Source organism: Bemisia tabaci, chromosome 7 (assembly GCF_918797505.1).
Source record: "Bemisia tabaci chromosome 7, PGI_BMITA_v3".
NCBI classification, from domain to species: Eukaryota; Metazoa; Arthropoda; class Insecta; order Hemiptera; family Aleyrodidae; genus Bemisia; species Bemisia tabaci.
In genome coordinates this window covers 22,104,168-22,176,256 of record NC_092799.1, presented here as the reverse complement: position 1 = coordinate 22,176,256, position 72,089 = coordinate 22,104,168, and positions in this window count along the sequence as shown.

Genomic DNA, 72,089 nt, shown 5'->3' with positions numbered 1-72,089 from the left:
AGAAATTGCAGAATCTCTTATGAAATATATTTGTTCCCAGACTCTCCTTGTGTTCAAAGAGATCTATGCCTGACAGTCGTTTTCAGAAACACGTTAAAGGAAAAGGTTTTTTTTTTTTTTTTTCTTTTTTCGTAAAGAACATGGAAATACACACAAAATGCTTGGAGACTTTAACGTAAGTTTAGAAAAGTAAACCATTTCATGACGTGACAACTCTCTAATCGTCCAGTCCGGTTAACCGTGATGGCCACTCCTCAATGAGAAATAATTTGTCAAATAATATGCTACTCCTTGTTCAAAGTATGGTTATATTGTCTCTTCATGCGATATAATCAATTTCTCCTCATGTTGAAATATAATTTAGGGAATAATTCGCATGTGATTTGTCACTGATACGTTCTAGCTTTTTAGCAGCCGGGAAAAGTCATATGTATAAGTTGAGTAGATTTGCAGTTTTTTATAGTATTTAAAGTGATTACCCTTGGTGATTTTACTTTCTCAAAATATGTAGATTGCAACACATGCATTCTGATTTACAAGTAAACAACGTTTCAGACAAAATAAATCGGAGCGAAAATACTAGAGCCGTTCGAGCGAAGTTAAATGAAAAGGAACTATCTCAATTGTGTTCTGGACTCTAGGATTTATAAGAACACATGCGGTCATGTCACAATTGAGATAGTTTCTTACAATATAAATATATCAATTCATGGAGCTAATTTTTAAAATATGATAAATAGTGCTTATGAAGCACACATTCTGTTTTCAGGAATAGCTCTAAAATTCAGTTCTTTCAAGCTGATTAAACTAGTTGAGATTTATTCTGTAGGATTTGATATGCGATAGAAAAAATAAGGATTTTTCATATTTTATATTAAGGTTTCCACATTGCTCATATTCCAGAGGTTAAACCGCGAGTTGAGATAAGACGTCAGACACCATGCTGGTTCCGTGCGATGTGACAAAAAAAGGGAATCCAAAAAGAGACATTTAGTAACATTAAAATTAAAACGGCATACACTCTCATGAAAAATAACAGGAACTTTTAAATCAAGAACATGACAGTCTGTCGTCAACAAAGATAGACCTTATTCAGGATTTCGGACAGGATCAGATATGTTAAGCGACGAAACGTCACAGGTCTCTAATCCCGGAATTTTTTCACCTGATCCGAACCTCACGAAATAAAAGTGGGTGACAATGGATCGGAAAAAACAGTCTAACAAGTGTATTTTGGATGAATAGGCTAGCAAAACGTTTCCTCGGCAGATGAAAGGAGGGAAAAAAGTGGTGCAGGTAGGAAGCTGGGGCATATGCGAGGAATGCTATTCATAGCCAAGTGCCTGCCTGCGCCCCACGGCCCATTCATAATATAAAAGTGCGCCCGCCATCCGATTCACCTGCCAAAAGAATCGCAGGAGAAAAAGGGAAAAAGACTCGTAAAAAACTCAGACAGACAGCCCCGCACACATAAACCAACACTCACACAGGCGCACCCTCATTCGGCGATCCTATCCTAAAACACACACACGTTTTGTGTCACATCACGCATCTTCTGCGCCCACACGACGAGATCCCAGTCACCTGCTCCTTCATCTCTCCATAGCCCCGCGAAAAACCGCTCATCTCCCTAACGTCCCTTATCGATCGATGCTGTTTTTTGTTTCTTACTCTCGCGCCGCGCCGGTGTGAGATTAGCCCAAAGAAACGCATCGGTGGCTCTCAAAACCGAGCGTTTTCACCATCTGATGAGCTGTGGAATCTAAGTGTTCTTATGTAGCTCACGGTTCATTAGGAGATAGACTTGTTTGGTTTTTAAATGGGGCCGATTTAAATCCATCACCGAAGCCAGACGAAGGAAGTTGGGGGTGTAGAGGGGATGGTCGGGTGAGAGGGGCTCGTGGATGGAGGATGCAGCCAAATGCTGTGCGCCCCGGTAGCTCCCCCAACCCCTATATCAACATCCACGTGCACTATTATGTTCCTCCGACGAAAAATGTTGACGACAAGCGTTGAGGCTGCAGCTCAGAAAATAATGCTCTCCTTAGCAGCGTATGATAAGCAATATGAGTATGTTCCTCAATTAGCTCCTTATTAGTGTGAGTTATTTCATGCATAGTAATTGATCAAGAAAAAGAAGGGGCGTATTGAACATCGACTTTCGTACCATCATACACTGAAAAAAAAAAGATTGGTAAAATTTACAATTCTTTCACGCTGTATTTTACACAGCGTGAATTCAAAGTCGATTCTGTCAGAGGAATAGTTGTACCAAAATTGGTAAAGTTTACCTTTTTTCTGGCAGAATTGACTCTGAATTGACGCTGTGTGAAATACAGCGTGAAGGAATGGTAAATTATACCGATTTTGTTTTTTTCAAAGAACGATCCTCTCTCAGCGCTCTTGTGATTTTATCGTTGGAAATGCTAGTTTGGAGTTGAAATGGGAATTTTTCCGCGTTCTTAAAAACTCCCAGCTGAAATCCTCTTCCTATGATATTTTGATTAAAAAGCTATCACTTGTGTTATAGGGCACACCAAGTACGCACACGCAAATACACACGATTTAATGAGCAAAAGGTGGGTGAGCACATCTGAAAAATGTCCGTCCATTATTCGTTTCCGTGTTCTCCGTTTTAAACTTGTGCGGAAAACGTTAATTTCCACGGTGATTCGAAGGACACCATATTTTGTGTCAGAACGACATGCAACACCGCATTGATCAGTTCCGTGTTTTCTGCTACTTGTCATTTTTATCAATTTTGAGATTGCATTTCTGTTGTCATGAGACTAAAAAACTCACTTACCTTTGACAAAGAAATTCAAAGTATTTTTAAAGGAAAAATATCGCATTTATTGATACATCGAAACTGTACATAATACGATATTTTTTCTACCAAAAAATCCTACCTTTATAAAGTTGGTTTCTTTATCTTTGGTTAACGAATTCGATAGTCTCGTGACAACAGAAATTCGACCTCAAAATTCGATAAGAAATACAATCGTAGCTGAAAACATCGAACTAATTGATACGATCTTACGCGTGTCGTTCCGACAAAAAATGGCGTCCATCGAATCAACTGCTCGGACTAAATAATAACGTTGTGTAAAATTGAGTCAATAGCTCACGGAAAAAAATTGAAAGTAGATTTAGCATTTACACTGTTAAAAAAATGTGCGACAAATATAAAATGCTAATTTTGCAGTTAAATAAATGATAACTCAACATTGAATTTGTTCATATAACCGTGGACGTAGTTGACGTAGCATTTTTAAAATTGTAAAATCAGCATTTATACTTGTCGCACATTTTTTTTTTAACTTTTTAAATGCTTAAGCAACAATTAATTTTTCTCCGTGAGCAATTTTTACTTTTATCCGTGTCTCGATTTTGCAACATGGTAAAAAGCAAGTGCAGCTTGGCGCATAGCGCGGCTCGCGGTGTCACATCAAAAGAATCAAAAGAAAGGTCCATAAGCTCGCGACGACGGGAAATCAAGTTCGCCAGCTTTGATTCCGCGCGCGGGATCTCTAGCCCTAATGGCCTGGTCATTGTTTCAAGTGGCGACATTTTGATAATAGGTGACGAGTTGACGACAAACCTGGATCTCTACTTACTGAGTTTGATACCAGGCCAATCTCCTCTGCCTTCTCCTCCGTGCCACCCTGAGTAGCCTCAAAGAGAATGAACGCGAAACAAATGCTGCCTCTTACTCCCGGCTAAGTATGTGCTCTGAATCCCCGAGTCCCTTTTAAACAGTGTCGCACTATTCGTTATAAGCGAAAATCGTACTCTGGAAAAAAACACATTGGATCTAGAGTCCAAACTCTTGAAAACATTGACAAGAAAAAATACTCTTGATTCAATCAGATTTTTGCTTAAATCAAAAGGAAATCCGCTCAAATTAAGACGCTTGGTTCTTGATTTAAGCAAAAATCCGATTGAATCAAGAGTATTTTTTCTTGTCGATGTTTTAAAGAGGCTGGACTCTAGATCCAATGTGTTTTTTTCCAGTGTAGGTGACCAGCGGGCTGATTGTTGAAATTAATAGACAAAGCGATAGACACAAAGGACAAAAGGGATATTGAGGGATGCAGTTGTTGAAAAACAAGATAGTGAGCACTGATCATTGTGCTTGAAATTCAAACGGGCAGTATATATTTCTTCTTGAATACATAATTCCAGACAGCACACTCACGAGTGCGTAGCGAGATCGGTGACCTCGGTTGGGTTTGGTTCGGATAGGCAACTTAACTAACTGCCCGGCAAAGCGGAGAGAAGTATCAGGATTTAAAGTCGCTTCAAGCCGGGGCCGTGGTTTTGAAGTTTTGTTCCTGTGCCATGAAACTTTTACTGTATGTCAATGCGAACTATCGCAATTTAACAGGTCAACCGACATTCCCCTTGCAAATTGTCAGCAATAGCTAACTGGCTGCAACATATTTTATTCAATTTGTCAAAGGAAACTACTGAAATGAAATGTAAGACGCCCGTTTACAAGATATGTTGATAGGTTTTAGGCAAGTTAGCGGTAAAAGGGGCTACATGGATTGCATTTTGCAATGAGGAACCACAATCTCTGGTTCTCCCATGAAAGCACCTTTCTGCATAGGAAAACCGACGATTTATATGTTGTTTCTAAAATGAGCTAGAAATTGTGGTTCCTTATGGTAAAATGTGGTCCATATGATGTTATTAACATGCCGAAGATCCCTCCATGAAACAAAATGCGAAAAATGAATAATATTATCATCATTCACCTCAATTCCTCCCTCTATGCTGGTCATAAGGCATCAAGCGGTGAACGGAATTAGACGTAACCCTCATTGATGAATTAGTCTGTTGTGTCAAAGCGAAAGCGGTCGGGAAAAATGCGGACTGCGCACAGTGAAACGAGTCGGACATGATGTGGAAAAGTTTAAAACTTTATCCTCAATACTGTCGTGCCATGGAAGAACGCCTTATAAGCCACCAGGCGTTGCCAAATTTCCTTCGACAAATTACGAATTTTGAGGAAAATTTGTGAATATGTCTCTTCCGATTTACAAAGGATTTTGCTCGTAATGGCATCTATAAAAGCTGAAAATTGGAAGTGGTATATTCATAATTTTCTTCAAAAATAAATATTTTCTGAGAGAAAATTTGGCAACATTCGAAAGCTTATACGGCGTTTCAACTTAGCGCGGTAGAGTAATACGAAACTTAGAAGTTGAAAAGTGATTTCATGGTTTTTCTTATAAAATTGGACGTATCTCTGCCAAACGGAACTATGTGCATTAAGTCATGAGTCCTGAGACCCATAAGAACATATGCATAACAGGGCTCATGTCTTAATACACATAGTTCCGTTTGGCAGAAATACGTCCAATTTACCCCATAAACGACCTCTTAAAACATATATTATGACAAGTAAACATTAAGATTGGTGGTTTCAGTAAAACATTCAATGCCCAGCCACTCCGAAAAGCTTGTCCCATTGTGCGGCTTGGCTGGCGTGCGCGCTCGAAATGGGCAGCACAGGTAGAGCAAAACCCTATAGCATGTGGTGTATAGTCTACTCCATCCCTCCATAAATTGAATTCAATTTCAAATAAAGATCACATGTTCCATCTGACTAATGGATTTCTAATTGGATGGAAACCCGTGCCATGGATCACGCAGTGGCGAGGCGTGAATGATCGATTATCGACATCCCCTCATTAGAAGCTATGGTAACTAATCGATTCTTTCGGTATTCCTGTTTATCGATCTTTTTCCATAGGTTTAAATGACAGATCATCGATGTATCGCAAAGCACGCCACGCCACTGGGATCACGATGCTCCCCGGGTGCGGGAAATATATCACTATCCACGAGTGAGTCAGATGGCTCTCTCCCCGGCCGTAGAGCACGCCGCCACACTCACCCCCCCCCCCCCCCCCCAACACACCAATATGCTCACCTTCTATCACGCACCTCCGATAATTAGGATCTTTAATCTAAAACATGAAAAATAGCAGCTTGTTACCGCAAGCGCGAGGCATTATCCCCATCTAAAGCACCCCCATGCACTATCGCTATCAGCCGCCGTCTTTTAATTTACTTTTTGTTGGAACTTTTCCTCCACTTTCTCCCCTTTGTGCGGTCCTCGGCCCTCGTGGTTTCTCTCTGCTCCTGACACTCATGACCAGTCAGGTGTTTTTTTTTAGTCGGTACAGCTTTTAAGGCGGTCGCCCCATCTGCTCTGGGTTCTTTCTAATTTTGTAAGGTCCTAAAAAAACTGGACAAAATTAAAAGAACAATATATCGGAGAGACAGCCGAGGAGAATTTTCTAATTGAGAGAGCAGAGACAGAAGATTTTAGAGACCTTACAATGCCTTCTTCCCTGGTGTAAAAGTTACTTATGGAAGTTGACGCTCAGATTCAACCAATGACGACGCATGATGAAACCTGATGCAAATAGACTTCACAATCAAAAACTGATCGAAAGTGTAAAAAATCATAAATATTTGCATTCAAACAATCCTTGATCGAGATACAAACTAGAACCAACATTTTTAACAACAACGCTCCGTTTAAAACATACGTAGGCCCTCTTGCCCACTTTGGATTCTGACTTTATTTGCAGAGGCATAGGTGAGAGTCTGGTGGATTTTCGGCATGACAGATCCGCCCAATAATTCCTCCCAGTCTAGGTACTCTAAATAGCAACAACTGATGGTGCTCATCAGGCCCTGTCTTCATGGGACCTTTTCATGGGATGCGCCTCAAGTTCGAATCGCAGGAATGAAACTTCTGAGATTTTTCCCGGTTACCGTCTGCACGGGATGGAGCTCCTACGTTCTTGCAACAAGTTTGCGAGGGTGGATGATTTGGTAAAAATCAAGTATTTAACCGGGATTAAGATAACGATTGAACACAATTGAATCAGTGAGAACGAAAACACACCAACTCGGAAAAATGAAAATAATCAAGACACACACAAAACTGCACAGGAGGTGAAGAAGTTAGTTTAAAAAGAAGATTTTTGCTGCCGAAAGACAAGTACTTATGGACACTTTAAAGGTCCAAGTTGGAGCAGATGCGCTAACTGAAATGATCTTCATGTAAATTAACTGTCTTTAATGGAAATTGAGCATTTTCGAGTTACCGAGTTGGTGTGTTTTCGATCTCACTGATTCAATTAACAATCAAATACATTATTTTAGTAAAGAAACATAAAAAATCGAGTAAATTACAACATATCGCACAGTTTGCTTTCACTTCTTCTTCTTCTTCCCAAGTGGTTATGCCTCCACGAGGAGTACAAAAACCACACTTGGCACTGGGAAAAACATCGACGAACTCAATATTTTCCCGACTTCGCAGGGGGGATTTTTTCCTCGGACAAACCCCGTAAAAAATCTCCTACACAAGGCCTTAGGTGTTGAATTTCCATTCTTCCGAGGGCGTTGGTCATGCGCTTCAGTAGCGTGACGTGAATTGCGATCAATCGATTGTTATGCTATTTAAACCTATGGTAAAGGATCGACCATTTAGGTGTTCGCTGCGAACACCCTGTTCATCGATCCTTTTCCATAGGTTTAAATGACACAACAATCGATATATCGCAAAACACGCCACGCCTTGAATGTGCTTTAAAATGCAAACGAGGCGAAAGTGCGGCAACGGTGATTTCGAAACGGTGTCCAGCTGGTCTTGACCGATGAGGGGTGCATGGAGAGGCTGCGGGGGGGGGGGGGGTGGGGTGAGGGTGGAGGAGGAGGGCGGTGGAACCGGGGCTGGAGTAGGTTGCAGGTTGCAGTTCCCGATGCTGATGCCCTTACTGATGAGTGCGGAGTCCGTGTTGATTCCGGGGAATAAGTTATGGGATTCAGCGAGGAGTTGGTAGCGGAAGAGAGCCCTAATGAGCCGAGCGGTGGAATATGATTAATATTGCCCGCCGCCGCCGCCGTGTGTCATACGGACTCGGGAGCATACAACACAGCCGAGCTCCACCGACCAACCGAACGACTAACCGGTGGAGGAGGAGCCGCTTCTCAGAAACACCCGTGTTGCCGTCGCTATAAACTAGAGTACCTTCTATGGAGGATATGGACTCTTAAGACCTGAATAAGAATAGGCCTGACAATAAGTCTGCACAAATTTCGATCAAAATATACAATTTGATGACTGTTGGTCATCATCACTGAAGAAAAAACACATTGGATCTAGAGTCCAGACTCTTGAAAACATTGACAAGAAAAAGGACTCTTGATTCAATCAGATTTAAGCTTAAATCAAAAGGAAATCCGCTCAAATTAAGAGGCTTGGTTCTTGATTTGAGCTTAAATCTGATTGAATCAAGAGTATTTTTCTTCTCCATGTTTTTAAGAGTCTGGACTCTAGATCCAATGTGTGTTTTTCCAGTGTATACAACATTCTTCTTTGATCAAAATTGAGTGCCACCATAGGTCAATATCGTGAGGGACCGCGAGAATGTTCGTATACCGCGTGGATGTGGATAAATATTGGCGGTGGCCTACCATGTCCGTTATCCGGTTTCGAGAACTGAGACCTAACAAGCAAACCGACCACTTCAGTTGACACAACTGAATAGTTTGGCGAACCAAAGGTTTAGGTCGACGAATCAAAGGTTCAGTTCAGCGAATCAAAGGTTCAGTTTGGCGAATCAAAGGTTTAGTTTGGCGAATCAAAGGTTTAGTTTGGCGAATCGAAGACTCACCTCTACGGACCTAAGTCTTATTGTTAGTTGATCGAACCGGGAAACTTCAATCTATGTGAAAATAATTAAACAGAAACGCACCGAGTCGCATTTTAGAAAAAAAATTAGTAACGAGCAGTTTTGCATTTAACTAGTCATAAAACTTGCTGCGTTTTCGTCGAAACACGTTCCATTTGAGCCCATGTAGCCGCCCTCTTCTGCAACTTTCTAAATTGAAAATGTGTTTGTTGTGTGTCCAAAACGCAGCCAAGCAAGCATGCAGAAGATAGCACTTACGGCTGTCTTGCCGAAGAATAACCTAGCATGAAAATGAAAAATACCTCTTTTATGTACTTGAAATAAAATCAGTCGATTTCCGATCATCCACACAATTTTTAGGAGTCTTTCGGACGATTAGTGGCAATTCGACAAAGAATGAAGGCTTCATTCAATAAAATTTTCCGGTCAGAAGCTTCTGAGCCGTTATCTCAAAACTTCATTTTTGCATCTCTTCGCTATCAAGGCAGAATTGGCCTGCTCAGATTGGCTGGTGGTGCGGGGTGGACTTATCGATGGATGCTGCACCTCCACGCAAGAGAACCGGCAAAATTCGGCTTCAGCGGGCCGATTATTGAAATTGGTAGATAAAGCAATAGACAAAGAAGACATAAGGAGTATAAAGCAATCCTATTGGTTGAAATGGGTGGTTCCTATAGACTAAGGGAGAAAATGTTGGACTAACTATCGGGTCTCTCGTGGGTTGCCGTCAGTTAAGCCCATGTCCCACGATCAAATGAACTCACCAAATAGTCATCAAATGCAAGATGGCAACTGGTTTTCGCGCAAGTCCGCTATCAAAAGTTAGCGGGCCGTCAAATGTTGATGAGCCCGCCATCTTGCATTTGATGAATTCATTTGATCGTGGGACACGGGCTTTAGTCTATCACCTAAACCTCTGTCCATTGCAACCACCCTCTTCCACCGATAGGATCCCTCGATATCTCTTTTGTCTCCTTTGTCTATTGCTTTGTCTATCAATTTCAATAATCACCCCGCAGCTAGTTTCGTTTCTACCGCGAATACGTGCATTTTTTTACAGGTGCACACGACACGACAACACGGGAAAGAGGTGATCAAGAGAGAAGCGTCGTCGCCGAGCTGGGCCACGGCAATCGCAATGGAGTTAACGGCAAAAGCGAGGCGGAGTGGCGGATTGAGTAGCTGATTATGAATATTGCACCTCCACTCGCTCGACTCGACTCGGTGGACGGTGGACGGTGGATGGTGCATCGAGCACATATCCAACATTCAACTGTCCAACCGCTCAACTCGAACCAATTACCGGCACCGGCACCGGTCGGGGCTACGCGAGCGGCCAGTGGTCATCGTGACACCGACGCCGTGGATTTATTGTTTCATTCAGTTTAATCGCTACACGCCACCGGCCATCCGCCACCGGCAACACATACCAATAACAGCCCCAAAGCTGGACGTCCAGCACCTCTACATACGGCCCACATGGTAGCCAAGCAAAGCGCATCAAAAGGTTTTCCTACACGGAGAAAGAAACTTCGGGCGTGGGACCCGAAGTTTAGGTCATATGGATCTCTAAAGTTTTTGGATTGAGCATCTGAACCCTTTAGGTCCAGCTGCTGAGGTTTGGATCACACATCTGAAACTTCAGATCTTACAACTGAAGTACGTCGGTTTTCACATGCATCCGGAAAACTTCGGTTCTCACATCCGAAAAACTTCGGTTCTCACATCTGAAGTACTTCTGATGTAAGAACTGAAGTTTCAGATGTGTGATCCGAATCTCGACAGCTAGACCTAAAGTGTTCAGATGCTCAATCCGAAAACTTCAGAAATCCATATGACCTAAACTTCGGATCCCACGCACGAGGTTTTTTCTCCGTGTACTTTTGATGCCATGCTGAGGGGAAATGCTGCACACCGTTAGGCCTTGTCTCCACGGGCGTTTTCATGGGATTTGTCCCAAGTTCGAATCGCAGGAATGAAACTTCTGGAATTTTTCCCACTTACCGTCTCCACTATACGGATCTGGCCCTGCTTCAAGTATGCGCGGAAAGATAATAGTAAAGATAGTAGAAGTTAGTAAAAGTCGAGTGTTTAACCGGGAATGAAATAATAATTGTGCAAGATTGACAACCAGACACATGATTTTAACGAAACAAACACGGAGAGTGAAGTAGCAGACAAAATATCAAAAAATAATTTGGAAAGTAGATGGGGCCCGAAATCCACTATGTATGCATTGTCAGAGAATTTATTGTTCTCTCCATGAATGTTCCCTCAGTGGTGACATGGGTAACTGAAATTGAATGAGAACATTAGGATAAGCTTAGAATCGACTACGAGCATTGGAAGAAAACCAATTCCTATTTCTCCGCGAACCTACAATTTTGGTATTGTCCAAAGTGTTCTTCTTATAATAACATTATAACGGAGAATTTGCATGCAAATTTTTTATTGCTGCATCTGAAAGTGCTTAAAGAGCTGATTTCACAGTATTTTTTATAATTTTTTCTGATATGGGAAATAGTATAAAAATAGATTTAAAAGTCAGAAAATACACCGCCTAGTGACGTCATCTGGCGTCATTCCCCATTTAAACACATGTATTTTAGCAGATTAGATCATTTTGTCATATGTTCTCCAATAATTGCTCAATTTATGAACAAAGGGTATCCTCGTGTTCAGTTCATTCAGTAGTCTCCACTTAAACACGAAATTCATCAAATTTCAGACACCTGCAATTTCTCTACTTGTAAGACTAGAATTGCACGCTCTGTTTGGTATCCATCGTGAGCATTCGCTAAGAGCTACAATTCCTTTTTCTTCTCGTTATTCCTCTTTAATGACGTATAAACTTGCAGTTTATCATTAATATCTAATGAATAAATTGGCTGAGCAAAGGATTGCCCTTCAAATACATCCATAACCGGGCCCGGCGATCTTAATAGCCGCGTTCGTTACCATAAACTTGTTCCCGCGCCCGATATTTCAGAGAAAAAGTTGTTCGTTCCAGTTTCTATTCGTGAATACTGCGCAACGTAGCATGGGGTTCGCGTAATGCTCCAGTTTTTTCTCCTTCCGTTCGTTATATTGTTACGAGAGAAAAAGAACTTTAACCTCTGCCCATAAGCATGCGAACTCCCCGGCACCCGACGTCATTTCAAAGGACTTCTCTGAAAGTTAATTAAGGATAGCCGCGCCGGGCAAGAGAGTTGCATCACCAGAGGCCACCACATTTCACTTCGTTTCCAAGCATGGGAGGCGACAACATGTGCCTCTTCATTTTTCCGCAACTTCCATAACTTGCTTTCATTGGCGAAGCGTGAATGATCGATTATCGATATTTTCCCCACTTGAAGCTATCGTAAAGAATCGATTATTGAGGTGTTCGTTACAACACCCTGTTTTTTAACCTTTTCCAAAAGTTCAGTATTGATCAAATACATCGCAAAGCACGCCATACCACTGCTTGGTTTTCGAGGTGGCTAGACATTTTACCAAGTTTTGTTTGATCCAAATTTTTCACTGTCTCCTTATAAAGTTAATCCAATAGTTTTTGTGCGTGCAATGCTCTATGAACCAATAGTTTACGTAGTCCAGTTATGCAAAGGTATAACTGCTGAGATTTTGCCTAATAATGGGATGTAATTACCCATTATAGATGCCCAGGACGGATTAAATTGACCTAAAGATCACTGAAAACACGCAATTCACAGGTTCTATGGGGCTGGTACATCCGAACTGAGATGTAGGTCTACAAAGACGTCTTTAAAAAAACAAGACATCAAATTGAAAAAAAGTGCAATATTAACTATCAACACAACCGAAGATAGGAGAGACGTTTTTGGGTCTGGTTTTTATAAGTTTTCTCCCGAATCGCGAGCTCACGTCTTGCAACGTAGCGCCTTCAATTTTGCAGACGCAACACGGACATCCATCGAGCACGAATAGTTGTATCACTGCGCCGGCGTCAACGCTCACCCTTTCCCTTGCTCTGTTCCCATGTTGCGCTGTTTTCAAATTCACGCCTCGCGCCATCGCGCCTTCAATTTTGCAGACGCAACACGGACATCCATCGAGCACGAATAGTTGTATCACTGCGCCGGCGTCAACGCTCACCCTTTCCCTTGCTCTGTTCCCATGTTGCGCTGTTTTCAAATTCACGCCTCGCGCCATCGCGCCTTCAATTTTGCAGACGCAACACGGACATCCATCAAGCACGAATAGTCGTATCCCTGCGCCGTCATCAACGCGCGACCTTTTCCTTGCTCTGTTCCCATGTTGTATTGATTCCGTCTGTCTTATTTGTAGTGGTGCTTCAAGGGCTACGTAGCCCTATAAGAACGGAGGAGCATAGAATGGATGCAATTCTAAGAGGCGCGAAACGAATATGGCGGCTCCAACAATTTTCTCGTCACTTCAATCCAAATACTTTAAACAATTTAAAAAAATGTTTGGGGCAATAGATGCTTACATTTAATTGCTAATTGCCGAGAAAGAGTACTTTTTTGCTCACAAAGTTTGAGTAAGACACATTCTTAATTACCTATTAAAGTACGCCCCAAGTTAATTTCGTAAATCGAAAAGGAAAGCAATATACGACATTCATTCGGGGTGTACTTTTGGAGTTATCTAGCATTTTTTGGTCAAATTTTGCGTGCAAAATACTTGACGCTCCACACAGTGATGCGATGCTCAAAAATTCTGAAGACATTTTCTAGAGTTCATAAATTATCAATTAATCAGTCGACTACAGAATCATTCTCCTAAGTACTGAGATACCCATCTGAAGACGGGGTGAAATTCAATGAGGCTACTAATACACGAGGATTCAAGAACGAGGTTATGTTTTTGTTGTATTAAGACCGTAGAACCTAATCGAAAACATTAAAGTCGATAGATCTTTAATCGATCATGCGACTGCACTCTAAATTAAGAACGCGCTGCGCTGTGTAAGGTCTTTAACCCACTAAAAAAAACTCCGTATCCTCCTAGAAGGGTAGGTGCAGGATCCGACCTTGAACTGTATGCGTCATCGAAACAGCTGGCACTGCCCGCGGCGCTTCACGCGGTGCGTTCAACATCTTGAGAGGGCTGCGCCGCCCGCCTGTGCAAAAACCTCCTAACTCCAACAGAAATCCCGCGTTGATCTGCGGTTTTTACGGCACCGGGAAGGGTGTGGGTGTCTACGTGATCGGTGCTCTACGCCACGGGTAAAAAATAAGTCGTAGGTCTCACTAAATAGGTCTTACTTATCTCCGGTCTGATTGTCACAGGATGTGATAAACCCACAGACATCAGAGAACTGACATGCAACAACACCCCTCTTAATTAATACGGACTGAGTTTTTCGGCAAGTGGTTGAGGCGTCGAAGTTCTGTCAACTGAACTTTGCTACCATGCATAGCAAAAACATTATACGATTCTCCAAGTGTGTTTTTTTATTCCTGTTTTGGGTGCTTTGCTACTTTGTTATTTGTCCGAGTTTCGCGCAGAAACCGTGGCTTTCGTCGTCTACAAAAAAGTAGAAAACAAAACCTGATACCAAAAATACATCCGGGAGACATTTGTCGGAGCAAAATGGGAACTGCTCCTTTTGTACCCGCGCGTTAAAGTCTCTAAGCTTAAGTCTTCCGTCCATCGCCGTTTGTAACCAAAATTTTTGGCTATACTTTCAAAATTTGAACATTTAAATTGGCGGATATGCGCTTATGATGAAGCTCGCATTTCTGACATATTTTGTTGGCTTTACCAGCTTCTTTATGGCTGGAGAATTTCATCAATGTTTTCTATCAGTAAAAACAGTCATGTTCCAATAATTAAAACTTTCCTCCGGTCCAAGTTCCAATTTTGAGCAGAGCTATCGAAGAATCGTGCTGATTGCTTTTACGGCGACGCTGGAGAGGTACAGTGTCGTCTCATTTGGCTGTGACAAGATGCATTGACGGATGAAGGAATTACGCGACGGTGAAGAGCCGCAGTGGTTACCAAAGAGTGATCTAGCTGCAGACCCCTAGGGGCCAGATAGCCTCATTACACTTTTTTGAACATTCGCTGGCCGATGATGCTAACTAAGGCCAGAGGAAAGGAAAAGAAGAATAAAAAACGGAACAACGAAACCGGAAAAAAATACGCTGAAACAGGACGCGATGGAAACACTACATGTAAACAAATACGGTTCAATTTGGATTGGTAGATTCTACTCACTGTAAAGTGAATAACTCAACTTTAACAACACAAGTGGTTAAGAAGTGGTAAGTTAACTCACTTTGTGACCTCATGGTTTTATTGAGTGACGATAATGTTTACACGAAAATTCGATGGGAAAAGTTGGTCTGTATACCTTTAAATAAAAAATGAAACATGCACGTTGTGAGCGAAGACTTAGAACGCCGGAAAATAAGATTCATGCATTTTCCTAAATCCATACGTGCTCTACGAACAACGGGTCGTAACAGCTAGATAATAAGTAGTTCTGGATGATTCGATTTCACAGGTTGGCTGCCTTTTTGGGCTCTGAAAGCTCTATGACCTAACCTCAAAATCACCAACATGTCCGGACTCTCCTCAAATACTCAACTTGACAGTAAGTTGGATTTTTTTAGCCAACGTGCGTTAAAAATCAGCATAAAGCTGAAAATCTCAATAAGAGGGAAAAAGCTCATATGAGCACAATTTTCCCTCAAAGAGATACGCTGTTTGGTCCAACACTAGTAACGACCATTCAAGGAGAAGCAATTTGGGCTCATGAGCTTTTACCCTCCGTATTGGGATTTTCAGTTTTATGCTGATTTTTAACGCACTTTGGCTAAAAAATTTCAACTTACTGTCTTATGACCTGTGCGTCTATGACAACCAGCTTGTGCTCTCAACTTGAGTCTGCGGGCCGATTATTGAAATTGATAGACAAAGCTATAGACAAAGAAGATATAGGGAGTATGGAGCGATCCCATTGGTTGAGACTGGTGGTCTTTACAGACTAAGCGGGAAAATGATAGACTAACTGTCGGGTCTCTTGTCAGTTGCCGATAGTTAGTCTATTACCTACCTCCTTTGTCCATTGCAACCATCCGCTTCCACCAATAGGATCCACACCATATCCCTTTTCTCTTCTTTGTCTATAGCTTTGTCTATCAATTTAAATAATCGGCCGGCTGACGAGGGAATTTCGGCCCCCTATAGCATATACCCAGGTTGAAAAGTTTGAGAACCGCCGGCATACAGGGGGCTGGAAAGGGGTGGGAGGGCTTGAGGAGTGGAGGGCTTGAGGGCTGGGCGAACGGCGGAGGGATAAGTGTGATCGACTGGTGGATCACGTTTCGTCTCGATTTAACAAGGTGTGCGACGTGAAGCTCGCCCAATGGCGAGGCGTGAAACATCGACTATCGATATCACCCCATTTGAAGCTACGGTAAAGAATCGATTATTAAGTTATACTCCAGTAATCGATCCTTTTCCATGGGTTTAAACGGGCGGATCGATGGGTTTATCGCGGAGCAATGGTGAGAAGTCGGGGTCGGCTCCTGCGTGTAATGTGTAATTACGTGGCACTTTATTAGCGAGCGATGCAGATGAGGTGGACGAGCTCGACTGTGAGGTGCCACTGTAATTACCGCCATATCTTAAGGCGGGACCACACAAGACTACGCCACGGCCGCACAGTGGAACGAGTCGATCAGAAAATTCGGACATGAAGTTATTGACGAAAACTAGCAAAATTTTTATGTTTATTTCGTCAAATGTTAAATTTTAAGGAGTGTTTCTTGAAGAAAATTTCACGAAGACACCACAGAAACCACTTGCGGAACTTCAGATTTTTGTATAAACGGAGTTATAAGCGTTTAAAGTTTCCACATTTTGTCCGACCTCCTACTTTGAATCGATCCACTGTGCGGCCCGAGACCGACGAACCGCGGCTACCGTCTTCCGCCTCGACTTTCTATTTCGCCTAATATTTCCCGCCACGTCCACGTCCGTCCCATCGTGTCTTCCCATAAAATGGAGTTGAAGTTTCCACGCTTCTTGTCGGCCGACTTTCCTCTCGCCGCGACGCTGCTGTAGCCTCAATCGAAGTGATGAATTGAACGTATCAATGCCAAAAGAGCCTATGTTGCACGCAAATCCTATGCACATAGTTCATTTCAGTATAAATTAGAGTACCTCTATAGGGAGAGTATGGACAACTCGAAAATTTAGAGGTTAGGTGTTATCAGGTCATGTAGCTCTTGGGGCCCGGAAGGGCTGCCCACCTATGAACTCGAATTATCCAGTGGTACTAATTTTCATAATTCTTACCACCCGTCGTTTCATAACTGATCAAAAATTATAATGGGTGCACGCTTCTTCTTCGCCCCTCTTGAAATCGCCTATGAATGATTTTCCCGAGAAACTTTGACACCTAAGACGAAAAAAAGCCGCCTCATCGTGGTACCAGTTGAACCACGGACGCACGGTGAATCGAGTCAATAGGAGTGGTCGGGCAAAATCTGGAAACTTTAAGAGCTTATAACTCTGTTTATATAAGATTTTGAGGTTCTAAAAGTGGTTGCGTTGGTTTCCTCTTGAAACTTTCCTGTGCAAACACCTCCTAATTTTTAAAATGTGACGAAAAAAACATCAAAATTTGCAGTATTAGTCCAAAATTTCATGTCCGACCTATCTAATTGACTCGATCCCCTGTAGGCAGAGATGGAAAGTGAAATTTCACGTTTAGAAATTTCATAAAGCTCGAATAAATTTCACAAAAGTTGAAATTTATTATTTTTCTTTAGAATTATTGATTAAACCTTTAGAGGTCTGAAAGCGTTACAGATGGTCTTCTGTGATGCTGCGGATTATGCTACCTACTGAAGGTGCCAGACACAAAGAGGGGCAAAAAGGGAGTGTAGAGAGAAAAACCTCAACCTGACCTCTAAACTAAACGAAACATTTGCACCGCGCGAATGTTTTACGCTTGGGTGAAAAATTTCGAAATTTAGAATTACTGTTTCTAGGCGTTTCTTAGCCTCCTGAATCTATCCCCAAAAGTTTCATGAAATTTCACGCGTGTTTCACTCGAATAAATTTCATGAAATTTTCCATCTCTGCCTGTAAGGCATCTCGGGAGCTTTCGACTGTTCGGGTGCTGGTCCAGCAAGTTGGGGTCTCGGATTCCTGGGAGGATCTCGGATTCTCCGGCGGGACATCAAAGCGACGGAACGTGCACCCGCACGAGAGATGCGCGTTAGGCACCGTCCTCGCCGGCCCAGCGGAATGGTAGCAATGTCAACGGAAGCTGCTCCGGGCACGTATTTATGAATAAATTAATCGCTCATTCATGATGTATCTCTCCGCTGATGAATGGCTACCGAGGGGCCGACTCCTTCCACGGGGTGGCTCTATCGCTGTACTTTGTCGGCTTGACACTCCAATACGCTCCCTTTATTTTAGGAGTCTGAGCCAAGACCAAGGTCGTCCACCTTTGGGATTTCGTTCACTCCTATAGATATAGCACAACGAGCTCGGGTTGGTCGACCTCTAGGAGAGTTTTGAAAGAAACGCGTATGTGCAATAGATTAGGGATTCGAACGTATGTTGGGATGGGAACGCATTTGAGAATAGATGATGGAAAAGGAGAAAAAGAAGAGGAGAAAGTAGAGAAAAAGGAGGATGATAAGGATGAGGAGGTTAAGGGTGAGGAGGGTAAGGATGAGGGAGGAGGTAAAAGAGGAGGAAATGACGATGAGGAGGAGAAAGAGAGGACATATAAAAAATAAAAAGGGATGCCGAGTATGTGCAATGGATTAGGTTTTCGAACGTATGTCGGATGGGAACGCATTTGAAAATAGATGACGAAAAAGGAGAAAAAGAAGAGGAGATAGTAGAGAAAAAGGAGGAGGAAAAGTAGATGAGAAGGCTGAGGATGAGGAGGGTAAGGATGAGGGGGATAGGAAAACGAGGAGGAAGATGATGATGAGGAGGATGAGAATGAGGAGAAGAAAGAGAGGAAAGATAAAAAATAAAAAGGGATGCCGAGTACGTGCAATGGATTAGGTTTACGAACTTGTGTCGGATGGGAACGCATTTGAAAATAGATGATGGAAAAGGAGAAAGGAGAGAAAGAGGAGGAGGAAAAGTAGATCAGAAGGTTAAGGATGAAGGAGGTAGGAAGAAGAATAGGAAGATAATGAGGAGAAGGAGGAGGAGAAAGAGAGGAAAGATAAAAAAATAGAAAGGGAAGAGTAAAATAATTAGATATTTTTTCGTCCTCTTTTTCCTTCCAAGCTCCTTCTATTCTTCTTATTTTCGCTTTAAGCATATTCTTCCTTCCTCTTCATATTTTTCTTCCCGCGGAAAAATATTAGACTTATGTACGTCAAGTTTTCTGGAGGCTTTCCTGTATGCGTAGTCTTCGCTAAAAGGGGCAAGTATACATGAGCAAGAGCCTAAAGTTCAATGTGCTAAACAGTGCTCAATGTCAGTAATTGATTTCCGTAAAAAACACGGCGCTGCCAAATTCATCGTCCTAATATGCACAAAAAAGAATGTTCTCACATCGAAATTTAAAGTAGAATAAGTTGGACATATTCACATGCTTCTACCAATTTCCAACCTGAAAATGTGTTTGTTGTGTGTCCAAAACGCAACCACAAACATGCAGAAGATAGCACTTACGGCTGTCTTAACAATAGCCTAGCGATCCTAGAATGGAAATGAAAAATACCCTTTTCATGTAATTGAAATAGTATCAGTAGATTTTTAATAATCAAAATGATTTCTCGGAGTCTTCCGGATGATTAGTGGAAATTTGACATAGAACGGAGGCTTTTTACAGTAAAATTCTACGATCAGAAGCTTCTGAGCCCGTTTTCTGAAAACTTCATTTTTGCACTTACTGCTCTTTTTGCGCTATCACGACAGCGTAGCTGAGAAGACAATGTTGCGGACTGATTGTTGAAATCGATAGACATAGCTATAAACAAAGGCAACAAAAAGGATATGGAATGATCCAATTGGTGGAAGCGGGTGGTTACAATAGATGAAGAAGGTAGGTAAGAGACCAACTAACGGCAACTCTCGAGAGACCCTTTAGTTAGTCCATCATTTACCCCCTTAGACTATAAAAACCACCCAAATAAACCAATAGGATCGCTCCATAGTCATGATATCCTCTTTGTTTATTGCTTTATCTATCAATTTTAAGTATCAGCCCGCTGGCATAGAAATCGGAAGCTAACTTGGCGACTGAGCAGTCAAGTGGCCGGAGGCTAGAGCCACCAGGTTCTCAACTTCTCACTGTCAGGTGGCCGGGCGCGTGGAGGGATTAGAGGTGCAAGGTCCATTTGGTAAATATTATAGCCTGGATTTGTCAGTATTCAGTTAAAACCAACATGATTTGAGCCATCGTCTCACGTCTCGCGTATCGCATCGCGCCCACGCAGCCATTATCAAGCTGCGCGCGGTTAAAAGCCTGCCCGCGAGCTAATTGTCAGACTCAGGGCACACGGGGCCAAATTTTGTCTCGACATCCACAGAGAATTTACTGAGGTCTGCAAATTCTTGTGGAACGAAAAGAGAAGATGTGTCTGAGGACAATGTTATCAAAATCATGATGAACGCATGGAATAGGTTTCAAATTCACTTTTTCTTCACAATCTCGAAAAGACATTGTCGCATATTTTTAATTTTTCCATTTCGAAAAGTATAGTATATATCTGATTTGGACGGTATATCGACGATGTAAGTTGGCAATCATATAACTCGATTTACGACGCCACAGACACCCTGTCATACTTCATTTTTTAAACGGAAAACTACTCAACGGAAATTCTTTAAAACTGCCGTAATTTTTCTTCTCTGCGCGAAGACAATTCTGCAAAAACTTCAAAGAATGATGTCTATTTGTTCGCTTTCAAAAATATAACATAGAGGCGGAGTTTTTCAGACACCGCAAACGAGATATGTGATTGCGGACTTACGCCGTCGATATGTATTTTTTTTTTTTTTTTTTTTTTTTTTTTTTCTTTCTTTTTCTTTTTCTTTTTCTTTTTCTTATAAAAATCAATGTATCTCAATTGACATTCACTTCTGTACGTATATGGATTCATTTGGAGCTTTAGCCAAACGTTTCCATTGAGATTTTTCCCGACTAAATGTAAGACGACATCTTCATGAACATTCGATAGGCGATCGAAAAAACCTACACGTTTGTATCAAAATGCGCATTATTTTAGATACAAATATTTTAACTCCGGTGTGGATGGTGAAGTATCACACGAAACTGAGGGCGTTTCTGACTGGTGACAACAGTTTGTCAATGCTCACATCGACGCGTACCTACCACGTAAACGGATCAAATAAACTCGAATCTCCGCATTATATCTCTGAAGACTTAAGTCAGGATCTACCAAGGTACTTAACATTTTCAAGTCATGCCGACCGTTTCCATTAAGGTTTTTCCGACTAGATGTGGGACGACACTTCGTGAATGTTCGATAAGCCATTGGAAGATCCTACGACTTAGTATCAAGGTGAACAATGACGTTTGATACAAATATTTTAACTCCGGTGTGGGTTTTGAGGTATCACACAACACTGAAGGCATTTCTAACTGGTGACCACAATTTGTCGCGAGACAAATTACAATTATACAATTAATTACAAATCACAATTTAAGAGATTTATGACGACGCGTACTACGTAACCCGAATCTCCCCGTCGTTTCTTTTATTTTTTATTTATTTTTATTTATTATATTTACGTACATGAAAGCCCCATTAGGAATTATAATATAAAATATTTAAAAATATAAATTATAATTGTAAAATGTTAAATTAAGTGGTGGTTGATAGAATTTTATTCAACAGCTAAAGTCAGAAATTCGTTTATATCATAAAATGTCTTGGTTAAGAGGAGATTTCGAAGTAAATTGAAGAATTTCTTTACTTCACCATCGCGGAGTTGTTGTTTGATGTTCCAGGGCAGAACATTTATAATTTGGATAGCCGAAACTTTGCAATCTTGAATTTTTTTTTTAATGTTTCTTTGTAGACTTACGTCAGGGTCTACCAAGATACGAAACATGTTTATCTTGGATCGTCAACTGTGCGACGAACGATCGGATCGGCGAGCACCAGAAGACTGATTGACGGGTTAAAGAGGTGAAGCTTGAGTGAATGATTTGGTTCCCTTTGGCATGCGGTAGTTGGATTTTATCGGGAGCTCGCGGTCTCGCTTTGGGCCTCAGTGAAATTTCGCCTTCATTAAAACCTGCCAATCGTGGCATCTCCTCGTCGGTAACTAACACTATACACCCACGCCCTTCTGGTGGATGGCACCAGTTTCATTCAATCTTACTTTCCACCTTGCATCTCTCCGGGAAATCTTTGCCTTACGTGTTTCACTGTTCACTGGGGAAAAAAAAACGCATTGGATCTAGAGTCTAGACTCTTGAAAACATTGACAAGAAAAAATTCTCTTGATTCAATCGGATTTTTGCTTGAATCAAAACGAAATCCGCGTAAATTAAGAGGCTTGGTTCTTAATTTAAGATTGATTCTGATTGAATCACGAGTACTTTTTCTTGTCGATGTTTTTCAGAGTCTGGACTCTAGATCCAATGTGCTTTTTCCAGTGTTTCATGGTATGGTTTCGTGAAGTTTCACTTTGAAAAAGTTCACTCACAAGAAAATCGTCTGAAGTTTCTTACAAAAAAGACCGAAAATGAATTTTCACCCAAGACATTATAGTTCAAATTCAAAACCTTAAAAAAGCTCACCTATGAGTAAGTATAGGTACTGACTTTTCATCTAGAAAACAAAGGTAATTTTTTGTCACATTTTTAATAACTGTGCTGTCCTTATTCAACTGCACAGAACAGCATTGTTTTTACATAAATTACACATTAATTATTCTTTGAAGTGGTTGAAAAATCAATATTTAGTGATGCTATAATACCAGGGCCGGATTTAAATACTTGCCGCCCCCTTCTCATTCGTATCGAAACATCAATAAAAATCATCAAGTGAACGTGCCGGAGGGGGTGGGGGCATAAGACGCGTTTACTCGTGTTGGACACATTTTTTGCGAAAGACCTGTCAACACTACTATCGAAAGTTCACGGAACTTGGCGCGAAAGTTAAGTTCCATAAACCTATCTCTGTGTGGACAAGACCATCCATTTATATGAAATGAACGAAAAAATTATGAAAGAACAAACATAAATATGGTTTAATAATTTTATCTTCTGCCACCGCGCCGCGCCGCGCTGACCGCACTGTGTTTGGCGCAATGCGTGAAGTATTCCTACAGTATTGTATGCGCTATGCTTTTCACGTCGACCGCTACTGCACGCATCTCTATATTTGACGCAATGCGTGAAGTATTCATGCAGTCGTGTAGGCGCTATGCGTTTCACACCGCCCGTTGCTGACCGCAGCGGCCGCACTGTCTTTGACGCAATGCGTGAAGTATTCATGCAGTCTTGTAGGCGCTATTATGTGTTACATGCCGACCGCCGCGCCGAGGGTTTCTCCTTTTCATCTCAAGTTCTCGTCATTATTGCTCTCTGCGCCGCGCCGTTCCAGGTCAAATTTCGTGTTCGGTTTCTCTCTTAGTCTTAACTCGACTAATAAAAGGTGCTGTCTTCTGTATCATAGCAAGACGACAAAATTAGAGATGTACTCTCAGGAAATGAGAGATTTCGTTACCATTTCTCGTTTGTAATTTTTTTTCTGAATCCGATTTTTCTTTATAGCTAAATTAAAAAAAAATTACAAAATTTTCCGCTATGGGTCGCGGCCTATGTGTCCACCCCCTAGTTCCGGCCCTGTATAATACAGTAAAAAACATCCATCTTACCTTTACAGCAGAGTCCTTTCATATGGAAAGTTAAGGCAAGTCGGCTCATGGAGCCACAAACGGGAATAATAATTGCACAGTGAATGTTTTTTTTACGAACCTTAATCCACTCATTCCCAAATTCCTCTCCTCCGTTCCCTCTCTCATTCCGTTCGTTCTCGCCAGCTTGACCATTTGTTTGATCAAATTAAGGGACTTTTTGATCAAATTTGACAATATTTGGAACTAAATCCGGGCGTATTTCGGAATTTTTTCCCAGGATTTTTGAAAAAATCGGAATTTTTCTCGGAACTTTGACAAATCGGAATATGTTTCCGGAAATCAAAATTTTTTCGGAATCTTTTGATAAAATAAAATGGCAACACTGGTTACTTTTTGAACCTATTTACTTCAGTTTCTAACCAAACGGACCAAAAACTGCTAATGATTCAGCATCGGATCGAACATTAATGGCCATTTTCAAGACGGTAACGGAACCGGTAGCATACTCCAAAAAGGGGAGAACAATGCCGTATGATGATGACGATGATGATGATGCTGAGTGAGAGCACGCGCCGGTCTCGGTGAAGACCGTGATGAATATCGTCGCTCCTTTAGGACGTATCTCAATATTCACGTGAGCCCTCCCCTCCATAAAACTCAATGTTTTCGGGGGCTCATGTGGAAAGCGGGATACGCCCTTACGTCACAGGCGCGACGATATTAGGTCCAATAACCGATGATCGATGCAGGGTCCCCGTGAAGGCGACATTACAGCCGTAATAAAAGGCGCAAGTTACAAGTCACGATCCAACAATGACGCCATCTTTCGGTCGTCTCGCTCGCAAACAAAACGATTTTCACGTTCGTCTGCTCCACGCTTTGCTCGTTGCTCCTCGCGCTGCGGCCATAATTGTCATATTTCTTTTCGAGTTTATCGATCCCGTCAAGATATCGATCTTGATCAATTAAGATCGATTTGGAATATTTTTAGGTATAACTAGCGAAATGGTGAGTTCTATGTTTAAGTTAGTACTATACTTTGCATTGTCCTATCAATGTCACAGGCGATTACTCAAATCAGGCATTTCATCAAATGTCTCGGCAAATAGTTAAATTTTGACGGATCATGAAATTCTGTAAATGTATGGCAAAGAACTCACGAATTTTTAATATTTTGGGAAACAACTCATCAAACCCATGAACTGCTCTTCTTTCTCATTCTACAAACCTTTCTATATATTTTAATGTTAAACTTTAAAAATTCTGCATTTTAAGACATGCTGAAAATTTTATGATACATTTTCACTCAGAGGCTAAAAATTTTTCAAAATATACTATTGTCTGCTGCACATTTTCACACAGAATTCTTCTTTTCAGGATCAATGAATTTTTTCATCTATAATTCGGAGAAGAATCTGAAATTTTTTGCAAGTTAGAATATTTGGCCACCTATACCTGGGCGTTTGATAAAATGCTTGATTTTACTATACGCTCACGACATCAACATAGATCCAATAATCAGCTCGCTGACTCATTCCTCCTCACAACGCGACAACGGCGACGGCCGGGGCTCGGTGCCGGACCTAACCGAGCCGTGGACCCGGAGTCACGGGAGCAAAACACATGTCGCGGAATGGATGATATTGGAGGAGCTATTAGCGTACCATATGCTCGTGACCTTTCACAATAATCGAACTCCAAGCGCGATTCCTCGGCATGCCGGAGGCTCAGGACCAGCCCCGAGGAGCCGCCCGACGCCCGACGCAGCAGAAATGCGGGCGGAAAAGGAAGCGTCACGCTTTTAATTACAACCCCCTGCCCCTCCCCCCAGCACGGGGAAGCAATTAAGAGCGGAGCACGCCACCGCGCCACCACTGTTGACTCCCCATACTAATAGCGCACCGTGCACCCATGCCCACGTGTCTTCCAGCAGCCGTCTCTCTCTCTTTAACCGTGCTGTGTGCTGAGGAAAAAGGACGTATGGACACTCGTGTGTTGTCCAATTCCTCCAGAATAATACGAATTTTCTGGAAAAGCTACACGTTTTCCGCCACAAAATTGGCTTTAATATGTCTACAACTGACAGAAAGGGCGGAGGGATTACATCTCACGAACCATATAATGATAAGGCTGTAAATTCAATATTTAGTCATCATAAGTTACTTTAAGTTCTAAACCATGTAGATAACCTTAAACTGAGGCAATAGATACTGATGGTCAAATTCATTAGTTGTGTCAAAAATTGTGTAAAACTTATGTGTTAGTTAAAAATAAAAAAAAAGTGCTGATAGTCCTAAGCGCAAGTGGGGGGGAGGTGGGAGTAGTGTGTGTGCCACTCTCCACCCGGAATCTATTTGGTCCCTTCAAGAAAATGAGAAGAATGTCCCTGAATAGGTGCGTGACAAATCTCGTATCTCTGCAATCATATTTCGATCAATTTGCAGGTTAGCATAACTTAAAGTTGCCTTTGAGACGACTTTTTTTCTTCAAATCACTTCGGGGGGTCTTTCTTTGTTCCTCAATACTTCCCTTAATGAGGTACCCCTCTATCCCTCCCACCCATAAGAAGCTCCCAGATCAGCCCATGTTGACATGGATGCGTTGGGACAATTTCCCTCGATGAAACATGTATTTTTGACGAAATTCATGCATATTTTTCCATAATTTTTTTAGATACATTAAATTGCGTAGAAAATTGTCTAAAAATTTTGAAAAAAAATATTCACAATTTTCCCAGTAAATCGGTTTTTATTGAAGGCAATTTGGCAACGTCTGAAGGCTCATACGGCGTTCTTCCTTAGCACGGCAGACTTGCATTCTTAACGCTCCTTACACAGGAACTCTGGTGCTCTCGAGAATTTCAAAGACAAATATTCATAACTTTTCTTAAAATTTGTCAACGTCAGAATGCTCATACGGCGTTTCTTCTTAGCCCGTCCTTGCGCAAACGCACCAGCTAAATAAGGACGGCGAAAGCTCACCCTCTTTCTATCCTCCTCCAACCCACTCACCGGAGCGAGATGGAAAATGCACGTGTCCAGCACCTGTCTCATGATTTCTCTAATTCCGCCCCGCCCCACCCCGCCCTTACGCGGCGCAACCCCCGCCGCTCACCCCCGCACAATTGCCTCGTACCTAATTCGAATCTCCTTCCTAGATCATTTTTCGACCGTAATTCACGATTAACTCGATGCCGGCCGTAAATCAATTAAACTGAGACACCATTTAGTCTCGTTGAGCTTAATCGCTTCGTGGCTCCGAGACTCAGACACAGACACAGGTCTACGGGGAGACGTGTACGCGGTCGACAGTGTGTGGGTGCAGGGCTCAAAGTTGAATGTGTTGCGAACGCCAGGGGATTTCGAGGCATCAAACGGCGAGGGCTCTATTGTTTCGAAACTTTGGGTGGTCCACTGGTAGCATCCACGATGAAAAACAGACTATGTATCGTAGGGAACTCAAAATTGAGGTTTAGAGCTATACTACTGGGAGGAGTGTAGAAATTAAAATTAGCATGTGAAACCAGAGGCAAGAGCCCTCCGTCAACCTCTTGGCAACAGGTGGTAACTTTCTTCCCTTGGATTTCAACCTACCCCTATAGCCTCGATACATGATCAAATCCGAGCCATTTCCGATCAAGATAGACCATTCGATATGACTGTTGAACCTTGGAACCCAGTTTCAACCATTGTTCACTTTATACAAAAAATATTACGAATTTGTACAAATTTACAACTTTTCACAATATTGCAAGGAACCATAAAACTCAGACCGCTATTTTATGAACAGAAGCGAAATGGTGGCTGATTAGCCCCGATTACATCGATCGCTGAAAATTGCGTGTTGTGGCCCTTTTTTCAGGGCACCACTCAACGATGCATCGGTGACCTCCGTTTTCAGCGTGTGAAGTGGGCTTGTGAATATCATTCACTATATGAATGAGCAGGTATATGGACATTGAGTGTCGGCTATGAACATTTCAGAGCTATTTCTTAGATCAAAATGATCGGCAATACTGCGTCCAAGTCTTGACCAAGCGCAATTTTCATGCAAATTCACCTGCCTTCTTGGGACAGATCCCTCTCAGGGTTTCACGGTTTCGCGCCGCGCGCTCTGCGCAAATTCTCAGTCTGCACTCTGGTAGCCCTACGGCTCCTCAACTTTATCAACCTCTCGCTATTCGCCGCATATTCTGACTTCTGATTAACTTAAATTAGGGCCGTTACTGAATAATTTAGCCTTAGTCGTCGAATTTTAAAGTCACGCTCTCTCATTCATGAATGGCTCAAAACGGGAGAGAGTCTGGCCAATTGTTGCGTTAGTCGCGGCTGGGATAGCAATGCAAAGGCCCTGACTAATGAGGTGAATAGAAATCCTCGGCTGGAGCTTGGGAATGCCGTGCTAAGGAAAAACGCCGTATGAGCCTTCAGGCGTTGCCAAATTTCCTTTGACGAATCACTAATTTTCAAGAAAATTTGTCAATATTTTTCTTCAAATTTCTCGGGTTATTTTGCTTGTAATTTGATCTGAAAATTCTGAAAATTTCAAGGAAAAATATCGACAATTTTCCTCTAAAATAAACATTTTATCCGAGAAAATTTGGCAACTCTCGAATGTTCATACGGCGTTCTTCTTTAGCACGGTGGTATCTGAAGTTGGCGGTCAAGTCTGAAATGGTTTTCGTCAGCAATGTTCGATTTACTCTCAATAGAATTCTGATGCTGTGATCTAAAATATATACGACAATTTCATCTTTTTTTTTTTGGTCGGTCTATGGAAAAGAAAACAGAATTCAACGAAAGTTTAAATTAACTCATCTTTCAAATTACATGCCAAGTTTGTAATGAAGATTCTATGTAATTTTATAGATGATGGTGAATCCCGGGTTCCTCATTTGGCAGTATCTTCGATATTATTTGTCCCAAAAATTGATCCAATTACATGAAATCAATGAACCATCAGAGCTCGTTTCAGTGACAGGAACTTCTGTCCTATTTAAAATGGATCGAGTTTATCAGCAAGGAACCAATCCATATAACGTTGAAACTGTGAGAGAATGAAGTTTGCAGTTTTATTCATCCACAAAACCCACCGTAGAAAATAGACTTGAACCCCTCTTTTCACTTACTAATTTTTTTTTTCGACTTCGAGTTTTTGGCGAGAAACAATAAGCAACTTTTGAAGCTCAAAAACATTCTTAACTCAATTTTTTTGAAAATGTTGGTTAGTTCCTTTTGAATATACTCGGTCCAAATAAAAGTACTTTTACTTTTGAAGCCGCGAAATTTTTTTCTCAATATTTATCATCTTGTGGTACAAGTGAGGTGCAAACCTTTGTCTGTGGATGGTGGAGGAGTAGGAGAAGAAGAGAAAGAAGAAGGAGAAGAAAAGGAAGAGGGAGAGGAGGAAGAAACCTCATTGAAATAGCTGAAACGGCTGCAATGAGTCTGTCAGCGAATCAATTCCAATGCTCGCCATAGTGGCTGGCAATATCTTCTCGACGCGCGACGAGGTGCTGACATGAGTCGGTAACTTTAAAAGGGTGAAAGGGTGCCGCCCTGGCTCAGGCCTTTCATCTGCCGCTGGCGTTCCAGATTATCCTTTTTTCTGTCACCACCTTTTAGTATTTTTCGTGCCTTCCTCAACATTTTTTCGAAAAAAAAAACGAACACACACACAAAGATATATCCTCTCATGTACACACCTTTTGAAGGATTTTCTCCGAAAATTTTTCATCCGTACTTCAAAATTAATATTTTTTAATTAATTTTTGCTACTTTCTTAGGGAACAGTTAGACCTTTCAAGTAAATCTACCTATCGAAGAAATCGGTGAGAGAATTAACTTTAGATAAACAGCAATCATTTATCAAATAGGACTCATAAAGTTTTTTTTTTTTTTTTCAACATGTATATGCCTCCACGATGAAGTTGATTGGGATTGCTTCATGACGTGAAAGTGTATTTTCTGCCTCTCACGTAAAGACTTTCTCTATCCTCCCGAAATCATTATGTTTCACCTTATGTTTTTAAAATAAGAACTCGTTGAAATTCTAATGATCAGATTTACGAATGAACGTGGCTATCCACTTCTGTGTATTCCGACGAGAGTCCGCTTTCCGACGCCGGTGTAAATATTGCCTTCAATAAAATGTGCAACCCCATGACAGCCGTGTTCGAATGGTTATCGTTCTGAATAAATAAATGAAGAGAAAACGTAAAATCTGCAAAAGAGGAAGTACTTAAGGACGAGTAGGTAGTCAGGGCCGGATTCAGGGGGTGGCCACATGGGCCGCGGCCCATGCCGGCAAATTTAGGGGGCGGCAAATGTTGTAATTTTTTCAAAAGAAGGTATCAAGAAAAAAATCTGATTCAGAAAAAAAAATCACAAATGAAGAAAGGCGAAAAAATCTCTCATATCCTGAGAGTTAAAGTATAGTAATTTCTAATTTGTTCGCCTTTCGGTGAGAAAAGAGACAGCGCCTTTCATTAGTCTAGTTGAGAGAGAAACCAAACACGCAATTTGGCCTAAAGCGGCACGGCGCAGAGAGCAATGATGGTGAGAACTTGAGATTGTAAGGAGAAGCCCTATCGGCGCACCGGTCAGCATGAAACACATATTAGCGTCTACAAGACTCCATGAATACTTCACGCATTGCGTCAAACGCAGTTCGGTCAGCAGCAGCTGGCGTGAAACTCATGGTGCCTACAAGACTGCATGAATACTTCACGCATTGCGTCAAAAACAGTGCAGTCACTTGGTCAGCGGCGGTCAGCGTGAAACGCATAGCGCCTACAAGACTGTAGGGATACTGCACGCATTGCGCCAAATACAGTGCGGTTGGCGCGGTGGCGGAAATTAAGATCATTAGACCACATTCATGTTTTTTACTCTAATTCATACTTTGTTCGTTCTTTTCTTATAAATGAAAGGCATCGTCCACACAGAGATAGGTCTACGGAACTTAATTTTCGAGGAAAGTTCCGTGAACTTTCAAAATACAGGCGGCCCATAGGCGTCAAGAAGGTAAATGCGGCCCTGTTGGTAGTTCGTGATTTAAAACCAGCAGTACTTTAGCAATCACAGCGTCTCGGTTTTTTGCATACTTTTTTAACCTAACAACTAAGTAATGTATACTCGAAAATGTCTTTCATTGCACAGCCAAATAAAGAAATTAATAAATTGAATGTGGGCCAGCGAAAGAAAATTTGAGGATTTTCATTGATAAGTTCCTTCATTTTTCTTGAGAATCATTTGTAGGTTCAGAAGCTGAATACATACACTGAACTGATACATATTTCATGATTTTTTATTTTGTTTAAGTGTATAATTTTCAAGTATTTCTTGAAAAATGAAAATTGGAAACATTCGTAAGAATTTTGTAATACGTAAATCTTTTTTGTAAATTACCATAGGGTGAAATCGAGAAAGTATTCCACTCCAGCGCCTATTTCTTCGCTCATTTGGCGTAAGGGCTTATATTTCAATTTTCACGTGAGCCATGTGCTCCGTATAACTCGGTGTTCTTGTGGGCTCTGGTAAAAATAGACATAAGACCTTACATCAGAGAAGCGACGATTTTCTCCCTAAAACTCGAATGATAGAAGTGTGGAAATGGAATCAACTGTTTTTGCGGAATGAGCCACACTCTAACGTGGCGGGCTTCACTCTTTCTCAATAACACCCAAATTTTCTGGAGGCAAAATGGACTTCGCAGTGGAATATAATTCAGATTTCACTCCGATATTTCTAATATTATACTGCGTATTTAGAAACCAATCGTTTAAGTAATTAAATCTTTTCGGTGTCGCAAAGTAAGTCGGTGGTGCTTCCTGAAACAGGTTCCCAGTTTATTCACTTGGTCCAACATGAGCAGGGGAAGTAACAGGTGCCACTGAAGCTGAGGATGTCGCGTTACATCGACGCGCGGTTGCCAGAAAATCAATTTCCGTGGGTATATTTAACACTTTACTGCCGTGCTAAGGAAGAACGCCGTATGAACATTCGAGAGCTGCCAAATTTCCTCCGATGTAATGTTTATTGTTGAGGAAAATTATCAGTATTTTTCCTTGAAATTTTCAGACTTTTTAGATTAAATTACAAACAAAATTACCCGAGACATTGGAAGAAAAATATTCACAAATTTTCTTGAAAATTGATGATTTTTCAAAGAAAATTTGGCAACGTCCGGAGGCTCATACGGCGTTTTTCCTTAGCTCGGCAGTCTAAAGAGTGCGAGCCATCAAATTAAGACAAATTTGGCATTTAAGCACAGCAGCCGGCTCCGGGAGCATCCAGGTCTTGTGTTATTTACGACGTTCGACACCCACAACTCAAAACCTTATCTCCGTGTCATTTTTTGCGCTGGCTCAAAATCCCGATCTCCACTTCCTCTTCCTCCTCAAAAGTGTCTCCGCGCTTCCTTCCTGACCTCGGCTAACCTCTCCGTCTACGTCTCCAGTGCCACCTCCGGTCCCATTGCTTTTCCGGTCTTGTTTTTTATGCTTTCCTTTTCCTCTCGTCTTCCATGTCCAATGAATCCTGCGATCTGAAACCATGGGTAGAATGTGGAAGTAATGTTTTTTGCGTTGAGGTGCTGTTAAGGTGATTCGACGGACCCTATATTTTGGCGTTTGAGTTTAGCAGAGATTCCTTCTTGGCTCGGAAGGTTAGGGTTGACAAAAATCCTGCCGCAGATCATCAGTAAGCAAGAGCGTGTCACCGATGCGTCTCTACTCTCCAACCTACTCTCAGCTCTAGTGGAGAAAGAAAGAACTTTATTTGCCTTATGAACTGGTAAATTCGCCGCACACTTCAACTGTCCGGCGTAGTCTGATGGGTGAGCGCTCGCCTCATGATCGGAGGATTCGCGGTTCGCGCCCCGTGGGCTAAAAGTTTTAATGCCTTGGTCATATTTATAAATGCCGCGTAGGGCATCGAAGGGTTATTTTTTCCAAAAAATAATAGTGAGGGTTGCATTTTGATTGAAACGTAATTGAAAAGGGCTCCTCTTGCTTCAAAGAAACTTCTGGATCCAAGGTCCAGGGTCCTTGTATAAGGGTATACAGGGGCCGTCCAATAAACTTGTTTTTTCTTGGAGGAAAAAGCAGACGCCAGACAGAAATTAATGTAACGTAGTGTTCAGTTAACATCCTTTAGTATAAATTACGTAAGACCTTTTCCCCATTTTTGGACCCCCATACTTTCTCCTTGTGCAGCACCGTAAGGCATCCCTTAACCCCCCCCCCTCTCTAAAAATTACGTAAGTCTCGACTAGCCCCCCCCCCTTTTTTTTCAGTTATCGTAGATCGAAGCATGACGTTTCCCGTTAGAAAAAAATGAAATTTTTAAGCCACAATTTGTTTAAGTGAAACTAAATTTCTGGAGTAAGTTCACAGGAAAGATTCATGATATAATTAGTTTAATAAACAAAAATATGGAGCAAAATTGAAGATTTTTTTGGCCTTGGGAGTAAATAGTTAAAAGTATAAAGTTGACGTAAGGATGAAGTCACTACTCATCATCGTGAGAATGAGTGGAGAAATGGGAATCAAGAGAAATGATAGGGCATGGTTCGATCGGCCAGCAATCGGTGGTTTCCTGATTTCCTCTATTTCATCTTGAATTTTATTATTAACCTGACGAAAAATGGATTTTTGCATTTTCTTGAAATACAGGCTAAAAAGTTGACGTAAGGCTCAGCCGTGCCCTCTCCTCCCCCCTCGTAAGGCACCGAAAGGCTGTTATAGATCCTCCCCTCCCCATGAGAGCCTTAAGTAATTTATGGACGGCCCCTTATTTGTATTTTTTGTATTCCTTATGGTCTTTATTAATTAAAATTCCTAATCATATAGATAATAGAAGAGAAATCACGCAGATTTTCCTTTAAAAAAAAAGGGCGTTTAATTTGGTTTGAATTTAAAAGATTCCTGCTTGGCCCGAAAGGCGAGGGTTGACAAAAATCCTGCGGCGCGTGGGGAGTGCAGTGAGTCTGCAGAAAGGAAACATCGATGCTCCCGATTGCGCACCAGACAGTTTACGATGGAAATTCGGCAGGATTTTTGTCATCCCTACCTTCCGAGCTCAAGGAAGGAATCTCTGCTGAACAGTCGACTCCTATATTTTGTGTCAGAACGACACGGGATATATTGCATCGGTTAGTTCCATTTTTTCGGCTACTCGTCAGTTTTCTCGAATTTTGAGATCGCAAATCTATTGTCAGGAGACTAAAGAATTCACTTGCCAATTTCGACAAACAAATTCAACGTAATGAAGGCGTGTTTTTTTTAGAGGAAAAATATCGCATTCGATACTGATATCGAAACTGCACTCGAATACGATATTTTCTCTTTTAAAAAACCACGTCTATATTACGTTGAATTTGTTTGTCAAAATTTCCGAGTGAATTCTTTAATCTCCTAGCTAATAGAATTGCGATCTCAAAATTCGAGAAAAATGACAAGTAGCTGAAAAAATGGAACCAATTGATTCGATGTATCGCGTGTCGTTTTGATAAAAAATATGTTGTCCTTGGATCACCTAAATGTATACACTTTAGTTTAGAGGCGCCTTCCTGAAAAGCGCAAACCGACGGCGAAATTCCCAAACCACAAACTCGTATCTCGTCTGTAATGTTTCAAAATCTCCCATCATATTTTCTTTTTCGCATGATGGGAAAACAATCAATCTCAGTTCTTGAAGTTTTCACATAGTCTTCTGCTCTTCACTCGGAGTAGAAACTTGAAAGAATTTAAAAATTGACGTTGAGTATGTTTCCATTGAGTGATGTATGATGAGAAGTCTGCGTTATCGCAAACATAGATTCGTGCATGGTTTGGGAATTTGCAGCCTTTTCTCCAAATTAAGTTGTTCTTTTATTACTGCTCTCTTCGCTATCACGGCAGCATATCCCATGGAATACATAATAGACGTAAAACCAGGCCCAAAATCGACACATTGTTTCGGTAAAACGAGCATGACGGGTGGGCAGGCGGCTTCTTTGTCGAGATCTTGTTAGACACGTTGCCTCGAAAGTGCAAGAAGGATGAGCTCCCGGCTCTCGAAGTCTTTCTCGGTTTTTTACAGATTTTTCCCGTGCGGTAACATAACTCATCAACCGGCGTCATCTTCAGCACGCGGCTCAGACTGATGAAGTGTGAAAACGCAGGCAATCGCGTTTTGGGTGTTCGCGGCGGTGGGTGCTGGAGAGACGGGCGAGGCCCTCACAACGGAACGACTTAACTCCGCTTCCATGGGAGTCCTAGAAAGCATGGGTTCATACTGACAACAAGGCTTATCTCTTGTGGAACTTATGTCTGTTTGTCAGCGATGGGACTCGGTTGAAGTGCGAAGCGAGCCTCGAGTTGGAAACAGACGCCGCTCCTGTTATTAGCGTCGCGCGAGCCCAGGCGTCGCGTCGGGGGCGGTGGAGGCTGAGCAGATTGCTTCTCCAACTCGAGAGATCTAATTCAGTAAAACGAGTTGCAACTGAAACAAGCCGGTCCCCCCATCCAGACCCCTCTTGCCACGTCTTTGACAAATACATCGAGCGAAAGACCCTGTGTGTGTACAACCATGTTGGTAAGTGAAACATGGTGGCATGTCGACGCCAACGTAGTATCAACATGATAGCAATGGGCCTGTCGTAAACTTTTGGACTGAATTTGAACTGAACTTGAAATTTGATCGTCCATCGAAACCTTATGAGTGTTCATCAACACAAATTTCGCGTTTGTTATAAAAAACCGAAGTGCGTGGGAAGTTTGAATTCGGAGTTACGTGAACGACAAATTGTGTTGATTTCTCACCTATGAGTTGGTTTTGGAAGTTTTTGATGCGTTCAACTTGTTTTACGTGAAATTTTGATGAGAAACATGTCATTTAGATGTCTGATTTTAACCTTGTCTTGTGGTCAATTTCTACATTGATGAGTTAACAGAAGAACAAGCTCTTGGATTATCGAAAACTTAAATTACAAGAAGAAACAAAGCTCCTGGGTTGAAGCTTGGCAACGGACTCGGAGGGCCCGAAGAAGCCACCAGACAGCGCCATCAAATCGGTGAGTAAAATTCGTGCGAGCCTCGTGAGACGAGGCACAAATTGCGGTGAAACGAGCAACTGTGTCGGGAGGAATGCACGAAAATTGAAAACGACCACGTGGTAAGCGGTAAAAGCTCTCGAGAGTAACAGATCTGAGAGGTGTCAGAATGCGGCGGTGGTCGCGACCGCCCGACTCGTAACACCTCGTGCCAATGCCAATCCATGATGACAGCACCACTTAAGTGCAACTCCCCGGTCGCCGCCGCGCCGCTTCAGAAGCCCAAAAGCCGGCGCACAGTTCGAAATTTCCTAGTCTTTGGTTACTTTCGGAGGTTTTCTTTCGAATGGACGGGTCTGTTGCGAGGAGCCCTAAAAATACGCCTCCACGGGGTGCCAGAATTTCTGGCATATCTTACGTTTATTCAGTTTCTCAAACGCCAATTTTTACTTCTCTTATTTCCTCCTTTTCTTCTTCTTGTCTTAACCTTTTCTTTCTCCTTCACATTCTCCCTCTCCATTTCTCCCTATTTTTTCTACCTATATGTATGTTCTCTTTCTAGTTTTCTTCATCTTTCTCTTCCTCCTTCTTCCTCCTTCCTCCTCTTTTCTTCTCCTTCTTCCGCTTCTTCCTCTGTTCCCCTCTCTTCTTTTTCCTTCTCCCTCTTCTGCTTCATTTTCTTCCTCGTTGTTTTCTCCTACTTCTTGTGCTTTATAATTCTCTTTTTTTGCTTCTACTGTTTCGTTTTTTTTTATCTTCTTATTCCTCTTATCTTCCCTCCTTCCATTCATTAGTCTTCCATTCATTAGTTTTAAGGATGGGTAGACCTTTGACATTTTTTTTTTTTGCATTGGTGATATTTTATCCCCACGACAGTCTTGTGGTCAAACCAACAACTTTTTTCTGTGTGTGTTAAATCTGCCAAAACCATAGGGTACTTTAAGACATCTTAAAATTAAGGAATAGTTATGCCGACCTAATGTGCTCACGTTTTCCTTCATCATGTTCAATGGTCGCGAATAGCGAGAGACGATGCTCATTGGAATATCGTTTTCGAAATCTGGGTCTGATCCGAGTCGTTTTTACCTATATGTTACGCGTTTGAATCAAAATATTCGGTTCGCATAATCAAAAATGCTTGTAAATTTCACCGAAAGAAAAACCAGCCGAAATTGTGTGATTTATACCCAGTATTCAAACAAAATTTTGGTTACTTTTTCTTACTGTGCGCCAACCCTCCCTGCGGCTCTGCTGTCTTTCTGTAAACATTTTTTTGCTCTTCGGTTCTATTCATTGTGAGGCGGCTAACCCTTCCGATTTGTGCGCCGACAACGGACAGTTTCGTCTCACTTTTCCCCTGTCTTTTTCGGTTGAGACACCTGGCATGTTGTATTCTCGGAGACGTAAAAGTAACACGCTCTTCATTTTGTCACTAAGCAGATTAATTTTTACACTCCCGATTTCATACGACAGGCAAGATAACAAAAAGAAAACATGAACTTTTCCGTCAGTTTTTTTCAATGTAAAAACTCCCTAAAACCTCGTTTGATTATGACATCAAAAACATGAAAGACTTTATCCAATCTGAAATGGGTCATGCATTAAAGCATAGTGTCTCTTCTTCCTTTGAACGCGCATTTTGTGTAACTCCATAAAGACTTAGTCAATTATTAGGAGGTGTATTATTCAAGAATTTGACGGCCTCCTAAAAATATCAGAAAAAAATAAAAAGAAGCACACAAAAATGTTCGTCCACGCTTTCAGGGCTTGGCTCTTCACCGGAAGATCAAGTTTGGTCGCCATGTAACAGTATTGCATTCTGGTTGCACAATCAACATTTTCAACTTTCAAAATCGATTTGTTCGATATGCTCAACCAAACTTAAGAAGCAGACCTAAAAGAAAAATCGAACGTAAAATGACAAAAATCTAAAATATACATTTCTTTATCGTTGAAAAGAGGGCAGGTATCGATAAGGGTAGTTTTTTGGGCCCACCCTAAATAATTCCCTGAATTTTGCTTATTGAAGACATTTTACGGAACGCATCATGATTTGACCATTTCCGGTCTCTCCTGAAAATGATACTGAAGACCGAGTTTTTTAGAAAAAATGCGATTTTTTAAGCATTTGACAGCCAACACGCAATACTCGCATACTTCAGAGAGTAAATTATTGGGTGAATATATTAAAATTTTATTTATTCAGCATTGTAAAATTATGAAGAATATTCAGTAATAGTCACAAAGAATTACATACATTTGCTTTAATCGTAAGGGATGAAACGTTAGACGATATTTTGAGACACCGCAACTAAGAAATAAGGGCCTTACGGAGAACTAGGCGCATAAGTGCAGTTTTTGCTATTTCGAGAAATATATGTTTGAAGTTCCGAAATCACATGGATCCTTATGGCGGAAAGAAAGCTCAAACTGACTTTTTAATGCCTTAAAATTGGAATCGAGAGCAAATTTTTCACAGAATTTGCATCAAGACTACTTTTACTTGAAATCGTTAATTTTTCAATTTTTTTCAAAAATTGCACTTATGCGCCTTGTCCTCCAAGCCCCTCAAATGTCCTTCCTGTACCCACTCTTCAATTTTCAGGGCAATGTCTCCAATTCTTCCCTCAGACGCATGTAATAGGCCCGAAAAGAGACCAAAATACAATGTCTTCGGTGAGGTGCATATCTTCAATGCACTGGAAAAAAAAACATTGTATCTAAAGTCCAGACTCTTAAAAACATTGACAATAAAAAATACTCTTGATTCAATCGGATTTTTGCTTGAATCAAAACAAAATCCGCTTAAATTAAGAGGCTTTGTTCTTGATTTAAGCTAGATCCTGCTTGAATCAAGAGCACTTTTCTTGTCGATGTTTTTAAGAGTCTGGACTCTAGATCCAATGTGGGCAAAAAATCGTAGAGTTAAGGAAATTCAGGGTGGGCTCAAAAACACCCCTTATCGATCTCCCTCTTTTTGAAACTTTCGATGGCGAGAATTTTTGATGAGAAAACGTGTCCTGAGGTGCTTTAATCTTTATCACATCGCAGTCCGTGTAGGTACCAACTACGATGCGAAAATTAGTTCCATTTTACAACTGATTCATTGAGGAGGATCTCATGAATGAAAACATTCGAGGGTGCCACGCACGAGGTGTAGAGCCGTTTCCATTCATCCGCACTGAGCGTAAAGCGCGAATCCGTCGAGCAAACGAGGTAGGAGTCATCGGTAATGACAGAGGAGGGCATCGGTGGGGGGGGGGGGAGGGGGGTGGTCCGATCCGGGTTGGAGCAAGTTGGAGTCGCAGTGGCCTCCCGATGCTACGGATGAGGACGTGGATATGAGGAACCAAACCAGCATTGGGCAGTTTGCGATATATCGATTCATCCGACATTCGAACCCATGGAAAAGGATCGATAAATGGAGTAGCCTTTAATGATCGATTCTTCAGCGTAGCTTCCAACGGGGGCATATCGATAATCGATCGTTCGCGCCTCGCCACTGAGCATTGGCGAAGCGGGAGAAGAATGCGATTTGCATTAAGTCATGTTTAGTCGTGCAAAGCTTGTCACTTACTGTTATAGGCCCCACGAACGGCGTTATTTACTGTTTCCACAGTCTTGTTCACAATTACTTTTCATGCGACTCCGGGACTCGGGGCTCAGCCCGGTCCAGATCGGGGTCCACGGCCCGAGCATTACGGTTCCCCTGCACGTTTCCCCCGGTCCCTGAAACAGGTGCCAGCTGCCACTCGCACTTCCAACTTGTACTCGTTCCCAACAACTCGCACCTACCGGTATTGCCTCTCTCAGCCCTTGTTCCGTCCTGGAAACAACACCATACGACCACTCGAGCGTCGCAAAATTTCCTCACACAAAATACAAATTTTACAGGAAAATTTCCGAGTACACGCCTTTGATTTCCCCAGATTATTTTACGCACAGTTTTCTCTAAGATAACCTCAAAATTTAAAAAAAAATATCAAGAGCTTGCCACTGAAATGCATATTCTATGGCAGGGAATTTGGCAATATTCGAATTCCCATACGACGTTTCTCCTTAGCACGACAGCATTGTCTCAGCCCTGGCAAGCTCCGTGGTCCATACTACCCGCGCGGATTGCCAACGTGACGTAGCACTCGATATTTCCGCTCCGGAGCGCTCTGACATTTAATTAATGAAACTATCAAACCGGCTTCCTCCGCCGTTCTGCTACTGGTCTTGCTTGGCACCGCTCGGCTCTGGCATTGATAAGCTTATTATGAACACAGAGTCTGACTAATTTGCCGTGAATTCCATCTCTGGATTAGTACTGTTAAGTGCACAGTGTGTTCGGTAAGTGTGTTCTTTTAATGGGCTACCACGCAGAGTGAGAATATGGACACACCAGGACGCCTCGTTTCATCAAAAATTCTTGTAGAGAACGCTACTTTTGCAAAAAATATAAAAAACCAATGCCTGAGAGGAACATTGGCTTCCATTTTGAAAGATTTCATATTAGGTGAACTTAATATGAAATCTTTGGATACGAATATCCCGTGGTAACATGGATAGATGGATACACTTTCAATGTCTCCACCTTACTGTACGTCAGTGGCGTGGCGTGCTTTGCGATGTATCGAGTGATTTGCCATTTAAACCTATGGGAAAGGATCTAGGGTGTTCGCAGCAAACACTTTAATAACCGATTCTTTACCATAGCTTCAAATGGAGAAATATCGATAATCGATCATTCACGCTTCGCCATTGATGTACGTGTAATTTTGATGATGAAGTATATTAACGGTAAAACTCCCGACCTACGTATCTCGTTTGTGGTGTTGAAAAATCTCCGCTCCGTTTAACTTAAAAAAAAAAACAAACCAACAAACAAATCAACATTATTCCTTGACGTTTTTTCAGATTTTGCTCGACTGATGAACAAATAGTTGAGCTTTAAGTTCCGCAATCGGCTGGACGAGTGAGGAGCTGTCACGTCATGAAATGGTTTACTTTTCTATCTCTGCATTTAAGTCTCCAAGCAATTCTATGTTTCTCGGCGACTCACTAATATTGGACAGGGGAAGTTTTTCACCATGAAGATCATGGCCCACGGAACTGGAATAATAGATAGTTTTCACGTCATGAAATAGTTTACTTTTCTATCTCTGCGTTTGAGTTTCCAAGCAGTTCTATGTTTCTCGACTCACTAATGTTTCTCAAGGGATGTTTTTCACCATAAAGATCATGGCCCACGGAACTGGAATGATAGAAAACTTTTACGATATGAAATAATGGTTTACTTTTCTATCTCTGCGTTTAAGTCTCCAAGCAATTCTATGTTTCTCGACTCACTAATGTTATACAGGGGAAGTTTTTCACCATACACATCATAGCCAATGGAACTGGAATAAAATGATAGCAAGTTGTCACGTCATGACATGGTTGTCTTTTCCACACATGCGTTTAAGTCTCCGACTTTTTTAAAACATTTTCCCGAAAACGACATTCTTCCATTGATTTTTCCAAACCCAAAGATAGTCTAAAAACGATACATCGTGTGGACCTCGCACTGCAATCTTCACTATTTTGTAAAAGATACTTTTGGAAATCAACGTCAAGATCCCCCAAAGATGACTCGTGACTAAAATAATGTCTAGCGACCTAGTAGCGGGCTTAATAAAGTCCTCAATGTGGAATTCATCAGTCACACTTTCGATTCTCAAAAAGAGGAACCACGTATTTGCATTGCGGTGTTTCAAAAGTTCCAAACATGTTTTCATTTTCAAAGAGCAACAAGCAAACATAGTTACGCGTTCTCGCACTTTTGCCATCGATTCATCAAATTTTACTAAATTTTTTGCTACACATGTTGATCATCAATCATCGTTCGGCGAAAAGTAGCGTTGACCTCCGAATTAAGCTTTTGTCTCTCCCAAATACATTGTTTGGTTTGTTAGTGCGGAGTCTCTGAAATATGTGGATTACATTTTGCAATAAGGAACCACTATCTTTGACTCTCCTAAGAAATCACATATCCACATAGGGAAACCAATGGCATGTATGTTGTTTCTAAAATGGGCCAGAACTAGTGGTTCCTTATTGCAATATGTAATCCATATTGTGTCTGGTACTACCAAGCTTGATGGCTTAGCTCAAGGCTGGAGCTCGTGTCTGCAAGATGAAAAATCTGTCGGACCCTCGAAGATTTAGTGAAAACAGTTGCCAAACAGGTTGCTCGTCGAAGCTGGCCGCCGGATCCATTTCGAGTGGAGAGACAAGGGAGCGCGCAGTACTCGGACTAACGATGCCTGGAAATTGCCTATTTATTATATAGGTGCGACTTGTTTCACCATGAATGGTACTGCGCATGCTCAGTTGATATCGATATCCAATGGTTCTAATGGTCTATCTTGCTCACGCTCACAATGCCAAAACAAATGATACACTCGTAAATTCTGCCTCCGTCAAATGGCCTCGGGAACAGGTCCAAAAGAGGAGGCATACCATTTTTTTGACTGTTTCTATACAAAGAGGCAGTTGCCATTTTAAAATAAATAGTTAATCACGAGGAAATTTTGGTCCAACCCTGAGGCTTGATACAGTTTTCATACTTAGCTTTTGAGAGACCTCAATTTTCAATTTTTAAAAAGTCACCATTTCTTATTTTAGATACGAACTCATGGGCGTAGCTAGGGGGGTCCTGGGGAAGGGGCTGGCCCCCCCCAGAAATCTCGTGGCCTCCCCCAGAAAAACGGGATCATCCATTCCTCCCCCCCCCCGCTCTCTTCACCACGAGAGGTGGTCCCATCCCCCCCCCCCCCCCCCCAGAGAAATTTCCTAGCTACGCCCCCGACTCAAGTATCAAAATCTTAGATTGAATATTTTTCGGTTTAGGTAAGACACCCAAAAATAGCTCAAGTAATTTAAAGGAGCAACTTACAAGAGAATGGAAAACCATAGGTTAAAAAAACGGAATGCCTGGGCCTGGGACATTTCGGGGTAGTTTCAACCCCTTGTTTGACCAAAAATATCGGTACCAATAAGAAAATGGATATTTTTGCTTCCGGATCGGAGAAGGGGTTGGAACAACCCGGAAACGTCTCAGGCACTCTGTTTTAGCCTTGGTTCATTTCCTTTGATTTGTTTCGTTTAGATTAGAACTGAGGACAAACTTGGTTAAATTTGGACACGCGTCACACGGGAACAATTTTTCGATACAGGTAGAAACTGAAAGGTCTAAAAGCTCAAGCGAAGGATCTCATGCCTAGTTTTTACTATTACGAGTTTCCGAAGCGTTTCGTAAGCCTGCGTCCAGGTTTGGGCTAAACACGAGCTAAAGGTCACCGTCCGAAGTAGATCATCGCTGCGCAACGCTCGCCGCGATTTCATATAATTTTAATAGTTTAACGGGCGGATGAAGAATGATGTCTCTTTCTTTGCCGCACTAATTTATGATCCCTCCACGGCTTAGGCCACGCTCCCACAGCTAGCGTGCAACGCAAAGTCGAGGCCGCGCGAAGGTAACCGCGCGGTAGGTTCGGGCGACAGGGTGCGATGATTTTAAACCTATCCCATGCCACGGAATCATGATCCCCTAGTTAGAGTATCTATATAGGGAGGCTACGAAAATTTCGAAATATGGAGCTCTTAGGACCCATAAAGGGCAGCCAATCCTATAACACAAAAAGTCACTGCCAACCTTCAGATTCCAATATCAAATTAAAATGGGCAAGAATGTTCATAAATGAGCGTTCCTCCGCCAAAATTAGTGTATTTATGCAAAAACTGAGTGAAATACGTGCTTTACAAACGGCGGGTCGTAACAGTTGTAATAATGAATCACTCTGGATAATGAAGATGTTGCATGTGTGAGGGATTTGCGATTTGACCATTGATTCTTATGTAAAAGTTCGCGAGAAACACGATGGTGCCACTGGTTTTCTCTGAAATCATCTCCCAAGCTCAAAAAAAGCTCTCAAAGTGAGGCCAAAATGGAGGGGATATCCCACGCTATCCTGAGAGTCCACGTCTACATCAAGACAAACTCTCCGTGCAAAGATAGGGAGCAAATACATTAGCAGGGTTGCCACTTTATTTGGGGACTTCAAAACTGAAAACACGGCAAATTTGCTCCCTATTCTTGCATGGAGAGTTTGTTTTGATGTAGACGTGGACTCTCAGGGTAGGGTGGGATATCCCCTCCATTTTGGTCTCACTTTGAGAGCTTTTTTTGAGTTTGGAATATGATTTCAGAGAAAACCAGTGGCACCATCGTGTTTCTCGCGAACTTTTACTTAAGAATCAATGTTCAAATCGCAAACCCTCGCACATGCAACATCTCCATTTGACCTCATGACTTCCCCAGGCCGTTGGCCTCCCTTGCTGTGGGCTCTAAAGGCTCCATGACTTATTCTAAAAAAATCATCTTTCCTCTTCTTGCTATTTTAGAGGCTTTTACGCCAGTAGAGGAGCCTACAGCCATAACCTCAAAATGACCGACGTGTCCGCACTCTCCCTGTTACTCACAGGCAACAACGGACTGATTATTGAAATTGATAGACAAAGCAATAGACAAAGAAGACATCGGAAGTATGGAGCTATCCTATTGGTTGAAACGGGTGGCTCCTATAGATCAAAGGAGAAAATTATGGACTAACTATAGGATCTCTCGTGGATTGCCGTTAGTTAGTCTATTACCTACCGCCTTTGTCCATTGCGAACATCCACCTCCACTAATATAATCCCTCCATGACCCTTTTGTCTCCTTTGTCTATAGCTTTGTCTATCAACTTCAATAATCAGCCCGCAGACAGGTTTGAAATCATTGCACCTGCTCGCGCGGTCGACTCAGCGTCGCGCGCTGCTTGTGAGAGCGTGGCCTCATACGGTACGCCACATGCAACCCGGAGGCCGCACCACGGTAGTGCATGCTGTTTTAGTGCGGGCCGCGGCCGCACTGTTTTAGTGGCGCGGGAGGGTGCTCTGCCCGCCTCGGCAAGAACCGCTTAACTGCCCGATAAACCTCATGTAAATCCGTGGTTTTTGTAAAGCTCGGCGGCGCAGTGCACCAACTGTGCGAGCGCACGACCACCGTACTGCACCGCCGCGCCCTGCCGGAGGATGACCTGAAATATATCTGTGCGGAGCCTCGTAAAATTAGCATCTTCACCAGTGGCGTACAGTGCTTTGCGATTTATCGATCGAGCTACCTTTTAAACCTATGGAAAAGGATCGATAAACTGAGTATACCTTGATAATCGATTCTTTACCTTAGTTTCAAATAGGGAAATATCGATAATCGATCATTCACGCGATCTTCACGGATGGAGCCGGGGGGCTCGGGGGACCGAAACATCCATCTTTACCGCGGAATCATGCACAGGTGTGGTTCCTGCAAATTAAATGCCGTCGAGTGACCCCTCGCGGTGATAGATGAGAACGCCGGTGATCTAGTGTCGGGAATATAGGTTGCTCGTGCAGGACACGATGAGAGTCGAAAATCCGACACCGGAGAATATCTCACTGAAATGACTGACCCTGCGGTATAGACGTTTTTAGATCCGAGTATCCCACATCGCGTCAAATATATGGTGAAATGACCATTTTTCCACCCCTGGGAATCTCCAAAAGCTAGGCGCCATTACATTTTCTGCGCTTGGAGTGGTATAAAAGTTACAATCAAGAAAATCGCTCGAGAAGTTTTCTTATATGCTCATTTTTGCATCCCTGTGATTCTCCAAAAGTCTAAACGCACGTAAAGTGAATCGTCCGACATTGAAGTCGTTATGAAGTTACAACTGATGGATCACCGATTCGCGTGAATGTTTGGCCGAAAAGCCATTTTTGCAACGAAGAAGTTTATGGAACAAGATTAGGGTGTGTTTTTTGAAGAGATAACTATTCGCACTCCCCGGAGCGTTGGTTGCCTATGGGACGAAATTGAAGGCGAACCTGAAGTGTGACTACGTGTAGATTTAGACTTTTTTTTTTTTTACTGGTTGCATCCCCCTTACATTTTCTGTTTATGCGGCGAAGTTAATGGGGGACTTTGAATGGACGATATTCATCAGTAGATTCACAACATATAATTATTACTATATCATTTAAAGTTATGGAACTTTATCTCTAGTTTACTCTTTCTTACACCACAGCAGATGTTTTGATGGAGCTATATTCTCTGTTAATTGCGAGCAGAAATCTTTGGAAACATCCATCTTTGGATCATTACCACTTTTTGTATGCAACATGTCTTAAAACTGAGCAAGAATTTCAATGTAAAGTTATAGATGCGCAAACTTTGCATTCTCGAAATTTTTGGAAGCTTTTTCTATTACTTACACCACTGTAAGTAAATTATGCTTTTCACAATGTTTTTAAGATAAATTCCTGAAGGTCAAAATGGAAAAAAATTGACTCGCCTACCCGGAAGAGAAGGTGAATTATAGCCGCCAAGTTTCTTTCTTACTGAAATTCCGAAGCCTAGATCTGGATTAGCTAAAAATTGTTGGAAATCAGAAAAATAATAGCTGCCTGAACAGACGAACCTGCGGCGTGAATGAGCAATGAAGAAAGTGCCTAGTAAAATCGCACAATACAACTGCACATGGCGTCATCCACCAACTTAATTTGTTGAGCATAATTTAATTTTGATTATGCTTGAATTATGAAAGCTCCTACTTACTTTTGCTAAACTATGTGCTTAGATTTTGGGTGAACATAATTCCTTTTAGCATAAATACATCCAATAAATGACATCAAAAGTGGAGGAATGATCTATTAATTTAAACGAAAAATATTGATCAAAATACCTTCACCAGAATCAAGTGTCTGAGGCATCTCTTTCACAATCGTAGAAGATTTGGCAGGTCAACCTTCGTCTGGAGCTTGTAACTAGATACTATTTCGGGTCCTCTTTCTTTTTTCTTCCCTTTTTTGTGATTGTAAGTTTCATTCACGAATCTGTAAGGATAGCCCTTGTCTACCGGTTGGGAACAAGTTTTGAATGAACCTCAGGCGTCGGCCGTCCAAACCTCTGTCTGTCCTCCACGTGAAAATGAGCGAGTTCCTGGTCGATTTGGGTTAAAATCTGTCTTTTCTGTGATTCGCCTGACAGAGTCCACCCGTCTCAACTATTTCTGGAGAAAATTATAATGCTTTTTTGTTCGGTCCTCCTCGGTCACGAACAAAGAGTGACATTAAACGAGGACGCACCAGATTTTCCCCCTTTTTTGGGTCTAAAAAATTAAATTAAAATAGAAATAAGAAAAATTAGCTACCCTTATTCAAATCTAAGTAAAAGAACTTGAATCATTCTTTTGAGACGACCACTTAAAATCCATCTCCTCATTATCTCTGAATCTCAATGAGAATTGCCCGCGGTAGATGCAGAAAACACACTATACTGCCGAATAATACTATTGTTTTTATCTCCTTTTGGTGACATCCGACAAGTAATTTTTACCGCTACAAACATAGAGACATCATTTAGGTTGCAAGAGCCCTTAACTGTACACTGTGCTGCCTGCGTATTAAAATAAACACTGCCTCGCGAGCTTCAGTTGAAAACAACCTTTTCCCTCAAGTATATGATCGGGATCTAAATGAACTTTCCAAGATTTCTTGAGTTACACAAAGTACTCCCTGATAAATGGTTGAATACAATAAGTCGTATGATAATATAAAATGTGCGATCTTATCCTTTGGTCATACTCATAGGGATTTTATTCTTTGAATAAATGAAAAGACTCTCCCATCCACAACAACGCGCGTACTTTATCCAAAACTCAAAGGTCATTTCATAGTTTGACAGCCTTTTTCACGGTGAAAATGCGAAATAACTGACAACTTGTTGGGAGGTCAAGTAGTTAAGTTGAAAAAGCTGCAATAAATAGATTATGGTTGGTAATGGGACACGTAGCAGGAAAGAGGAAGAGAAGATATATCTGCCGCCTTCGCACTGACCAAATGGAAAAGGTGGGTGCATGAATGCATGGCTGCATCGCTGCAGGTGCACAATATGCACACGGTGCATGGTGCGTACCTAGCATGGATGCCAAAGTTCCATGAATTACCGCCTTAATTCAATCCTACTCAAATTTGTTCGATTTGACCTATGAAAGTCGCCCATGAACATTTGTCTTCGACATTTTCAGAAACGCTGGATTAAGTTTTGAGAACAAATCTGAACGATGTTCAAAATAAATCTCACGTTTTCCTATATATTGGTACTTCCTTAGCAGACATTTGGCAACTTTCAGATGTTCATTTGGCGTTTTCCCGTAGTACAGAGGGATAATGCGTCACAAAAGAGAGTAGTCATTACAGCGCTTTCATAAGGACTTGAAAGAAACAAAAATTTCAGCTGGTGTATTCTTTACTGTAGAATGCAGCAAAGTTAGTCACTCATTTTCCCCAAAATTTTCAGTTGGGCGGTAGTGTCCCGAAGCGATTTGTAGGTACCAATAGGTAATAAAAATTATAATTAAAAACTCGTCGCACGTGAGTTTTTTTTTAATTTAAAATTGTTTCAATAAGTATCATAACCTTCCCTCTGTTCTTAAGTGTGTATATAAATGATCCAGAAATTGTGTTTGCTAATTGCAGTTTCTTCCTAATTGCAGTTTTTAAGAAAAAAAAAGAAAGAAAAAACTGTTTTACCAGTGAACCTCAAATTTTCAGGTTAAGTTCTTGACAGTATTTGTAAAAAAATCTGCAAAAACACTGTCTCAAGGTACACTGAAAAAAAAAGATTGGTAGAATTTACCATTCCTTCACGCTGTATTTCACATGCACAGCGTTAATTCAGAGTAAATTCCGCCAGAAGGAAGGTAAACGTTACTACATACTGGTACAGGCAACCATTCCTCTGGCAGAATCTACTTGAAGATTGGTAGAATTTACAATTCCTTCACGCTCTGCTCTGAAAAAAAAAAAAAAAACACATTGGATCTAGAGTCCAGACTCTTGAAAACATTGACAAGAAAAAGGACTCTTGATTCAATCAGATTTAAGCTTAAATCAAAAGGAAATCCGCTCAAATTAAGAGGCTTGATTCTTGATTTAAGCTTAAATCTGATTGAATCAAGAGTATTTTTTCTTGTCGGTGTTTTTAAGAGTCTGAACTCTACATCCGATGTGTTTTTTTTTTTTTTTTTTTTTTTTTTTTTTTTTTTTTTTTTTTTTTTTTTTTCCAGCGTGTGAAGTGCAGCAATGGCAGTGAAGGAATGGTAATTTCTACAAATCTTTTTTTCGGTGTACATAAGTTTTCCTGCTATGATACGTTGTTTCCAAACAATGCAAAATAGCGTTTATGGCGTTTTTGCGTTGCGCGGCAGTGCTGCTCCCTTGAGTACGACGGGAGAGGAGAACAATGGCGATGCGGAAGCGGCAACGCGGGCGGGAGACGTCGCGGCGTCGCGGCGCGCGGCGGGCGCCAGGGGCGACTTGCGACGCGGACGCGACCTGACCTCTTCACCCGGCCCGCTTCGCCCCCTCATTTTCGAGCAACTTATCAAGTTTACCTACTTTGAATATAGACACAAATTACCCCGGGTCTGTCCGGTTTTTATGCACTTTCTTGACCATTTCCGTGTGGCTTTCGCGCTCTCCTGGCTCGTGCTCGTGTCCGAGTGCATTTCAGCCGCCCCCCCCCGCCCCCCTCATGCCCTGCCCCCTTGACGTACGTGACCTTGCACTTGTTCCTGTCGGAGCCCCGCCGTAATAAAATTGGACGCTATGGTCCGCTACGGCTTGGGCTCCCCGTTCCCGTCGCCGTCGCTTCCTCCCCAAATTGTCGCGCTTCTCTGTCGTGCTAGGGAAAAACGCCGTATGAACCTTCAGGTGTTGCCAAATTTCCATCGATAAAACACGAGTTTCCTGGTAAATTTAGGAATATGTTCCTATTGTTCCTTCCAATTTCTCAGATAAATTTTTCCGCAATTTCACCTGAAATTCTGAAAATTTAAAGGAAAAATATTCTTAACTTTCCTCCAAAATAAAAATTTAATCGACGGAAATTTGGCAACTAGCGGATATTCATACGGTGTTTATCCATATCCCGCAGTTCTGACGTATGCGCGTATCCATATCTCCACGTGAGCCCTGTTGTCCGTATAACGCCATGTCTTTCGGGGGTTATGTGGAGATAGAAATACGCCCTCAGGTCAGGGAAGCGACAAAAAAATGGACTCTCCTCAACACAAAACGAGAGTATTCTTCACTCTAGTCTGACAGGCACGAGTTCTAGGATTCCTAACATTTTTCACACGAGGGAGCATTAGGAATCGGAGACGGTAGGGAAAAAAAGCAGGAGGGATAAGAATGAGAAGAGTAGGAAGAGGAAATCAGAAAAGCAAAAGAAGGGGAGAAATGTCGAAATAGGGAGAAGCAGGAGGAAAAAGGATGAAGGGCATGAGAAGGAAGCAAAAATGGGGACAAGTTTGGAAGGAGAAGTGAAGAAGGAGGAGGAGGAGGAGGAGGAGGAGGAGGAGGAGAGGGAAGGAGAATGAAAATCATAAAAAGTCGAACGAGGAAAAAATGAAAAAGAAAAGGTAGAATAGGAAGAAGTGATGAGGAAGAGAAGGAAATTCCTTTGACTTTGACTTATCCTTTCTGTCAGGGTCGGATTTACCTACTTTCTGCCCATGGGCCGCCTTTATTTTGCCGCCCCCTTCTCATTCGTTTTGAAACATCAATAAAAACCATCAAAAGAACGTGCCGGAGAGGAAGGGGTGCATAAGACGCGTTTACTCGTGTTAGGTACATTTTTTGTGAAAGCCGTGTCAACACTAGCAAAATTTCACGGAACTTTGCACAAAATTTAAGTTCCGTAAACTTATCTCTATGTTGACAAGGTCCTCCATTTATAAGGCATGAACGAAAAAATTATGAAAGAACAAACATAAATGTGGTTTAATAATTTTAACTTCCTCCCCGCGCCGCGCTGACCGCACTATGTTCGGCACAATGCGTGAAGTATGCCTACAGTCTTGTAGGCGCTATACGTTTCACGCCGACCGCTGCTGACCCCGCACTGTGTTTGACGCAATGCGTGAAGTATTCATAGAGTCTTGTAGGCGCTAATATGTGTTACATACCGATCGCCGCGCCAAGGGCTTCTCCTTCTCATCTCAAGTCCTCGTCATCATTCCTCTTTGCACCGCACCGCTCCAGGCCAAATAGCGTGTTTAGTTTCTCTATAAACTCGACTAATTGAAGGTGCTGTCTCTTGTATCACCGAAAGAGGAAAAAGTTAGAAATTAGTAAACTCTCAGGAGATGAGAGATTTTGTCGTCTTTTCTCGCTTTCTGAATCCGATTTTTATTTACACCTATATTTTAAAAAATTGCAAAATTTGCCGCCATGGGCAGCGGCCCATGTGGCCACCCCCTAAATCCGGCCCTGCTTTCTGTTTCTTCTTTCTCTTTTACATCTTCTCCCTCTTCATTTCCTCCATCCTCCTCATACGTTTTTTTCTTTGCTTTCATTTCCCGCGATGGGAAACTTCGATTTTCAATTTTTGAACTTGACTCCGTCGAAAGAGGATGCTATGGAACGCCAGCGGGTGGGGAGGAAACGGAGGTGGTTGTGAGTAAGAGATATGGAGAGCAGAGCAACCGGCGCAAGCTGATCCGCGAGATGGAAGGGAGGGGCGAGGGGGAAGGGCGGCAACGGGTGGGCCAAGCTCGATGAAGTGAGGATGGCACACTGCCCATTAGATAAAAGTCGCACTGGAAACAGAGGAGAATAATTATTCCGAGTCCAGTACGGAGCCATAGTTGCAAGGTGCAGTACGAATGTAACCGGCCAGCCGAGTACAAACAAGTGGAAACAGCGAGCTTCGCCGGGGCGCAGCCGGGGCCTCAGCAAAAGGACCTATGTCTCCCATGAACCCTATGCACATAGTTCCTTTTAGCGTTAATACGTCCATTTGAAAGTACTCGCCCGTGCGCATCGGGGCAGAATTACATTGTATGACCGAGTGCCGAGTGCAGCTCGACTCTGGGAACAGGTATACTGCTGTGCTAAGGAGGAACGCCGTATGTGCCTTCAGACGTTGCCGAATTTCCTTCAAGAAAACCCGAATTTACTGGAAACATTGTGAGAATTTTCCCCCTAAAATTTTAAGACAATTTCGTACGCAATTTAATTTAAAATATCTGAAAATTTCAAGGAAAAGTATTCTTAAATTGCGTCAAAAATACACGTTTTATCGAGGGAAATTTGGCAACGCTTGAATGTTCATACGGCGTTTTTCCTTACCACGGCAGTAGAGGAGTAATGTCTCTGTAAAGAGTCCAGACTTGGGTCTGAACACTGGGGTAGGATTCCTGACGACACACAGTGGATCGAATGAATTAAAGAGGTCGTACATGAAATTTTTTCACTAAAACTGCAAATTTTTGTGTTTATTTCGTCACATTTTACATTTCAAGGGGTGCTGCCATAAGAAAATTTTACGAGGAAATCAATGGAACTACTTTCAGAACCTTAACGTTTTGTATAAACGGAGTTATAAGCGTTTAAAGTTTCCAAATTTTGTCCGACCTCTCCTGTTGACTCGATCTACCGTGCGACATTGCCTTGTGCGAATGAGTGAGGACTTAGCCATGAAGTCACCTCTGCCGTGCTGAGTAAGAACACCGTATGAGCCAACAGGCGTTGTCAAATTTCCTTCGGTGAAACACGAATTTTCGAGAACATCTATGAATATTTCTCCTCCGATTTATCACAGAATTTCTCTCGTAGCTTGATGTAAAAAGTTTGAAAATTTCAAGGAAAATATTCATACCTTCCGTCGAAAATAAATATTTTCAAACAAAAAAAATTTGGCAACATTCGAATACTTTTAGGGCGTTTTTACTTAGCACGGCAGACCTGTCCACCTTGGTCGTAACTAATCTTGCACCAAACGAAGGAGGAATTTCGCTCAAATGAACTTTCTCCCTTTATTATAAGAATGTTCGGTTGAATATGGAATTTAAGGCGCAATAGCCGAATTTTTGCAGGTGGATTTGGTTAAGTTTTTGACTTACTGCCAACCTCTGTTACAACGAAACGGAATTCCTCCGGACAACGTCGCGCCTACGAAATTTAATTTTTATACTGGGAGCAATGACAACCACATTCAAAATTCTTGACCCACCTCCCGAAGTAGGTCGGAAAGTGGATGGATGTTCTCAAACGTTGGTCAGAATTCATGAAGGAACTGAGTTTAATTCTCAACCTCAGCAAAGCGTTTTCTCCTTTAATTTACAACCTCGCTGATCTGGTTGAAAAAGTCGACCATAAATCCACTCGCGAAAATTTGTCTAATCCGTCGTCTCCCAGACGAAAGAACCTAACTCCATTTGTAAAGTTGCAAAATCGACTTTGAGGGAGGCACTTTATTCTAAAGCAATGTTTTCATTGGTTCGCTGATGGAATATTGTCACTTACTGCTATCTTGCCTATAATTACGTCATTTTTTGCGCACTTACGACTTTCTTATGTCTCGTTTTATACAATTAAAAGATTTTAGACGAATTTTGAAGGAAACCCAAATTTGAAAATTTGACACTACTCCGTCGTGCTAAGGAAGAACGCCGTACGAGCCTTCATACGTTGCCATACTTTCTTTAGTAACCAAAACATTTACTGGAAAAATTCTTAATATATTTCTTCCAATTCTTCAGAAAATTGTGTTCTCAATTTAATCTAAAATATCAGAAAATTTTAAGGGATAATACGCATAACTTCCTTCAAAAATCCATGTTTTATCCGGGGTAATTTGGCAACTCTCTAATGTTCATACGGCGTTCTTCCTTAGCACGGCAGTACTCCTCTCCTAGTCATCACGGCAGCGGGCCGATTATTGAAACTGATAGACAAAGCTATAGACAAAGACGACAAAAGGGATTTGGAGGGATCCTATTGGTGGAAGCAGGTGGTGGCAATGGACGTAGGAGGTAGGTAATGGACTAACTAACGGCAACCCACTAAAGATCCGACAGTTAGTCCATCATTTTCTTCTTTAACCCATAAGAACCAACCATGTCAACCAATAAGATCGCTCCATACTCCCTATGTCTTCTTTGTCTATCGCTTTGTCCATCAGTTTCAATAATCGCCCCGCAGTCTTGTCTCTGCATAGATCGGACTCCCGGCAACGCTGCCCGTGCGCGCGAATTAGATGGCCGGTGACCGGTGAGTGGTGAGTCACGATAGAGACGGATTTTTCAATGGGACATGAGCATCCTGATTCCTGATCCTGGATCCTGGCATTGAGTCGGGCTGGTGGTGCCTGGTGGCGAGGTGGTTCACCGGCACTTGGCCACTTGGAGCCGTGCCCCCGCGCACCATCCCGGCTTGCCAGGATTAATTATCGCCTGATAAAATAATTAGTCGAACAATGGAGCCCACAAAAGGTGATCGGCTGGGCTGGGCGCGTCCTCGCCCTGCTCCCATCCCCTCATCCTCATCCCCAGTCCACTTTGCCTAATCTCGCTCGCGAGCCTGCCAACCAAGAACCGCAAATCTCCAATTGAGATTCCTGGTAAATTTGCGGGTTTCATTTGTCTTACCATATTCTGCCATAATCTCGATACCACCCTTGAAACACCCATAAGTATGGCGAATTCTCCCGGTCATCGACCCTGTGTTAGTCAGAAGTATAAAGGACACAAAACATATGCCGAAATCACACGCTGAATGTGAGAGCTGAATGTGGCTTCAATGTGGGAGTCATTGGTCCGATGCCTGAATGGAGAATTTGCACGCAAATTTTTTATTGCTTCCTCTCAGAGTGCTTAAAGAGCTAATTTCGCAGTATTTTTTGTAATTTTTTTCTGTCATAGAAAATGGTCTAAAAACTGATTTAAAAGTGAGAAAATGCACCGCCTAGTAAGTCACCTGGTGGCATTGCCCATTTAAACATATGTATTTCGGCAGGTTAGATGATTTTGTCATATCTTCTTAAAAAATGACTCAATTTTTGAACCAAGAGTATCCTCGTGCTCAGTTCACCAGGAGTTTCCGCTTAAACGTAAAATTCATTAAATTTCAGACACCTGCAAATTCTCCATTTTGCGCGACACGCGCAAAATTCAGCAACGAGGCTTAGCGACCATCCAATAATGTTGGATTTGTAAAGACTATTCTAGTAAATTTGATTCAAATCTGGGTGAAAATAACTCGAAATTCCGACATTTCAGCCGTTGAGCAATGCCTGTTGACTTCAATATTCAGCGTGTGATTTCGGCATAAGTCAGATATATAAAGGACACAAAACTGCTATGTGAGGGCGTGACTTAAAATGAGCTAAATAAGCAAAATATTTTCAACTGTATTTTGTATTTTTTGCAGCGGCAATTGAAAAAATATTGGAAATTTCCGGTATCATTGTCTGCATCAGATTAAGAATCAGCGCTGCATTTTTATCAGGCACTCATCGCGCCGCAAAAAACTAATACGACAGCATTTTTCTTGTCTTGGGAAAAGGTTGTCGAAGTTGAAGCTGAATGACACAGAATGCCGCTTTTGACGATATACTGCGGCTCGTGAATCCATGCTAAAGTATTCGTCTGAGAGGTATCTCATTCAAAACCGCATATTTGTGCAAATATGCAATTCATTCAGTGACACTGTGATCGGATATGAGTCGCTTTTTTGTAAAAGAATGTCCGTCAGCAATTGATCGTCTTTCAGGAGACGAAAAAAAACTTCGTAGCGCTCTTGGTTTTAACAAAAGTATTAGAAACTTGTCTAACAAGTTGTGAAATTTTGAATGACGCAAAAGCTTCATTGTGCTGATTCTAAGGTAAGTTTACCCTGAAACACTTCCGGAGTTGTTTTCTTAATTCGTCGCGATCTGTATGGAATCAGCTATTCCTCTGTTTGATGCTGAATATTTTTTTTTCACATTCAATCGATGGTGCTCAAACAGCTTTTTGTCAGTTTTCTTTCCGTCCCAAAATCTATAGTCGAGTGAAAGATGTACGCTTACGCTGAAAGCGAATTTTTTAAACACCCTGTTCATCGGATTTACGTAACATTAGCATAGTCAGACTGTCTAGAGTAACTCTTGATCCAATTTTCTTCACATTCCATATACGAACGCATGGACAAAAACCTATCTTACCTTGCTGAGGAAGAGCGTCATATAATCTTTCAGATATTGCCGATTTTCCTTTAATAATACGCGCAATTTGTGAGAGCTTGTGAATATTTTTCGTCTAATTTTCCAGAGATTTTTAATCGCAATTTGATCCTAAGTATCCGAATTTTAAAGAAAAATATTCATGGCCCTTTTTGAAAACGAGTGTTTCATCTCGGGGAGTGTCACAACATTGGAATGCCCATAAGGCGTTCTTCCTTAACACGACAGTATCGGACGCAGATCCTATCGTAAAATCATTTAAGGGTTGGCACGCGCATACGAACCGATGCGGAAGGAAGAGAGGGATCACTAAGTTTGATCCTGGAGCATGGGTCTCAGTCGTGAGTTGAGGCCTAAGGAATGTTGCCAATTTTTTCAAACTCATCTCATTTTAAATAGTCGAAAGACATGAATGTCACAGCAAAAGTTGGCATCGCCGAACTAAGCTGAAACGCACGAATGGTAGCTGGAGCGAAATTGAAGTCGGTTAGATCCACCATTTCGTGTTCGAGCCATTCAGTTTAGCATGCCGTATCTCAACCGAAGTTGTCCGACGGGATAGTGAGTACTTAAATTTTGAGGACATTGACTTAAAATTTGAACATTGATGTTGTAGAAAAAAAGGGGGAAAACTGAAGTGTAGTGTCTATGGTGGAGACACAAAGGAACTTTAAAAGCTCGGTCTCTGATTGGACTGCATTTTGCAATTTGGAACTTTAAATATTGGCCCGGTTTAAAAACAACGTACGTGCCATTAGTTTCCCTATGCACATACGCATTTTTTCAGATGAGCCAGAATTTATAGTTCCAAATTGCAAAATGTAGTCCAATTGGCTACATGCAAAATTGTCTCGGATATGAGGATCTTAGTCCAAAAAAACTCCATTTTGCTTATATGTTCAACTAAATTGAGGCTCAGGCAGTCTGAAATTTGAAACTTAAATAAATCCTCCCTTCCTTCTTTTTTCCTCTCTTTCTTCTTCCGATTTATAATTCATTATTATCTGACATGTGACCATTATTTTTCTAATAAGGAACCACATATTGGGCTCGTTCATTGGGAAGCTAACGGCATATGTGCTGTTTCTGAACTGAACCGAAGAGAGTATTTTCTCCATACAAAAACGGACCGAGTTTAATAAAAACGCACCAAGTCGCATCAGTGAGGAAGCGTGAATGATCGGTTATCGATATTTCCCCATTTGAAGCTATGGTAAAGAATCGTTCATTAAAGTTTTCGTTGTGAACACCCCGTCTATCGATCCCTTTCCATGCCTTTAAATGACGGATAAATCGATATATCGCAAAGCATTCCACACCACTGAATAGCATCATATTTGAATGGATAAAAAAGGCTCGAAATTTTACTCCTTCATAAGATGCATTGTTAGGTACAAAGTTTAATGACCTTCTTCATAATCAAAATATTTTTTCTCGATTTTTGAATTTTTAAAGGAATAAAATTGACGACCAGTTGAATTCAAACCTACTCCAGACTATACCCTGAAAAAAAAGTAGCTTGGATCAAACATGATAATTCTTGAATTTGCCGCCAAAAAAAGTGTTTTATCTTGCTTTAAGCTGACTTCTTTTTTATTCAAGAAAAATAATGATTGGGTTAAGCAAAAAAAGTAGCGTATATTAACCAGCAAAATTCTTTATTTAAGAAGAAATACTTATTGGCGGCAAATTTAAGATTCTTTTTTTTTTCAGTTTAATTTTTCTCCGAAATGCGACTCGGTTCAATCTGACTTGGTGCAAATGAAGTCCATTTCAATAAAGCTCCACAACTCGGATCTGTCCGATAGGAATTAGTATCTATGCGCTAGACACGGACTTTATTGCTGATCCAACAAGGATTCATTTCCGGCTCGGCCGGCGGGTGCCGCGCTGTGCCGCGTTGTGCCTAACTGGAGGGCTCGAAGGCGCGGATTAGCAGTTACATAAACGGCGCACAGTGGATCGAGTCAATCGGAGAGGTCGGGCATGAAATTTTTTACTAAAACTCCACATTTTGATGTTTATATCGTCATATTTTAAATTTCAACGGGTGGTGTGAGAAGGAAATTTCACGAGGAAACCAACGGAGCCACTTTCAGAACCTTAAAGTTTTGCATCAACGGAATTATAAGCGTTTAAAGTTTCCAAATTTTGTCCGATCTCTCCTACTGTCTCGATCCACTGTGCGGCGGTTCGTGGCTCGTGGCTCACAAATCAGGGAGCATATCCTCCGGCCTCGGGACCGGGAACAAACTCGGGAAATCCGCCAAGAAACGCGCAACTTCAGGGGAAACGCTATGTCTATACGTGGTTTTCGCTCAGGGCGGTCGAAATCCAGGGCAGTCGAGTCGTGCGCCCCGTTATGAAACTCACCCGCACTTGGGGTGGTGTAAATCCACTCGGAATAAAAAGGGATTTAATCAATTACAGCGTAAATAACCGAGGGAAATCCATATATGACGAGCCGCGCTCACGGGAAGACAGGTCTCCGAGATTGACCTGCGATATGTTGCCATGGTTACACCGGAAGAAAAAAACACATTGGATCTTGAGTCCAGACTCTTGAAAATATTGACAAGAAAAAGGACTCTTGGTGAGCAAATGGTGAAATAATGAACAAATTCCCTGAGTCAGGAAACATTGAACATCTTGGAGACTTAAACGCAGCGGTAGAAAAATAAAATAATTCATGACATGACTGCCAGATCATCCAGTCCAGTCGGCCATGATAGCCACGGTGAAAAAATATCCTTGTCTGGCACATTCAATGGGTCAAACGTTAAATAGCTTGGAGACTTCAACGCAGCGATAGGAAAGTTACATCGGAAAAAAAACACATTGGATCTAGAGTCCAGACTCTTGAAAACATTGACAAGAAGAAGGACTCTTGGTGAACAAATGGTGAAATGGTGAACAAATTCCCTGAGTCAGGAAACATTAAACATCTTGGAGACTTAAACGCAGCGGTAGAAAAGTAAAATAATTCATGACATGACTGCCAGATCATCCAGTCCAGTCGGCCATGATAGCCACGGTGAAAAAATGTCCTTGTCTAGCACATTCAATGAGTCAAACGTTAAATAGCTTGGAGACTTAAACGCAGCGATAGAAAAGTAACACAGGAAAAAAAACACATTGGATCTAGAGTCCAGACTCATGAAAAAATTGACAAGAAAAAGGACTCTTGATTCAATCAGATTTAAGCTTAAATCAAAAGGAAATCCGCTCAAATTAAGAACTTTGGCTCTTGATTTAAGTTTAAATCTGATTGAATCAAGAGTATTTTTTCTTGTCGATGTTTTAAGAGTCTGGACTCTAGATCCAATGTGTTTTTTTTTCCAGTGTACTCAAAATACGCTCTCCTTGTTGACGGGACCCGGGGAGTAACATGATTTGTTTTCAATCCACCATTCATAGGTAAAAAAGTAATTCGCAAAAATAGCCCAGATAACTCAACGAAAAACAAACATGAGGAAAATGGGCTGAATTATATGCAAAATTCCTGGGGCATTGAAACTGTATCAATCTCTTTATCAACTAGGAAACGAATAAAAACATGTAAAATCCATAAAAAATAAAACCCGGAGACCCTCATTTGGTTAGGTTAGGATATGTTAGGTTAGGTTTGGTGAGGTTAGGTTAGGTGAGGTCAGGTTAGGTGGTTAGAAAGAAGTAGGGCGATAAAAAAAATAATAATATGAAAATAAGACACTTTCGGCTTTAGTGGCAAAACTTAGGCGGAGATAACCTCATTATAAACCTGGATAAAATTGAAGATTTTCATCCTTTCAAACCAGAGCCGTGGCGTGCTTTGCGATGTATTGATTGATCTGTCATTTAAATCTATGGAAAAGGTACGATAAACAGGGTGTTTGCATAGGAAAACCTCATTAATCGATTCTTTAACATAGCTTCAAACGGGGAAATATTGATAATCGAACATTTACACTTTGCCACTGACAGCAAACAGATCAGCTTCACAAATACATGGGGGTATATGAGCGGAGCATGTCAATCCACTTCCAAAGCATCGTTATCATACACAAGGGAAGATTGCTCAGGCGTATATGATACATGTTTATACTATGTATAATTTGCAGGTGAATCCGTAAATTATCAATATTAGAAATACTTCACGTCCACACCAATTCGTTTGTGTGTGATAAATAATATAAATTGAATGTAATCTTTGTTTCCCAACTGCCTTGAAAAAAAAAGCGTGTGCGGCAAAAGTCTGAAAGATACGGCAAGTATGCTACGCAACACCTTGCCTTGTAAAATTGAATTAAAAGATAGTTTATGAAACAATGATTGTGAATAATTCTGCCTTTCGGGGTACCCTTCAAGCCGGTATTTCATTCCGGGCTCATGTCCATTTATGTAGATTTTCAGCCATCGGGGGCGGGAGAGGTCTGATGGGGGGGGGGATGTGAGTTAAAGAGACGCGTCATTCTGCTGTGCTTTGGAAAAACGCCGTATGAGCCTTCAGACGCTGCCATATTTCCTTTAGCACAAACCTAATTTACTAGAAAAATCGTTAATATTTTTATTCCATTTTTTCAGACAGTTTTGTTCTCAATTTTATCTATATAACGTCGGAAAATTTCAAGAAAAAATATGCATAATTTTCTTTAAAAACGCACGTTTTATCCGGGGAAATTTGGCAACTTTCGAATGTTCATACGGCGTTTTTCCTTAGCATGCAGCAGCACTATTCTGCCGGGCTTTGAAAAGACGACGTATGAGCAGTCTACTGGTGCCTAATTTCCCCCGATAAAATATTTATTTCTGGGGAAAGTTATGCATATTTTTCCTTAACATTTTCGAATGTTTTAGATTAAACCCTGGACGAAGTTGTCGGAAAAATTGAAGCTAAAATATTCATAATTTTCCCAATAATTTCGCTTCATATCGAAAGAAATATGACAACACCTGAAAGCTCATATGGCGCTCTTCCATAGCACGGGAGCGTTCTTGATGAGAACCAAAGTCGATGACGCTAGGGTTGGTCGCACTTCGCGTTCTCCGTTGACAAGGCTGTCAAGTTTTATTCGAATCATCTAGTTCACCTGTTTGTAATGTTCATATCTGTTTATTCCTCTATTACCTGCAAATTTTGCCCGCGAGGTTTTAAAGCGAATTTATTGGTGTGAAGCTGGGAAGTTTATTATCTAAAACGGTATCTCTACTTTTTTATCCTGGCGTTTACGTCTCTGGGAGATTTTGCGCAAATCAAGTAGATACGCATGTGGTACATGTTTCTCCTCAGCAGAATAAGCAGAGTCTTTATGAACACATCGATGAGACCGATGTCTACTTAGAACTTTTGGAAAATGAGAGACACTTTTCTTTGGAGCATCTTGGGAAAAGTGTGGGAGTGAGCAAACGCCAGAATGCCGGACAATACTAACATATTGGTCTCACTTCAATTTTTTGGCACAGAACGGATGTATTTTGCCTAAACGTACGGTTGGATAGAGTTTGACAAAAACACACCAAGTATAATTAAATCTGAAACGAGAAAAAGTGGTTTGACATTTTATTCCCCCACAACACTCGAAAGTATGTAAAGCACGGTTAGATGAGCCAAAAAGTGCATCCTTTTCTAGAACATCGTACCGACGATTTATATGTACTAACCTCCCCCCCCCCCCATTTTACCTTCTCTTCTTGTTTTCAAATTGCTAGATCACAAGCGCGTTTGTGCAACTAATTTCTTGAAACTTAAGAAACTTATAAAACTTAAGTTCCCCACCTACAAGTTATATTTCGACGGTGAAACTACCAGAGCACGAATTCCGGTTTTCGACGTTGCAGACTTCCTTTCATCCTTTATTTTTTTACTCAACTTCAATTCTTGAAAGATTCCGTGACTTTCTTCCCTGTCCGAAGGAAACTCGAAGAAAATTTCAAATAAATAATATTGATTTGTTCTCCTGTGAAAAACTAAAACGGAGGAGGAGATTTTTAAACACCACAAACGAGATACGTGGTTTGGCAGTTTTACCGTCGATTTGGAGCTTTTTAAGACGTCCATAATTCTACCTGAACTTTTGACGCGATAGAACGCGTACTGTGTTCCGACCATTCCATCGCTCAATTTCAGCCCACAACCTTATTTGATTTTTGGCCGGTTGTTATAAACCTATCACGGACCCGATAATGGTCGATCCTCAAAAGGTCACGTCATTTCGTGTCCAGTAGGTCGACTATCCAATCTTTATCGAATGACGTTAATCGATAAACCCCTATATTAGCAATGCTATTTATCGATCGAGTTAAGTTCATTCGATAGCGATTCGATAATCGACCCGCGGGTAGAAGTTAGACGGTGCCGGTCCGGAAAATTTATAGAGTGGAGCTCCGGTCTGGCGAATCGGCATAAGGGGGTCGAAGTAGCGCGCAGCAGCTCTCTATGGCAAATGTGAAGCAAATATGACACCCACCATAATTCATACTGGCACGGTTTTAATGGTGCGGTTCGTACAGCAACCTCGCTGCATTTTTAATTCCTTATTTATGAGCTTTTTCTTGCGATACCCACAACTTTGTAATGGTCGTTCTCAAAATGCTACAGGCTTATTCCGTCCCGCGAGGATGACTACGTCGCCCGCCTCAAGGCGCGCAGCTCGTAAGTACCAAACAGGTCGTACTTATAATGTAATCCAGTCGACGAAAAAAAGACTCCCCCATAAAGTGATGGAATTGATTTCTCCACGAACTAAAATCTCACGTGAGCCTTGATCCCTCTAAGTAAATCATAATTTGCAAAAGTCGATTTTGCAGATACTCTGCCGGGTGCCAAGGAAAAACGCCATATGAACCTCAAGACGTTGCCATATTCACTGGAAAAAAAACAGATTGTATCTAGAGTCCAGACTCTTAAAAACATCGACAAGAAAAAATACTCTCGATTCAATCAGATTTAAGCTTAAATCAAGAACCAAGCCTCTTAATTTGAGCGGATTTCCTTTTGATTTAAGCTTAAATCTGATTGAATCAAGAGTCCTTATTTTTCTTGTCAATGTTTTCAAGAGTCTGGACTCCTGATACAATGTGTTTTTTTCCAGTGTTTCCTTTGATAAAAAACGAGCTTACTCGGAAAATTTTGAGTATTTAACTTCCAATTTTCAGACAATTTTGTTCACAATTCAATCTAAAACATCTGAAAATTGCATTGCAAAATATGCGCAATTTTTCTCAGAAATGAATCTTTTTTCGGAGGAGATTTGACAACGTCTGAAGGCTCATACGGCGTTCTTCCTTAGCACGGCAGAACTGACGTCATATTTGTGTTCTTTACTGCGTGTCCTCGCGGATGAAGCGCGACTGAGCAGTGTTTGTGCTGGGATTAAACCAGGGCATAGAGTGACATGTTGTTGCCCGGATAATCGTCTTGTCTGTGAATTTTAATCTCGAGTCATGTCGAACTTACGGCTACTGTGCAATTTGCATTACCAGTGATAAATGCACAATCATGCAGAATGACTGCGGCTCGTCTCGGTTTGATAATGATTTAGGATTGAGTGTGTTTTATAAATCGTTCAGTTTATCCATCTAACTATCGAAGTGTATGATCCCTGCTGCGTTGCAGGCCCAGACAATGGTTTTTTTCGGAACTCTTTCTAGTGACGTATAAAATTAACCCTCGAGTTGTACATGTTTGTACATGTATGTAATTTAAGATATTTCTTTTTTTTAAACATTCTGTACGAGTGCAAAAATGTTTCTGAATGCACATCTACGCAAGAACAATTTAGAATTCTATTGGAAATAAATTGGCGGGGCGGGACCCACTCCAGTGTTGCTACATGTATTAGGTTAAAAAAAGTGTTTTCTTTCAGCAACCTTAGTCTGCGAAGGTCGGCACTGTCTTTACCATTCGTAGTATGAAACAATTTTTTCCCTGATCGTACAGAGCATAGATTTTTCCGATTTATGCCACTGAGAAAAATCTATTATTTGAATTCATTTTGCAGAAGAGAGAACTTGAAATTTTGAACAAAAATCTATTTTCAAGCCGAAAGTAATCTAACTGTGGCACAAACAAGTGAAGACTATTGGTTACATTCATTTTCAACTTATTTCACAATCACCAAAGAAAGGGCATGAACAAGAACATATGTATCAAGCATCGACTTTCAATCGAAAAGAGGCAAAGGATTACATTAGCTGCAATTATTATTAGAAAATGGTCTCATAATTTGCTCTTCCCAAACGAAGGAAGGTAACTTCATTCTGAGGTTACAAAATAGATTAAAAAAATTAAAATTCTTGCATGAATGTAAAAAACATCCTTCGTTCAGAATTTTGCTGAATTTGCTAGCAATTGAAGGAAAAATTGATGACAATTTAAATTAGCAATGGGCAATAACCTCCTCGTAAAAATAAAATTTTCGAGTTGAGATTTTGCAACGTCAAAATACAGTTACGCTCTTTCCTCTGAAAAACGGCGCGACGTATTAACCGAAAACGATCGAGATTTACTGATTATGCCGGTGGAATGAGGCCCCAAAAAAGCTCTAAATCTATGTATTTATTTACTTCCGATGGAATTTCGAGTATTATCTATCCAATCAAGAGCTGAAACCGATACGAGAAGGCGAAAACTCGAAAAGAAACTCTCCGACCTAACAGCGGCCCGCGTAGGCAGGCGTGTGTTGAATTTTGTGTCACCGCACTAATGCAATCTGTAAATAGGCATGGGTTCTCTTCTTCGGTCCCTCTTTCGAAAATGGTGGCGATGCGTTTTGCATCAGTGGCGAGGCGTCAATGATCGATTAACGATATTTCTCCATTTTAAGCTATGGTAAAGTATCGATTATTAAGACATTGCCTGTTTATCGACCCTTTTTCATAGGTTTAAATGGCAGAGCAATCGATACATCGCAAAGCAGGCTGTTTTGCATACCCACTTACGCGCTTGGCGAGCATTGTGTTTAAATTGGAAGCGAGGCGGAGGATTCACCGACGTGAGTGTTGAAACCGCGGAAAAGACGCCACTGGACAAAGATTGAAAGATAGGGGAGCTCCGATGGTGTACTTGTGACAACAAACGGTGAATACGCGGCAAGGAGACAAGAAGTAGGATGAGCTGCTAGGCGCAAGTCGCTTGGACAGTCATGGGAAACGGTTGCCGAATTTATGAGCCGGAATATCCAAAATTAGATAGGTTTTTTTTTTCTTCCGCTCGTTAAAGTCTCTCGCGTAGAAAGTCTCTCGCGTATAGTACAGCACACGGGCTCAGAGTAAAGACATTATCGATGATCAGAAGGCGAAACCACGTATCTCCATTGCGGTGTGCCTATTTTGATGTTCCTATTTACATACCTAGCTTCGATCATTCAGTGAGACACTCATTTGCACTGGTCACTCAACGTGAAACTCTGATGAAAGCAAGGTGGCAGAAACCAAGCGTGTCACTGCCTGGTTGATGACGTCAAAAAAGTAATTTTTCAAAGCGGGATAGCTTGATTCTTATAGAACATAGTAAGTTCCTGTTTGGACAGATCTTATAAGTTTTAGCTTATTTACAAGAGGCAAGCATCAGAACAAGATTCTGTGACCAGCAAAACTAATCCACTATCAGGAAAAATCAAGAAACTATCAGAAAATCCAAAATGAAATTTTAGAAGACACCCTGTCCGTGCACATTTACCAGCAGGCTGATTATTGAAACTGATAGACAAAGCTATAGACAAAAACGACAAAAGGGATTTGGAGGGATCCTATTGTTGGAAGCGGGTGGTGGCAATGGACCTAGGAGGTAGGTAATGGATTAACTAACGGCAACCCACCAAAGATCCGACAGTTAGTCCATCATTTTCTTCCTTAATCTATAAGAACCAACCATGTCAACCAATAGGATCGCATTATACTCCCTATGTCTTCTTTGTCTACCGCTTCGTCTATCAGTTTCAATAAACGACCCGCAGGGCTATCATAGTCAGGGAATGCCAGAAAAACCGGTAAACGTCAGGGAATTTTAAAAAGTCAGGGAAATCTGGAGATGTCAGGGAAAATGGCGAAAGTGTTAGAGAAAAACAGTTTATCCACCCTTGTTTGCTCTCTAGAGTGGCTTCAACACAACGGTTCGAAGAAAAAAATTTGCTTGATAACTGTTTAAAAGTATGTCTTTTGAACCATCTGACATATGCATCTTCAACTGTCAGGGAATTTTACCAAAACACAGCACTGACACTAAGACGTAATTCTGCGCTGCTGAACTCAATGTTGAAGGTAGCTCACAGAACTCGAGGTACACAGGCAATGCATGGCAACGTCGGCGCCCAGTCTGAAGTCTGCACATGACAGAAAGAGTCTAAAAACGGCGGAGGGAACTCCAGAACGAGATCAAGTGAGCAGAGGAGCTCGGGTGGGCATGGCTAAAAATGTTAACTATTACAAACTGGAGATTGATAAGGGAAACAAGGAGATCGTTAGTAATCTTTGGCTTACATTGTGCAATACCCTATCAAATGTCCGTGACCGGGAGGGGAAGGGGGAGGGGGGGGGGGGGGGGGGCTTCGAGGATCACGAGTGAATCCCTCGGGTTTTCGATCCTGTCGAGATAGCCGGGCATCGGAATGGCCGTTTATGGCCCGTTTCGCTCGCATTACTTTCTTCGTTATCTTCCCGGATCCCGTTTCACTTTTCCTCGTCCAGCCTCGTTATAACGCTTACGAAATCTTATCATATTATAACAGACGCCCGCCAGATAACGCCGCACTTGCCAACTGCATTCTTCGCTTTGACCGGGGGGTCGCTCCCTGGCCGCTGCTCCGAGACGCGAATCCAAGAGGTTTGTGTCACTGCCATTCACTTATTATTGAAATTGATAGACTAAGCTATAGACAAAGAAGACGGAGGGGATGTGGAGGGATCCTATTGGTGGAAGCGGGTGGTTGCTTTGGACAAAGGACGTAATAGACTAACTGGAGTGCATTTTGCAAAAAGGAACCATTAGAATTGCAATGTTGCTAAGATTGTGCAACTTCTTTTGTCTTGGAGGAAAAACCCGATTATCCCTTAATAGTTTCTATTAAACTCGCTAAAAACTGTAAATTTAAGACAAAAATTACCATCTAAATTTCATAGTTTTTCACAATTTCCGCAATTTTATTGCAAAGGATGAAGTTGCGCAATCTTAGCATCATTGCAATGCTAGTAGTTCCTTTTTGCAAAATGCAATCCAACTAAGGGCAACCGACAAGCGACCCTTCAGTTAGTCCATCATTTTCACTCTTAGTCTGTAAGAACCACTAGTTTTAACCAATAGGATCGCTCCATACTCCCTAAACTCGGCACTCTCCTTTTTTAAATCAAAGAAAATTTGTTTCAATTTTTTTTTTTTTTTTTTTTTTTTTTTTTTTTTTTTTATGGACAACGTCGTTTTTACGCGCTGGACGTTCCTCATAACGCGGTCGCTTCGAATCAAACACAGCTCCTGATTCCCAACAACCGTCGGCTCCTTTTTGCATAATGCCATCCATCTGTCATTATTAATATTAAAATGATAAGTGGATTTAAGGGAATATAAAATTGATAGAATAGAGAGGTTATCAGTATTGACCACAATTTGGAATGCGTGTTGTTCTACCAGCGTTGGCAATCACCATTTCTGTCCTTCCGCACAGTAGATCGAGTCAATGGGAGAGATCGGGCATGAATTTTTTGACTAGAAGTGCTAATTTAGATGTTTATTTCGACAAATTTTAAATTTTAAGGGATGTTTCATGATGAAAATTTTAACGAGAAAACCATTGATACCACTTTTAAAACCTTAAAGTCTTGTATAAACGGAGTTATGAGCTTTCGAAGTTTCCAAAGTTTGTCCGACCTCTCCCGTTGACTCGATCTACTGTGCGCTCACTCACACTGGGTTGACATGGTCTCACTGGGTTACTCACGAAGTGGACATTCGAATGCAAGAACAATGCCTCCATTATCCGGCCCAAATATGAGCAATCGTCATCCATATTATTCGAGACACTCTGTGTCATTTCCTCGGCAAACAACAGGTTGAGATGCTCCGAACCAGTCACGATTCTCCAACTAATTTAGATCACCGGGTAGAATCGGCCGCACCCGCAACTACGACGGAAACTCAAAAACAATGATTTGAATCGGACGACAGAATCGAACTCCAGCGACAGCTTTGTCTGCATTGTGGTTCTTCGACCAATCCATGCGTTGGAATTGGAGCAAACTTCCTCTCAGCAGAATGAAGCCGATGCATTCAGGAATAAAGTTCTTTTTAAACCTACAATTGAACTTTACTAAGACATTTCCAGACAATTTTTTTTCCATTCTAATTTCTATGTACAAAAGGCGAATAATAAAACAAGCTGCTGGTTCCAACACTACTGTGTTGGAGAGCTCGCCTTTGGGAAACTATTAACAACTATTAATGATTTTTTCTGAAATTGTATATGTATTAAATGAATCTTTACCCAATTATCAGAGGTTACATGCCGATGCAAAATGTTATGACGTAATTTCATATGACAAATTTTTCACATTACAATGAAACCATATGATTTAATTTTAATTTTTTTTTTAAATCAAGTCGCCAACTTGAATAAAGGTTATACTTTGTTAAGCTGGCAGTCTGAAATTCTCAATTTTTATCGGCACAGAGTTCAAAGAAACTATAATTGAGCACGGTTCGGAGGAACGTTTCTACCATAATTCTTACACAATACTTATGGTATACACTAAGAGTTGAAAAGGAATTCACTTGAATTTTAGCGTGGAGCTCGAAAGACCACTTCAAGCCTTTGTATGCGAGTGGCTCAATGGAGCACATCTCGCCTTTGTAGGTATGCGGTGGCTCAATGGAGCACCTCGCGCACTATAAATAGCACGGAGCTCAAAAGAGCACTTCATGCATCTGTATTTTAAGGTTAAAACGAACTCTAAAGAAACTCAATGCGAGGCTCAAACGAACTCTTAAGCATTCTTAATGCGAGGCTCAAACGAACTCCCAAGCATTCTTAATGCGAGGGGCTCAAACGAATCCTAAAGCATTCTTAATATGAGGTTTAAACAAACTCTGAAAGGATCCCAATGCGAGTCTCAACCGAGCTCTCAAGCAAACCTTCTATGGTACCAATAAGGATTATCCATTAATTATGCGCAAATCTCAATCTTAGTCTTAGTACCTTAAAATTAATTGAACAAATTATTAAATCACGTCGAGGTCACCATGTTTTTTATTTTAAGAAATAATAACAATTGCAAGTACAACTGCACACAAAAACTGCATTGAAAAGATTTTTTTTTTTTTATTGAGTGAAATAACAACAGTCTGCAGACACAGTATTTGGTTGAAGTTGGATAAAAAGCCTCACGGGAACGATCATTGGCTAAAAAGAACGAGTGGGGAGAAACTCAGCATTCTGAGATCTCCAGCAGAGTACGCTAGCGGTAAGTCATAACTGACGGCCAAGAGGATGATAACATACAATTAGGTTATTTGCTATAAAACCATAGAAACATGCTATGATATGCTCGGCCACTGGAAAGTGCTGCTCTCTAGTGTAGCAAACGAGGAACAATTAATCCTCAGTTGAATGAGGGAACGGAAATGTTCGACGGAGGAAAACTGTAACCCGCGAAAATTCAACTTTTAGACCTTGAAATCAATGGGATTTTGGCCGTTCCTCCGACGGCAACAAGAACCATCCATTTGTCGCCACGGACACTACCAATGCTAAAAGAAATCGATCGCAAAGAGCTCTCCCGAGTGGGCGAGCTCAAAAAACTGTTTTTATCATGAAATAATCAAATATAAATGTTGGTTCCACAAAGATTTTAGGATGCTGAGAGGTTTGACTAACATTGTGAGGAGTAAAAAAAATTATTCTACTGATACTGTCAGGAGTAATTACACGTTTTACTTATACTGTGAGATGTAATTAAATGTAAGAATTACAATTGGAAATGTAGGTGAATGAAGCACTACCTTTAAAAATACTGAATTATGGATGCAAGTCAGTCGTAAACAAAACTCCTGATTATTAAACTTTAAAAAGAAAACTCTTCTTTATGAGGGATGAAAATTAAATCTACAACAAGCAAATCTTTTGTTCTCCAAAAAAACTTGTCACCCGTCTCTAAATTGATTTGGCTCTTTTTACATTCGAAAGGAAAAATCAAGCTTTTTGGAAAAAAGGATTAATAGCAATCCTTGCAGCAGCTTTGACTTTCGAAGTCACTAATTAACAGAGGCTCTTTTATTATATAAAAATGTCAAAAATAATTGCTTTTCTTAAAATGAAATAAAAAAAACAATTATTCACCATGCAGACCTCCTGTTCTCGACAATACTGGTTCTTTTCTGCTAAACTCGATTTACTTAGTGGTGTAACTCCTACCCCCGCTCCTCACCCCCCGGGCAGGAGGGGGGGGGGGAGCAGCGTTGTGAGATCCATTTAAACCCAAATGTGTATTGGAGGATGAATTTGAAAGAAAAAGGAAAAAGAGAAAAAATAAGGAAGAACATGAGGAAGGAGCCAAGAAGAAGGAAGGACAGAGAATTCCAAAGGGAGAGCAGAGAGGAGGAGATGAAAGGTCAGAGAGGTCAAACAAAGCTCACCAACCGAGAATTTGATTGAGAAACAATTAAAGACAGCCGCTCAAAAATCAAAACCGGGCCCTCGATAACAACGAAGTGCCGTCGTCCAACCCATATGATTTCTGGCCGAAACAAACAGCCGGAGGCTTGGCATATCGTGACTCATTTTTAATTGGACGGATTGCTATTAACACATTCGGAGTTCGCCCAGGTCTTCCTTCATTTGCAATTATAATTTCGCAATTTAAAATTATAAGGAAACGGATACACGCCGGGGAGACGTTTGTTGGTTTTTGCATTTCTCATGGACCACAAATCATTTCGCATCGTTCCACATCATTCGCACGCCCGACCCTCCTGGAAAGTTAATTGAAATTATGAGCTGATTGAAGACACTTGTGCCGTGCGACCGCGCATTTCTGTCAGAGAATCCCTCCTTTTGATAAGAAATGTGAGTTGTATGAGACTTGCGAATTTTTCAAAATGATTTGGGACTTTTCTCTCCACCCCCCTTCAAATTTAAATCTGAAGTTATTCTTTCCCGATAATTAAAAAACCACAAAGCATGGGCTGGCCTCACTGAGAATATTTGACTGTGGTCCCAAATCGGATTCATGCACCGTTCCAAATTCAAATGAAACGTGGCTTTTTCTCCAATTTTTCGGTATAATCGTGGTTATTTTCTGAATGTTTGTGACAGTTACAGACCAAAATTAAAAGAAAACAGCGATTCGCCCCCATACTCTCAATTTTATGCGTTAACTTCACCCATGGCACGTAAAAAATCAAAATTAAGTTAAAGGAGGATTTCAGGACCTTCCATGAAAAAAAAGAAAAAAAAAAAAAAAGTTGTCCTCTCCATTGGATTCTCTGAAATCCCACTTTAAATTGAGTTTCAGATATATTAATTGTATGCAATTGATAAATTTAGCACAAAAAATAGTTGAGAGGGGTCATAAGTTATGGTGTTTGCCCGTCGTTACGATTCAGAAAAAATATGATATCCCAAAAAATATCAAAAGAGAATTAAGTTAGACTGGGGGGCATTTTTTTTTTTTTTTTTTTGGAAAAAATAGTACTTTAAGGACTGTTCATCAATAACATAGTTTAAGGAAAATATCTTAGTCCATCCAGCTTGATGACAAAATTAGTTAGCTGCAGTTAACTAAGGTATAGGCAGTAAAAAAAAAAAAAAAAAAAAAAAAAAAAAAAAAAAAAAAAATCAACGCACCACCCAAATTAGCTATCCACGTGTCAGCATTTGGAATTCTGTGGCGGTTGACGATATCCTCATAAGGACCAACAAAACGGGGCCCTAAACGTGAAGGTTAAGCTCAGCTTCGGCAAAACACTGGACATCAAATTTCAATTTTAGGATCGGCTCTCAGATGCGGCGCATCGGCCGGGATCAGCGCCTTCGCTCAAGTTCACTTTGGGCACGGGTGATACCGAAATTAGGTATATTTTAAGAGGCTTCTTTTTAGTGTACTTTCACGCAGTTTTAATAGGTGGATGATCAAGGTGCGGCGCGTTCCTGTCACAGCATAATTTAGGTGCCCGCACCTCAGCGTTGTCATGTATGAAAGGCCCTCTCGGTTAAACCAGAGATCTGTTGTGCTACGGAAAAACGCCGTAAGGGCATTCAAGAGTTGCCAAATATTCCCTTGGAAAATCCCTATTTTTTAAGAAACACTAGAAAAAAAACACATTGGATCTAGAGTCCAAACTCTTGAAAACATTGACAAGAAAAAATACTCTTGATTGATCAAACGTTGAATAGCTTGGAGACTTAAACGCAGCAATAGAAAAGTAACACTGG